This window comes from Gopherus evgoodei, chromosome 1 (assembly GCF_007399415.2).
Source record: "Gopherus evgoodei ecotype Sinaloan lineage chromosome 1, rGopEvg1_v1.p, whole genome shotgun sequence".
NCBI lineage: Eukaryota > Metazoa > Chordata > Testudines > Testudinidae > Gopherus > Gopherus evgoodei.
The window spans coordinates 91,240,878-91,312,966 of NC_044322.1; positions in this window are offsets into that span (position 1 = coordinate 91,240,878).

Here is a 72,089-nt window from a genome sequence, read left to right on the forward strand (position 1 = left end):
CAAGGAAATGTCTTTCAAGGTTTATTTATCTCTGCTGCTTCAGTCATCTAATAGCTTGTTATTTACAGATGAAAAAACTGTTTCAATTCTAATGCAAGCCTGGTAAAAATGAGTAAAAAATGGACAAGCAATAACATGATATGACTGAACTTTTCCTATCTATATTGAGGTGTCAAGAAAACAGATGAGCAACTTAAGCTCCATAATGGAGAGCTTCAAACAGACCAGCATTTTAGCAAATGCTGATGCTTACAGGAGAGAGAGGGGCTTGGAATTTAGAAACACAGCTTTTACTGGAATCCTCTGGCTGTACAAATTTAAAAAAACATTCCTCTAGCAATCGTCACCATTTCTGCTATTTTTTCTTGGTAACTGATTTTGTTGTAAATTTATAGTGTGTCCTCTCTGTGGTCTATAAGCTCATAAGATGTACAGTGAAACCTGCTCAAGCTGTCAACTGCAAATCATAATCACCTGTCTTAAAGACTATAATATCTCAGTCCTTGCTAGGCTACTGTCTCCACTACATTTCCTCCATAAAAATTACACTGCCAGTTATGGCCAGAAAAAACAGCAAGTCTGATCATTATCAGGTTTCACATAGATTTCTTCATTATTTTATGAAGTTTGATTTATTAGTTTCAGGAGTTCAGCGGGCTCCCAGACAATCCATTTCCACACAAAAAAACCCACTAACTTTCAGTTAATATTACTTAAATGCCTTTCCTATCAACACAATCATTAAAAAATCCAGGAAAAGACCAGTTGAGACAACATCCATATGCTCAGCAACTTCAATTCACATGCTTCAACCAGCCATTTTCATAGTACTAAAACACACTTGTAGACTCTCTTTTCATTCTGATAGATGACCAGCCACAATGCATACATCCAATACTTCACAAATACTCCAACACAGTTCCTGAACTCTGACCTCATACAGTTTCACATACAAATAACTCACTCAAAGATTACAAATATAGGCAAAATTTTATAATATATGGTAGTTCAATATGATGCCTGGTCTTATAGGCTTATCTTGTGCCTTTTCCCAGGACTTGTCTATTTCCTACATACAATGTGACTAAAAGTTAAGGGCCTGAACCTCCTCTCGTGTGAACCAATGTTAATTCCATTGGCTTCAATGGAATTGCTACTACTTTGCACCAATGCAAATGAGAAGATAATCAGGCCTTATCCGTTATACTGCTCCAGCGTCACAGGTCACATTTTCTTTCTATCCCTAATGTTTTACATTTTTAAACTTTTTCAGGCTGCTGTCATCTGCAGTGTTTTTTCCTGTTGGCTGTCTGTCACAGCATGTTGCTGTGTTCAACAAAGACATTTTCATCACCATATCCATGCTTTAAATCCTGAAGTGATAGGAGATTGAAGGAAATGTTGAGGAGTAATTGCTTTGGCCTATTTATGACAGTATCATATCATTAGCATTCTTTTGGAACATTGCTGTTGGCAGTATTAAATAAGAAAACATAAATGCATGCATTATAGTTGGAAAGCCTAGAAAAGAAAATATTTGAATTGCAAGGAAGTAACATTTATTCGTACAAGTGAAGTTTCACTTTGAATACAGCCCATACAGACTGCCTAAATGTAACCAAAGCCTATTCTGTTTCGGACATTTCATTAGGTACGGTATTACACTTTTGCTAAATATTCTTGGGCCTCAAAATTGAGATGTAATGAAGCTTAAAATTCTGAAGACTTCAGTCTTTTCCTAGAGGTTGGTTAAGTTGCTGCAAAACCATGTGCAGTACTTGCAAAGAGTCTGATGTGATAGATATTAAAACCTTAAAGCAACCAGTATCATTGGGATTCTGCTTTTTTATGTATTTGATATTATTTATTAAAACAGTTTACATATAAGATAAAAAGGTATCTTTACATTTAAAATTTACTTACATTTTAACCAGAATTAACTAGGCCAGGGCTCCATTGCACTAGGTTTTGTACTAATATATTCAAAATGACAATCCCTGACATGAAGAGCTTATATTCTAAAGAGAAAGAAACAAAGACAAAGGAGCCTATATTTCTATAATGTAATGGAGTTTTAGTTATTCTTTATTCCATAATGCTATATCTCCATAATTAACTATGATGTAAAGGAATAAGAAAAAAAGCATTAGTATCGTAAAGAACTTATCAATGGGCAGGGCTTGCTATGACAGAAACTGATATCAAAACAATATAAAACAAAGTGCTATCTGGAAAATCACAAGATGGTGTACTGGTGTAGGTCTGCTACTGACCACCAAATCAGACAAGGGAACTGGATAAGTAGATCCTTAAACATCAATCTATAATGCGTAGAGAGAAAAATTGTGTGTTCATGGGAGATTTCATTCTACTGGACTTATGTTAGAGGTCTTATGGTGACACTTGTCAAATATCTTTGGAGTTTCTAAAATTTATGTATGATAACTTTCTAAAACAAAATATTGAAATCAACTTAGTGTAATGTTATATTAATCCTCAATCTGCTGGATAAATTGATCAATGAACTAAAAATCAATGATTGCCTAGGTGCAAGTGATCATCATCTAATTTCATTTGCTATGTGCAAACAGAATACCAGCCCATTCAACAATATATATGTTTTTTACTTTAAATAGGACTAATTCCCAAAGCTGAAAATAATCATAAGCAAAATTTAATAGGAGGAAATATTTAAATATAAACATATGATTAAGAATGTTTTATTGTATGCCTCAAAAACAAGAGTTCTGCAGTCATGGAAGAAGGCTTTGTTGTCTAAAAAAAATCCAGGCTAAAGGGGATCTTAAGGCAACAATAACAACAAACAAACAAGCAAACAAATGGAAAAAATAGTGAAGCTGTTAAGAAAGAGTACAACTCAGCAGTGAGAAAATGAAGACAAATGATAGGGGACGCTAAATATATCAACAAAATATACTGCCATTAGGATTAAGGCAATAATAATGAATTCTTTAAATATACTAGGATCAAATAAAATCCTAATACTGGTATAGACAAGGATGATAACATTATTATCAATAATGGTGTAGAAAAGGCAAAAGTATTCAATAAATATTTCTGTCCTGTATTCAGAAAACAGAAAATTGATTTAGTCATATCTTATATTGACAATGAAATACTTTCTATTCTATCAATAATTAAGGGAGGATGTTAAATAGTAACTATTGAAATTAAATATTTTTAAATCTTCAAAAATTGATATCTTGCAGTATAGAGTATTACAATAATTGATCTAGTGCTCTCAGAACCATTAATGCTGATTTTAAACAAATTTTGGAGTATTAGGGAAGTTTCAGAGGACTGGAAAATAGCTAATGCTGTGTTGTTATTTAAAAAGGATAAACAATATTACCCAGGAAACTATAGGCAGGTTAGTCTGACCTATATCCTGGGCAAAATCATGGAAAGGCTAATATGGGACAAAAATCACTAAATAATTTAAAGATGGTAGAATGATTAATGGCAATAAACATGGTTTTATGGAAAGTAGTTTTTGTTAAATAATTTTCATATCCTTTCATTGATTAGATCTGGTTGATAAATGTAGCTGTTGGCTTCAAATACTTAGACTTCTGTGAGGCATTAGTCTCACAACAACCTTTTTTTTAGTGTCACTATATATAATCAATGTAACCCTTATTAAATTGATTAGCAACTGGGTAACTGATTGTCATAAACAGATGGTTATGGGTTAATGCCTCTTTTACCTGTAAAGGGTTAAAAAGTTCACCTAGCCTAGCTAACACCTGAGCAGAGGAACCAATGGGGGGAACAAGATGTTTCAAATGGAAGGAGGGAAGTTTTTCCTTTGTTTAAAGTTTCAGTTTCAGCCGGAGTGAAAAAGATCAAAGAACCAGCCTCTTATCAGAGTAGTAAGTTTTAGAAAGGAATCAATAGGTTTATGTTTATTTCTTTGTAACTTGTCTTATGCAATTAGAGGTAGAATCAAATTGGGTACTTGGGTATTTTTTTGTGTCCAGGGGAACATCCTCTGTGCTTTGAATCTGTTGTCTGTGAGAGTAGCTGGTATGCTAATCTCTGCCAGAGGGTTTTCTTTTACATTTCTTTTCTTTAATTAAAAGCCTTTTTCTTAATATCTGATTGATTTTTCCTTGTTTTTAGATCCAAGGGGATTGGATCTGGACTCACCAGGGATTGGTGGGGGAAAGGATGGGGGATGGTTAATATCTTCTTGTTTTAAGATCCAAGGGGTTTGGATCTGTGTTCACCAGGAAATTGGTGAAGTCCCTCAAAACTACCCAGGGAAAAAAGTAGTGCTTGGGGGATGCTGGCAGCGATACCAGATCTAATTAAGCTTAGAAGTGTCCATGCAGGTCCTCACATCTGTACCCTAAAGTTCAGAGTGGGGAAGGAACCTTAACACTGATAAATGGAAAAAGTAATTGTAAATGGGGAATTGTCATGTTTCTAGAGGGATTGCACAGGGATCTGTTGTTGGCCTCATTCTATGCAATATCTTTATCAATGATCTGGAAGAAATATTAAAAATGGTAAAATGATAAATAATGATGGGGACAGGTCAGTTAGACAGACCAGTGTGGTTCATTTGAACAACATGCATTTTAACACAGCCAAACATAAAGTGACATATTCAGGAACAAGGAATGTAGACCATATTTGTAAGATGGGGACTGAATCCTGGAAAGTTGTGACTCTGAATAGGAGTTTGGAATCATAATAGACAATCAACTTACTGATTGTAGTGCAATGCAGTAGTTAAGCAGGAAAATGTGATCCTTGGATGAATAAGGAAAAGAATATCAAGCAGGAGTAGGGAGCTAGTATATTTCAGTACAGTATGCAGGGTAAACATAACTGTAATACTTTGTCCAGTTCTAAAGTCCATACTTCAAAATAGATGTTGAAAAATTGGAAAGAGTTCAGAAAAACGCTACAAGAATGATCCCAGGCCTAAAAAACATGCCTTATAGCGAGAGTCTAAAGAAGCTCAATCTATTTAGTTTATGCAAGAGAAAGTTGAATGATGACTTGATCACAGTCTACACAAGGAACAGATTTCTGATGGTAGACAGCTCTTTAACCTAGCTTAAGAAAAACAGAACAAGATCCAGTGGTTGAAAGTTGAAGTTAGACGCATTCTAAGATGCAAACTTTAAAAAGGGCAATTAACCAGAAGAACCTAGAGAGGTTCTCCATTACTCGAAGTCTTTAAATCAAGCCTGGATATCTTTTTAGAAGACATGCTATAGTTCAAATAGACTTTTTTGGCTTGATGCAGAAATTATTGGGTGAGTTTCTTTGGCCTCTGATATGCAGGAGGTCATACTAGATGATAGTGACCCCTTCTGACCTGAATCTATGAATTTATGAACATAAAATATTACTCAGTAAAAGGACTGCTAATTTTTACAAACAACTCATCATTACAAAATGTATGTAACTAAGGCTATGGATGTATTGGACATTCCTGAAGGTCCATTAAACTGTCTTAAAATTATAGGATATAGTTTTATATTTTATAGGATAGGATGTTCACAAGCACTCAGTTTTGGTAAATTTCTGCTTCTGTTGAAATCAATGGAAGTTTTACCATTGATTTCAATGGGAGAAAAGTAAGTGCTTTTGAATCCCACAATATTCATACTGTTTTATTTTGTCTTTGTTGATCAGATATTTTTTCCACCTGTACTTTGTTGTAATTTAGAATGTCATCACTTGTGTGTGTTAACCTAATTTAAAATAACTAAATATGCTTTCTGAAAACATACATACACTTTTCAGCTGCCAGACAGTTTTATACTTTATGCACTGATACAGCAGAAAGCACACAATCCAAATGCTATAAGACAGCACCGTATTTTGACAAATGCTAAAAGCTAAGGTGCTTACAATTCCTAAAAGTTGTTTCTATTCTACTGGCGAATTGGACGTAATTGTGAGACCACATGGGCCCCTGCACCGGGAAACTTCAGAAGAGAAAGGCTCTTCTTTTCCACTTCCCACCCTCCCTCAGAGAAAAAAGTGAGGAGAAGGAGAGCAGTCGGACATTCCAATAATTGCAAGAGGCAGGTGAATGAATGTGGTTCCCTACCACATAGCCTCCAGACCAGGGCCGGCGCTACCATTTAGGCAGCCTAGGCAATCGCCTAGGGCTCCAGAATAAATGGTGGGCGCCGTTTTGCCGGAGGGGGTGGCAGATGGCTCCGGTAGAGCTGCCGCAGTGGTGCCTGCCGAGGGCCGGCTGCTCGTGGACCTCCCGCAGGCATGACTGCTCCAGACCCTTTAGACATGTACCTAACATCACCTATAACAATTTGCTTTTAGGCTGGTTGGTCTCTTTACAGCTAGATTTTTCCAGTCCCTTAGATATGTGCCTATTGACAGATAGGTCTCAAAGACTCTTGTGCAGTTCATAAAAAGGCCAGGCAGAATTGCAGTCCCTTAGCTCAATGAAGTGCAGGGTCTGGTCCCTCTTTATTTTCCAGTGGGCAAACTGGGCCCCCCAAATTCTGCCCATTGAAAGTTGTTGTTTTTTTTTCAAATGTAAGCCCAAAGGTTAGTAGGCATTATAAAAGCACTTCACTCAGAAACCAGCTATCCTTGACTCCAATACAGGTAAAAATACAGTACTCTGTGAACATCCAGGTAACAAGTGACCGATGATCATTCCTTTCTGGACTGAAGTCTGCATCATGAATCAGCAATGATTAGTTGATAGAACATAAAGTTACTGAGTTACTGCTCAGGGGAAACAGAATAAAACAGAAGAGGCTATCTTCCACCATCACTCTAGTATGACAATCCTGCAGAGCTATCAATGCTAAGTGTGCATTCACATTTCTTGCAATGTTTTATTAGCAGAAACAAACATGTAATCCACTTATGATGCTAGCTTTAAACTTAGAACAGAAAAAAAATCCTAAAAAATATACAACTAAAAATAGCTCTGCACTTTCAGATCTTAACTATACAGTTCCCTTTTTTATTGTTTGCATCAGCTACAGTATGTGAGTAATATTTTCAGTTAATTTCAATGCAAGATATTGAAGTGGAAAGATGCATAGTAAACTTTGCATACCATAAAAAAATAATAGACTGTTAAGTTACCAGCTATAAAACATGACATTAAGGTTCTTTTACACCCCTGTGTGCTCAGCAAGTCAGTTTGTTGCAAATGCTTTCAAAGTTATCTTCTAGCACGACAAATTTGGCTCATTGAGTTTAAGACCCAGGAAATGGAGTGTTTGAAGCATGACTGAATGGAAACTACCAGAAGCACCCATTGTTAGAGATACAAAAACCACATTCCTGAGGAAAGGAACTACACAGTCTGCCAAAATGAACTACTACCCTTTAAAGGGGCAATTTCATAAACAGCTTTTCATTAACAGGAGGCAGTAACAACCTGAACAGCTTGATTACTATCTGTGCTTCTTTGGTTGGATGATAACTTTAATGGTCCCAAGACTCCTCTGATTTAAACACATTAATAAAAAAAGGTTACTGAACAAAGCTGAGATGTAAACTTAAAATACAGAGTATTCTCACAGTCTCCAATTCCAATGAAAAATAAGCATTAGATTCAATTAGGTTAGCCCTGATTTATTTTTGGTCATACCTGCAGTAAAATAACAATTTTATTGAGAATATGTTAATTACATATCTATTGTAAAGTTCACTGTATACTCATGCTATTGTAATACTTACTTCAAGAATCATCACATTAATCGGGATCTAAAATTTGTTTTCCAACTGCTGGATTTTCTGGGCCAATAATTTGCTGGGGATTATTGCCAATTATACATTTAACAAACCACATTTAAAATTATGACTATCAGATTATTCACTTCTACTAATCAATGACTAATTTTCCATACCATTGTTTGGTAATTATACTCTCCTGGGAAGAACAGCATAACTACTTGGACACACAGTATATTTTCCTTTTATATAAACAATCTCTGAAAGTCCTTAGATAGTGTATCTAATAAATACACTCTGTAAGAATATGAATTTATCTTAACTTAGCTTCCAAACGATCTGAAGAATCTCTTTAGTTTCAAATCATAATTCATTCCTCCAATATTTTATTTCTAGATCTCAAGATGTCTTCTATATAGAGCTAAGTAATTTCCTCTCAAAGCATGCACAGAACTGATAAAGACACACTGATAAAAGAAAGACATTTTCCCATGTCTAGGATTTATCTGAATCTTGCAAAACAATAGGAAGAAAATACAGGGTGATTGGTTCTGAAACTGCAATCCATGAACCATCAACGGTCTACAGAGTCTTTCCTGGTAGTCCACAAGATGAAACATTGTGAAACATAAAAGATAGATAGGGACATTAAAAGGAGGTTGTCTTACCAACTAGCCACAGTAAAAATGACTGTGCTATAACATCTTAATGAAAGGGCAATTTTTTTTTTACTCTGAAGACTTATTTGTGACAGGGGGCCTAGGGCCTATCAGTAATTTCTATTTCATCATAATTGAATACCAATAAGGCAGATTCTTTAAAAAGGCAAATCCATGCTCTCTTTGACTTGATAAGACAGATGCTGAGTATATCAGGCATATGAATGCGATCTAACATTCATAGCCAAAACCATGGACATGCAAACCAAGAATCAACCTTGATAGATGAGCAGTATCTAAGAAAGTGGCAAGCAAAGTGGCTTTTGAAATGCTGAACTTGGAGACAGGAAGCCTGAAGAACCTCCCAGAGACAAAAAGGTAATGAGGGTCAATAGTCCTTGTCTGAGGACAACACATTAGCATTTCATCCTGGCAATATTATTAATTTCCTTTTAGTTGTTGCCGATTAACACTAACTCTTGGGACTAGATAATCAGGTTGGATGGGGACTAGATGGGAGCTTTCTCTGGGGACTGTAGTTGGATGCTGTGCCAGGGATGATTAGGAAATTATCAGAGATCATTGATTTCTAGAAGTGTTAGATATAGAGGTGTGAAGCGTATCTCACTGGACATTACAAAGTATTCAGATGTGATATGTTATGCAAAGTCTTTATTTTGTTTTACTACCATTTTCCCACTTTTTAAATAAATATAGTTCTTAAGAAGGCTCCTGTTGTATGGATAATTTCATACAGTTGATCCAAGACAGACTAAAATCCATCAACCTCTGAAGACTGATGCCAAAAGGAAGGCGTTTCTGGAGCCTTACTTACTCAACTCTTGATCTTGGTCATACAGGATATGGACAGAGGTGCCCTCTTTCACGAGGCTCTCACATCTCTGCAGAAAACAGAACTTTCTTGGAGTTTGGCCTATGACTGTCCCTAAGGGCCATCACAAATCTCACTTTCTGCTCTAAGTGCAAGGTGTGTTTCTTTGACCTTCCCTCCTTTAACATAAACATAGCACACACTCACTTTCTCCCTGCATGTATGTATATATAAATCCCTACACCATATTCCACTATATAAACTTCTCCTGTTGGTGAAAGAATGAGAGAAAAAAACATGAGAAATATTAGTCCTGTTGCTTAATGCATTACTGGCAGGTGCTCAGATATGATAGTGGTAAGGAAAATACAAGAACTTATATACAGTAGAATGTGTACTACATTTCCTGGGGCAGTTTTCTATTTTTCATACATTTTAGTGACAACAATTGAAATGTAATTATGCATGAAATGATGTTTGATTTACTTATAAACTGAAATGAAGAACCCCTTATATGATATATTTTCCTATTCTAGCAATGAATTCCACAGCTGTATTGCTGATATAGTTCATCAACAAGATCTCATCAGAAATATAGCAAATATGAAAAAAAAACCACTGACTAGAGGAGGGAGGTAAGAGGAGAACTGTTTTCTCCTAGAAACATGTGTGCAATTCCTATTAATCAGAAGCAAAAAAAAAAAAAAAAAAGATTTTCCCTAGCAGCTTAGCTATGCATATATTTCCATTGCAGGCAAAGTGCAGAATGCAACCTATAGTTAAGGCTGCAAGAAGGTTTCCATTTTAAAAGGTTATTTTCAGATACTTAGAACTTCGACAATCTAATTTATGATGAAAAAGATGGAATTTGTTGAGTTTACAATTCAACCAAGAGCAAATTATTTCCTTGAAAACTTGAGTTAAAGTGGTTCTGCTGTTTTTTAAAAATAAAGGAAATAGAAAAAATACATTTTGACAATTTATCATAAGTGCTTGCATCTATTTTTGAACAGCAGTTGAACTTGAATGATACAATACCTGCTACAATTTTTAACATTTAGCAGAAACATTTGGTGATTTGTGAAAATATTTTTTTTTCATTTGGCTGATTTAAAAGGTTTTTAAAAATTCTTTGTGCATGAGGATTACAGATAGATGACAACAATCAATGGTCCGCCTAAACTTCATGCACATCACACATATGTGTGCCTAGAAATTCAGAGATTTCCATTTAAAAGCTGACATCTAACAATCACACTAGGGCGATGTGTATGTGCAAAAGGAAAAGAATTAAGAAATTGATTTTAAGATGAAGTGTATCAAACATGTTCTGTTATGGGAAGTGTGCATAAGGAGATGTGTTGTGATTTTCTGGGACAACAAATGCAGGGGTTCAGTGTGGAGGAGGACTATTACCAGTGGGTGGTAGAGGGAAGGGAATGGCAAGTCAGACATCAGTAAGAACATCTATGCAGTGAGAGGGGCATTGGCTATGAGAGTATGGTGTGTGAAGGACTAGTGCTCCAGTCCTGCAAAGTTGCTGAGCTTTGTACAGTGGGACTGCAGATCCAGCTCTGCATGATTCCTGCATTAGGGAGAAGTAGGGAGCAAGATCTGTGGAGGACACATTACTGTAGTTACCAGATGGTGTTGAGTGAGTATTAATAGGTTCGGAGAGGGTGGAAGGAGATGCAAGCTGTGCAATTATGAATGGTACTTCAGATTGTAGAAAAAGTAGTACTTTCTGATAATATATTGTATAATTTCAGAAATTACACAGTATATGACTGTTTTCTATTTGTGCCATAATCTTTCTTACAATATGCCACAAATGTATATATACATTTATGACATTCTGCTGAATTATCCAAGAAATAATCTGACCACAAAATAAAACACAAAATTATAATTCATGCATAAAAGAGGGAGAAGATTATTCTACTGTTTCCTGATTTATAAGCGCTTTGATTGGCAAACACAATATTCATATCATGTAATTTTTCATAAGGAATTCTATCCTATTCTGTCCTATTTATGAAGTGCCAATCTGTAGTATTTAGGAGTCAAAACACAGTATTTGAGAATCATATATATATATATATATATATATATTAGAAATAGCAATTAGCCATTTCCATTTGGAGTTTGTCTGTCTCTTGTCTTTTCCCCTCATTTTCTTACTTTTTTCATTCTTCCCCTCTCTTCTTTGTTATTATGGGAAAGCTTCTGCCAAAAGATGAGTTTTGCTATAATTAAAACTATCCAATTTAAAACAAAGCAGTAGTTTAAACTGATGATGTAACACAATGCAATCTATGGTCAAAGGTTTTCCCATCAAGAAAAAGTTAATTTGTTTGTTTGTTTTCTAGTTCAGAGCACAGATCTTTAATTTTGAACTCCATATGCAATTTGCATTGTCTGTTATGGATGAGCTTTCAATTGAATCCTAGTGCAGGGTTCCTGTCAAACTCCACATCAATTAGATCTGTCTTGTCTTTCATTCTAGTCCATATTTAAAGGATTATGAGAGAAATAAGCACTTGAATAGGGCCCACACAGGTGACTTTTAATCTCTGACCATCATAATATACTTCTTTATAGTCCAATTCACTCAACATCCAATCATCTTTATGTTTGGTGGAAAGGGGATTTTAATAATTCAAAACACTTCAGCATCAGACCTTCACTATTATAATTCAGTCATGCACAGAACAAAAGGGCAGAAAACAGTGCTAATAAGTGATATACCTGCTTCTCACTAGCAGCAGACTTCTATCATAGAAAGCAAACTTTCAAAATGTATGAGAAAAAATCAGATTTCTTTTAAAACATTAACTTTTATTATATCCTTATCCCATGTGGATGGTTATTCTCTACTCAGTTTAACAGTAAAGTAGTCTTACTTTTCTAACATACTAGTGCTTTATGAAAGTTAATATGCCAAGTTATTGTTAATTTTATTATTGGAGATGAAGCTGAACCAAATGAACAGATCCAAATTAAAAAAAAAAGTCTAACCACTTTTGAGTTATGATGATATGTTTAATATATAATTCCAGATATCTAGAACAAATAACCATTATTTTTATGAGGGTAATAAACCATTGGAACAATTTACGTAGAGATGCAGTGGAATCTCCATCATTTGAAATCTTCAAATCAAGATTGGATAACTTCCTAAAAGGTAGAGACTTGGACTCTATATCTATATCTTGTATCACACCTCCCTTCTCCCCACATTTACTTGGACAACTTCAAATACTCATAACAGCCTATAAAGACTTATGACAATGAATTCAGTGAAAAGTGGTGTGAGGGGTGTGAAGGAATTGTCAAATATGAGGTTGAATATATCTGATCAACTTAGACAGTACGATTTTTACAAACCAAAAGGAAGATGTTTATTCTTTTGAGATGCCTTTCTGTCTGTAGTATGATAAATAGAATGGGAGGAAAAAAGATTGGATTACAGGATTAACCCATGTTTGTAAGGGACCAGAGGCTCAGAAATGCAAGCATGGTGCTGGGACACATATAGCAGAGCTTCATTCTGAAACACTGGCCTCTCAGCAGGTTTAATAAAGTTCTCTTTCTGCCTGCTCGTCACAGCACTCGTTGCTAGTGAAACTCTCATAAACAGTCTCTGGCAGACCTGAGGGAATCCTGTCCTATGAATAAGTGAAATTAACAGAACTTCCTCCCCCCAACTATAGAATAAATAATCTCTGAAAGTTACAAAAGAAATATGGAACTTGATTCTGTTACCCTTACTCACTCTGGGTGTGATGAATGAAAGGGGGCACGGGAAAGCTCCCTTTTTTGGACACCCAGCCAACCAGTAGCTATAAAATCCCTCTTAGGGTATGTCTACACTACCTGCCTGATCGGTGGGCAGTGATCGATCCAGTGGGGGGTCAATTTATTGCATCTAGTTTGAGCACTCTCCTTTCAACTCCTGTACCCCGATGCAGCGAGAGGCGCAGGTGGAGTCGACGGGGAGCGACAGCAGTCAGCTGACCTCAGTGAAGACACCATGGTAAGTCGATCTAAGTATGTCGATTTCAGCTACGTTATTTACGTAGCTGAAGTTGCATAACTTAGATCGATCCCCCCCACAATGTAGACCAGGCCTTTGTAGCTGTTCTCTAATTGCTCTATCTGCAAAGGTTAACAAGTCTCACTGCTATGCTAGGTAAAAGGAAGTGAGTGGGCACCTGGTCAAAAGAGCCAATGGGAAGGCTAGAACTTTTTAAAATTGAAAGAAGACTCTCCTTTTATCTGTCTGTGGTTGTTCTCCTGGGGAGAGGCAGACAGGGCAGCAGCTATGCTGTAAGAAGCTTGGGTCAGGTATGAAAAAATCATCAGTATCATACCTAGCAACTACTCATTTCAAACCCCAGATATGTAAGTAGATCAGGAAAAGTCTAGGAAGACGTGATATGGTTTATCCATTTTATTTCATTATGACTTGTGGATTCCTCTGTGCTAACCCCAGGTGTTTTTGTTTTGTTTGTAACCTTGAAGCTGGACCTCACGAAAGCTATTCTTGGTGCTTAATTCTTGTAGTTGCTCTTTTAAAATCTAGCAACAGCCTGAGTTCCCAGATGTATTTTGTTTCTTTTTTAAAATAAAAATTACCTTTTTAAGAACAGAATTGGATTGTTGTGTCTTACGAGGTTTGTGCACATATTGTTTAATTAGCTAGTAGCAACAGCTGATTTCTTTTTTTCTTTTTCTTTCTCAGCTCTTCTCCAGAGTGGGTGTGAAAGGGCTTGAAGGTATCCCACTGGAAGGAATTCTCAAATGCACCTTTCTGGGCTCTCAAAGGTGTTCTGCACTTGGGTGTTGGCAGCATCTACCAATCCAAAGTCAGAGTGAAGCCGTAACCTTGGGAGTTTAATAGAAGCCTAGAGTGGCCAGTATTAATTTTTAGAATCCTTGCAGGCCCCCACCTTCTGCACTTGAAGTGCCAGAGTGGGGAATTAGCCTTGACACTTGGACATATAGAATGCTGTATAAATGCAATAAATAACTAAATGAATATGTTTATGATTTAAGGACATTTCTCATCTTAGGATGAGCCTTAGTTGACAAGCACTGTCAATGATTTTGCTATGTACTGGAATAATATTTTTGCATTGCGTCATATTCATATATGCCAGATCCTCAGTTGATTTAAATCAGTGTATCCCCATGGTCTTAATGGAGGTACGCTGTTTTAGAACATTTGAAGATATGGTGCATTGTATATACTATATATCAGTGGAATAAAGATAAATTATTAGTCCATTGACTTCTTCCAGATCAGGAACTGCACATCAGAGCAAGTCAGTCACTAGCTCTGCACTTATGAATGACCTCTGCCTCAGGCAGGAATATGAAAAGATTAATCTGTTTTAAGAAAAAACTAACCTGAACTCAGTCCACCATAAGAGAAAAACTCCATTGTTATAATACAGTATTAAGGTCTTTCATGATAAGTTTGATACATTTTGTGGGGAAGGCAGCTCTAAAAGCATAGAGAAGAGAAAAAGACAATGATTAAAGTTGAGATATAATATACAGGATTTTTTTTAATTCTCAGTCTTTCATTTCATCACTGTCTTCAGCAAGTGAATTTATTCTGTATTGCCGAAGTGTGGTACTTTTGCATGAAGGACACGGAGATATAGTAAATGTAACTCATTGCTCTGTTGGGCTATGTCATTAACCTAGTCCCAGATTTGGACCTTAGCGTCCAAAATATGGGGGTTAGCATGAAAACCTCCAAGCTTAGTAACCAGCTTGGACCTGGTAAAGCTGCCACCACCCAAAAAATTAGAGTGTTTTGGGGCACTCTGGTGCCCCAAAAGCCTTCCCTGGGGACCCCAAGACCCAAATCCCTTCAGTCTCACAACAAAGGGAAATAAACCTTTTCCCTTCCCCCCTCCAGGTGTTCCTGGAGAGAGACACAGAAGCAAACTCCGTGAATCTAAACAGAGGGATTTCACCCTCTTTATTTTCAGTCCTGGAAACACAAGCACTTCCCTCTTCACCCAGAGGGAATGCAAAGTCAGGCTAGTTAATCTAACACACACAGATTTCCCCCTGACTTCTTCCTCCCTCCAATTCCCTGGTGAGCTGCAGACTCAATTCCCTGGAGTTCCCCCCTAAAGAAAAACTCCAACAGGTCTTAAAAAGAAAGCTTTATATAAAAAGAAAGAAAAATACATAAAAATGGTCTCTCTGTATTAAGGTGACAAATACAGGGTCATTTGCTTAAAAGAATATTGAATAAACAGCCTTATTCAAAAAGAATACAATTCAAAGCACTCCAGTAACTATAGACATGTAAATACAAAAGAAAAAAACAATAACCCTTATTGTTTTTATGATTTCTGTACTTACAACTTGGAAACAGAAGATTAGAAAGCAGGAAATAGAAATCACTTCTCATAGCTGAGAGAGCATACAGGCAGAAGACCCAAGAACAAAGGACTCACACACAAACTTCCCTCCACCCAGAGTTGAAAAAATCCTGTTTCCTGATTGGTCATCTGGTCAGGTGCTTCAGATACTTATTTCCAGGTGAAAGAGACGTTAACCCTTAGCTATCTCTTTATGACAGGCTAAACCACAGTGCACCTTTCTAACCTCAGGATGTGTTCTCCATCTAATGGATGAAAACTATGTACAGTCTACTAGGAGAGTTGGTTCCTCTTGTCATTTGTTTATTTCAGTTAAAAAGGGGATCTGGAAAGAATCTTGCCACTTAAAACAAACTTAAAATACTAATAGGAAGGGGATTGCTGCTTTTAGAATCCTGACTTGACAGGAACACAACTTTCAGTACGTTTTCCATTAATACAGCCATGACTTCTATGTTATATTAGAACATTCTATTTTCTAAGTAAGGTGACCAGATGTTAAGGGGAAAATATCGGGATGGGGGGGGCGTTTTTTTTTTTTTTTTTTGGTTTTTGGTTTTTTTTACACTCACCCATCCGGGAGTTTGACGGCAATTCAGCAGAGAGCCCTTCAGTCATGGATGGTCTTTGGCAGCAGGTAATAAACTTTTCCACCAAAGAGAGAAGTATCCCCCCACTGAAATACCTCTGAACACCGTCTGCGACTGAATGACTGTCCTTCAAATTGCCGCCGAAGACCAGGAAACAAAATATCAGGACAAATGGCATCCCGACCGTACTCTGGTCAGGGCGCAGGACAAACATCTCAAAATTGGGACATTCCTGATTTTCTCTGGCCATCTGGTCACCCTATTTCTAAGGATGAGGCTCAGCCTTCAGGTTCAGCCTTGTATATGTGGGTGGCACACAGTTGTCTGGATCTAAGAGTAGCAGATGGAAAGGATTTTGATTCAGCCTCTCTTTCCCTGCAGTTATGGGGGAGTAAATTAATTACCTTATCCTTTTACAGGGTGCAGCTTTCCGCACTTGTGCCTGGCCAGCATATATGGGTAAGGGGATAACTGTCTCAGCTACCACTCTTTCCACTCCCACTCCTTGCTCTAGTTTGCATGGAACACATCCAGAATGGTCTCCTCTCTAGCCTTCAATCTGCAATCTGGGCAGCCCTAATGCAGCTGCATGAGGTGAGGAGGCCTTACTCCCCTGTTGGCCCTACATGGCTGCATTAGGGGTTTAGGATAATCCAGTCCAAATATAAAAGAAACTTCTGCCTGACACAACATAATGTTTAGGGTCTAACTCACTGGCCCTCTCTTTACAAATAAATGCCACTTGAATCATACCCTTGCTCCATCTTATTTTTTCCTTTATTTTTCTATTACACACCAATCCATACTGAACAAGAAACTTTTTTAGCTCATAATTATTTAAATTCAAAACAGTAATGTAATGAGCAGGGTATGGTCAGAAATAGGGGGTTAATTCAGTGTATCAAATATTACAGTGTGTCAGATAGTTTGTTTTTTTTTCTGGCTTGGATTACATTTTATTCAACCTTCTAGGTCACAATTTGCAAACCTGATGCCTACAGCTAGGCTCCTAAAACCCTTATTTAGACATTCAAAGAGATGCAGTCAGTTAACATATCCAGAGCAGATAGGCAAGCATATCCTTTTTTCGGGCATTCTAATTTGATGTTCTGTTTAGAATGTTAGTCTAGAAAAGAGAAGGCTTGTTAAGGAATTCATGCCCATAATTCAAGGCCCATATTCTCTTCACATTGATTCGTAGTACCATCTTCAAGAAAGAAGTCCTACTGATTTCAAGTTGCTATTCTACAATACAATGGACCAGTGGCTCTTAACCTTTTCCATGCAGTGACTCCATGTTACAATACAAAAAGAAAACTGGAAGCCCCATCCTATCTAGTCATAGAGAAAGAGCATAGTTATGTGACTCTCTGAAATCTGTTTACATCCCCTAGGTTGTAAACCCATGATACAATATATTGAGTTCTTATTTCTGGGAACATCGTGATTTATTGTCCCTCAAGGTCAATACTTCACTCTCAGCTCCATTAATCATGATGTTCACTTCAGCTTAAGTGGCCATACTGCAGGAGTATGGAGACTTTGTTTAGAGAAACCAGCTAAAGGCTTCCTGAGAGCAACTCAAAAAGAAAGGTATTCAGGAAGTAAGTGTGTCTGTGACCTCCACTTCCAACACAATGGCCAGAAAATTTGGCCATCCCCAGTGGTAGGAGTATATGCAGCAGCCTTTAAAGGGGTTGTGGCAAACTACTACCCTACCCCAACTCCAGCAGAACAAGGAATGCTTCCTGATAGTCCACACCACATCCAGCACAGGACCATCCTGTTCTAGTCTATAATATATATTTAGCTACTACCAGAGCTGGTGCAAGGATGTTTCGCACCCTAGGCAAAACTTCCACCTTGCGCCCTCCCCCCCGTGCCCCACCCTGAGTCGCGGCCTCCCCGTAGCAGCTCCCCCCTCCGTCCTGAGCCCGCCTCGTGGCAGCTCCCCACCCTCTACCCTCTGCCCTGAGGCACCCCCTCGGCCTCAGCTCACCCCTGCTCCACGCACGAGCACCCCGAGCACGCCATCGCTGTTTCATTTCTCCTGCCTCCCAGGCTTGCGGCACCTAAGCTGATTAGCGCCGCAATCCTGGGAGGTGGGAGAAGTGAAGCAGCCACGTTATGCTTGGGGAGGAGGCGTGGCAGAAGTGAGCTGCGGCGAGGAGTTCCTCTGCGTGTTGCGCCCCCCCCCCACACTTGCTGCAGGCAGCCCTCCTCACGCCCATCTGTCCCAGCTCCCTCCTACTAAATGCCCATGGAGATCGAGGCAGCCGAAGATCTGGCCGCCGCAGTCACTTCTGAAGAAAATGGTGCCCCTCCCAAATCCTAGTGCCCTAGGCGACCGCCTAGGTCACCTAAATGATTGCACCGGTTCTGGCTACTACTTCCATTAGATGGGGAACAAATCTTCTTGTAGGGGACAACATTTATTTTGCTGTCACCAGCATGGATAGAACAATATGAAATGCACATTCAATATAATTATTATCTTGAAATCTATTATATTTATTACACAGCTGAAACCATTTTTTGTCTACTCTGTACATGTCTACACTGTATCTACCAAGGTTGAATTGGAGTTAAAAAACCAAGGGGAAATAGGGTCTTTTAAAAAATGCTATTCAGAGGGTAGGATTGTCAGGTTCTAGTTTGTAATTCTCCTTTTGAGAATTTCAGAGGCCTTTATTGCATCTGAAAGGTTTAATTACTACTATCACCAGAGTCATCACTAACTCACTGCAGGGAAAATGAAAAGTAGAGAGCTGCTAAATAAAAGATAGCTGTTGGAATTATTTTTAAAAGGAGAATTATGACAAAAAGTACTACTGTTCTCTAGCATGAAATCTTCATGTCTCATCTGAATCTCTCCTCTCATTCAGAATGAAATGCTCTATCTATTTTCTGTACTTAATGTCTTTTGAAATAATCCCATAATTCAAAGTCTTTGTTACCTGCAGCTCAAATCTAGCTGCACTTTCTGAACTAAGAGCCAGTAAATGGGGTAATTCTTTTTTTTTTTAAATTAGAACTGAATAAATAGTGGGAAAAGTTTCCACAAATATTTAATCGTATTCACACATGAATTTCAGTTTGGCCCGGTTCACAACCTTTTCCTATTTCATTTCTATGAACATCTGGATACACAAGAATTACTAACACATATGCTCATAAAAATTAATACAATTTTTGCCAAAATTTTCACCAACAGTAATTTAGATTAGTATATTCAGTTGGAGAACTCACAGTTCATGCAATGCTGGTTATTTACATGAGTTGTCTATTCAAGGAACTGCCACAACACAACATGACTTATGTAACTAACACAAACAGTGCAAATTGTAAGCAAATCTATAATCTCAAATTCTTATAGTGTGGGTTAGTTACAGGAGTCAAGTTCAAATAGTTTATGCAAATAGCAAATAGAGCACATTTCAAAATGTATATTTGTAACTGGAGATGTAAGAATAATGCATTTTTTGATTTGCCTGCAATTCCAAAAAATCTAAAAAAAATTTTCGTGTTTAACATATTTTCCTTTAGATAATTTTTAAACATTTTTTAATTGTTTTTAATAAAATGGAAGGACATTTCAAAGTGATAAACTGAAAAATCAAAACTTTTTGTTTTGAAAATGTTGAAACAAAATGTTTTGATTTTTTTCTCTCTCAAAACAATTTGATGAAATTGACACAAGCCCACAAAACATTTTGGAGATGTCAAGTCTTTTTCACCTGAAAAAATTTCACATAAAAACTTTTACTCCAATCTATGTGTAATATTCCATGTTGCACTATGTCTTTTAGTTAAGGTAGCAACTATCCAGTTGGACATCTATGCCTAGGATAATGCTGCTTAGTTTGTGCACCCATATTCATGCAGGATCACTTCTGGGATGTAGGTGGTTGGGCCTAACAATCAGAGCCATAGGTGTGACCAGGTCTGGAGGTTAGAACAGAGCTGAGTCAGAATACAAAATCATGGCCATGGGACAATCAGGAGGCATAGTCAAGAGCAGAGCTGATGGTCAGAGCCAGGGATTGGAAGCAGAATGCTAGAGTCAATTCGTGAGCCAGAGATCTGTCCAGGAAGCAGAGCTGGGGGTCAGAACTAGGGGTGTCAAGAATGAAAACGGGAAGGAACTGGAACAGGCACAGGCACAAGCACAGTCTGGGCAGGAGCAGTCATGGGTTGAATGGAAGCAGGGGCAGGACCAAACACAGGTGCAGTGTGAATGAAGCACAATGAGCTGCCAGTGAGCTCTGGCTGCTGCTGGGTCAAATAGGAGCTGAGTGCTGCTCCTTCACTAATCAGGAAGTTTGATAATAAGGACGAAACATGTAGATTACCAAACATAGGATACACGTTACTGTGTGTCATAAACAGATAGCTAAGGGTTAATGTCTCTTTCATCTGTAAAGGGTTAACAAACAACACCTGACCAGAGGACCAATCAGGAGACAAGATACTTTCAACTCTGGGTGGAGGGAAGCTTGTGGTGTATTCTTCGTCTGTGTTCTCTCTGAGATCTGAGAGTGACCAGACGTACTACAGGCTCTAATTTTCTATTCAAGTAGTAAGTGCAAGTAGAAAGGTGGTTTAGTCTTTTTAATTGGTTTTCTTTATTTGCAAATGTGTATCTGGCTGCTAGAGTTCTAATGTGCATTTGGCTGGAAGTATGTTAAATTGTATTTCTGCTGGAGGAGGTTTTTCTTTCTAGTGTCTATAAGCTGAAAGACCCTGTAACTTTTACCATCTAAATTACAGAGACAACTTTTACTTTTTTTCTTTCTTTTTATTAAAAGGTTTGCTTTTAAGACCTGTCTGATTTTTTCCCCTTGTTGAGGCTCAAAGGAACTGAGTCTGTACTCACTAGGGAATTGGTGGGGAGAAGGGAGAAGGAGGAGTGGGGGAGGAAAGGTGAATTTCCTCTGTGTTTTAGATTCACGGAGCTTGAATCTGTCTATCTCTCCAGGAGCCCAGGGAGGGAACACCTGGAGGGGAAGAGAAGCAGGGGGAGGGAACAAACCTGATTTCTCTGTGTTGTGATTCAAGGAGTTTGAATCAGAGTGATCTTCCAGGGTAACCCCGGGAAGGAAAGCCTAGGAGAGGCACTGGTGAGGGAAAGAGTTTACTTTCCTTGTGTTAAGATCCAGGGGGTCTGGATCTTGGGGGATCCCCCAGGCAAGGTTTTGGGGGGACCAGAGTGTATCAGGCACTCCAAGTCCTGACTGGTGGCAGCTATCAGATCTAAGCTGGTAATTAAGCTTAGGGGAATTCATGCTGGTACCCCAATTTTTGGACTCTAAGGTTCAGATTGGGGAAAGATACCATGACACTGTGGATATAGCAAGTTGGCAGCAAGTGCATAAGAGTTCATGACTGTTCATAAGAATGAATTAAATAGATCACCTGATGTACAATCAATTCTCCTGTACTATTCAATGTTTGATGTGCCTTCCAATCAAGCAATGCAAATAATTAGCATTAAAGGATAAATGGCTGAGGTTATTATATATAGCATCAAGCATACATCAAATCACAGTTGTCAAAGCAATAATCTCAAATGTGATCCAAACTAACAAGTTCTCTTTTTTCCAGGCTAACAAGTCCTCCCTGCTGGTACATATTGTCTCTACGTGCATGACTCTTGCAGTACCTCCTGAGTGGTACCAATTGGTAACTGGATATTTGCATGCCCAGGAAAATTCTTCAAGGGATTTTGGAGTAGCTTGGGGCCACAGAGATGTACTGAACAGGACCAACGGTATGTGGAACATGCCCAGACACCCACTAACACATATCCTTAGCTACCAGGTCAGTAATAAAGACCTCAGCAGTTTCTGCAGCAGCCAAGAGTGTTTCACTCCATAACAGTATAGAAAGTGGATTCAGGCATAGCAGTTATCTGCTACTATAGAGGGCCTACAGAATGATTCCACATTGATGGCCATAGACTGCACCCTAACTCTTATCAGTTGTCTTGTGAATTTGTGCCACTGGAGCACAGGTGAACAAGCAAGAGAGTGTGGATGGTTCGACACAAGCCATCACCACTGAAAAAAAATATTGTGTGTTCTAATGATGGAGAGAAATTTAACAGTGATTGGTGAGTGGCAAAGAGACAGATGTGGTGACTGTGACAGGCTGGATCACAGAACCCCCCTGGGAGCTGCCAACTGATGTGTCAGGACTACCTCTGCTCCTGTTTTCCCTGCCAGCTCAGGACTCTAGCACCCTGTCTTGCTGAGCCAGACACTCCCATCTGCTCCAACAAAGATCCAGGCTCTGAATTACTTGCCTCAAAGCTGCAAGTTTACCTGAAAACAGCTCACAGAAGTGTGCTTGTCTTTAGTACTCAGAGGCCCAACTCCCAATGGGGTCTAAACTCAAATAAATCTGTTTTGTCCTGTATGAAAGCAGGGGGGAGGGCTAGCTCAATGGTTTGAGTATTGGCCTGCTAAACCCAGGCTTGTAAGTTCAATCCTTGTGGGGCCACTTAAGGGTCTGGGGCACAAATCAGTATTTGGCTCTCCTAGTGAAGGCAGGGGGCTCAACTCAAAGACATCCCCTCCAGTTCTAAGAGACAGGTATATCTCTAACTTTTTTTTTTAATGCAGGGTAAACTCATCAATTGTTTGCTCTGTATAACACTGATAGAGAGATGCACAGTTGTTTGCTCCCACAGGTATTAATACATACTCTGAGTTAATTAATAAGTAAAAAAGTGATTTTATTAAATACAGAAAGTAGGATTTAAGTGATTTCAAGTAGTAACAGATAGACCAAAGTAAGTCACCAAACAGAATAAAACAAAATGCGCAAATCTATATTTAATTAAACTGAATACAGATAATCTCACCCTCATAGATGGTTCAGTAAGTTTTTTCCTCAGATTGGACACCTCCCAGGCCTGGGCACAATTCTTTCCCCTAGTACAGCTCTTGTTCCAGCTCAGGTGGTATCTAGGGGATTCACCATGATGGCTCTCCCCTCTTTGTTCTCTTCCACCTCTTTATATATCTTTTGCATAAGGTGGGAATCCTTTGTCTCTCTCTGGGTTTCCACCCCCCTCACTGGAAAAGCACCAGGTTAAAGATGGATTCCAGTTCAGGTGACATGATCACACGTCACTGTAAGACCCCAAGCCTTCATTCCTCCCAGCCTGACTCACAGGAAGGCTTGCTTGCAAACAGAGCCCTAGTCAATTGTCCTCGATGATGGGAGCCATTAAGATTCCAAACCACCATTAATGGCCCACACTTCGCGGAATTATATTTCATATTTCTAGTCCCAGATACAAGAGTGGTACATTTATACAAATAGGATGATCACACTCAGTAGATTGTAAGCTTTGTAATGATACCTTGCAAGAGACCTTTTGCATGAAGCATATTCCAGTTACATTATATTCACTCATTACCATATTTTTATAAAACCATAAAGACTGCACAATGTCACAGTGACACTGGTGGTAAGAGTCACAGGTGTGCATGTAAGCAGCTCACAACACCAATTAAAGTTTCATGGAATCTTAGGACTCTGCGAATGTTAGGACACCAGCTGACCTGAGAAAGGCACAGCACTTGTTGCAAGAGAACTGGCCTTTTAGAAGTTTGACATTTTTCCAGTCAGTGAAACCAGTCTCTGACAAAGGGCAATGTGCAGAGATTAGTGCAGGGTACACATTCTTCTGGCAAGGTCACCCAGCCTAATTGGATTTTGACTTTGCCACAGCATCTTCATTGCTTCCAAACTCAAAAGTCTAGCTAAAGGCAGATATTATTCTCATATAGTTCTACATTTGCCATTTAAACATATGTGGTATGTTACCATTGTCATCACTTATGCTCCTACCATGCTGCGGGAGGGGAAAAAAGGGAGAGTTGGGTTGACCATTTAAAATGGGTTGACCATTTAAAAGGAGGGGCTTCAGTTTTGGGGTTAACGTGCAGCACAAACCCAACTAACCCCCCAACACATCCAGTTCTCTGGGATTATCGCTTCACCCCTCCCCCCCACCACCTGGCTAACAGCGGGGATGATTTCTTTTCAGCCACAGGCACACATCCCAGCAGGAACGGCCACCTCTGAATGTGCCCTTAATAAAATTCACCTATTTCAACCAGGTGACCATGAATGATATCACTCTCCTGAAGATACCACAGAGAGATAAAGAACGGATGTTGCTTGACTGCATTCTAGTAGCTTTACTGGCCACAAATACGTCCCAAGTCTTCAGGGTAAATTAATCATTAAACACGCTTGCTTTTAAACCATATATTATGTTTACAAAGGTACACTCACCAGAGGTGCCTTCTCTGCCTTCAAGGTCTGGGAGCCTGGGTTGGGAGCGTTGGGATGGTAATGTCTCCAGGGTGATAAACAGTTCCTGGCTGTTGGGGAGAACGGTTTCTCCACTTGCCCACTGTGTGCTATCTTCAGTCTCCTCCTCATCATCATCTTCATCTTCCTCGTCTCCAAAATCCTCATGCTTGTTGCGTGAGACTCCCTTGCAGGAGTCCACGTACAGGGGTGGGGTAGTTGTAGGGGCACCCCCTAGAATTGTATGCAACTCATGATGGAAGCAGCATGTCTGGGGGTCTGACCCGAAGCAGCTGTTTGCCTCTTTGTTTTTCTGGTAGGCTTGCCTCAGCTCCTTAAATTTCATGCGGCACTGCTGTGGATCCCTGCTATAGCCTCTGTCCTTCATACCCTTGGAGATTTTTTCAAATATTTTGGCATTTCATCTTTTGGAATGGAGTTCTGATAGCATGGATTAATCTCCCCATACAGCGATCAGATCCAGTACCTCCCGTTCGGTCCATGCTGGAGCTCTTTTGTGATTCAGGGACTCCATGTCACCTCTGCTGATGAGCTCTGCCTGGCCACCTGGGCTGATCAGCTTGCCATGCTGGCCAAACAGGAAATAAAATTCAAAAGTTCGTGGGGCAGTTCCTGTCTATGTGGCCAGTGCATCTAAGTCGAGAGCGCTGTCCAGAGTGGTCACAATGGAGCACTCTGGGATAGCTCCCGGAGACCAATACCATCAAATTGCATCCACACTACTCCCAAATTTGACCCTGTGGTGTGGATCTCAGCACTAATCCCCTAGTCGGGGAGGAGGACAGAAATCGATTTTAAGAGCCCTTTAAGTCAACAAAAATGGTTTTGTTGTTTGGACAGGTACAGGATTAAATCGATCTAAAGCTGCTAAATTCAACCTAAACTCTTAGTGTAGACCAGGGCTTAGTGAGTATGTCAAACAGTAATTACTAATCACAAACACCGTTTTTTCCACTTATCAGACAAAACATCATGGATGCACCCAAATCCAACAGTGACATCTTATCAGCTGCACTTATCAACAGCTCAACATAAAGGGATTACAAATTAAAGCTGCGAGACAACAGCTGTGTAATAACACTATAGCTGGCTTTACTGTTAGTGCTAATGTAAACAACAAGTGAGCAACTCTTCATGACATGGTATATCAAGTTGCTCTTGACACCTTGGGTATAGCAAAATGATGTTATTAAGACTGGTTTGGTAAGAATGATCTAGAAATTCTACAGCTACTCACTAAGAACATGGCATGCATTGTCAAATACTTGTATCCAGTGTCCCTGTAGGCACAGTTATAACATACAGGAATCTGTAATGACATCTAATCTATGGTTGGAGACATGAAGGATCAATGGTGGAAAGCAAAAGCAGGTGAAACCCAGGGCTATGCTGACTGTCATGAGACCAAATATTTCTGTGCTGGTTTGAAAAACATATGTTGTCCTACAGATACCACTACAGTGCTTTTGACGGGTGCTGATAGCCTAAAACTGATAACAGACAATCCTTCAGAGGTGGCGACATTGCAATGGTCTTTTGAACACACTATCCAACATCACAGACAAGGCAGTAATAAAAGCAGTGGATCAGCCAGTATGTAATGACAACATGGATGCAGCCTCGTTCCTTGACACAGTCAGAAATGCAAATATTGCCAGGAAGAACTTCAGGGCACCCAGGTTTGATGGCTTTCCTGCAGAAATATTTAAGTACGGAGGTGATATTCTGCAGAGGCAATTGCATGGATTATTTCTCAATGTATGGAGTACTGAAGACAAGATTTCAAAAACACCACTATTGCCACCATATACAAGAGGAAAGAAAAGTCCAATTGTGGTTACAATCGCAATATCTCATTTCTCTCCATCACCAGAAAGGTTCTCATTACAGTACTCTTTGATTGTCTGCTACACAAGATTGGTAATTATGTGCTACTAGAGTTGCAATGTGGGTTTAGGCCAATGTGAAGAATAGCAGACATGATATTTGTAACCTGATAGATGCAGGAGAAATGCAAAGAACAGCAACAGAACCTTTACACAGTCATTATTGCCCTGGACTTTGGCAATTATTATGTGTATTTGGTTGTCCAGAAAAATCCACTAACATTCTGAGGATATTTCATGATGGATTGCTTGGACTAGTCTGCATAGGTGATGTTTTGTCTGACCAATTTCCTATTACTAATGGTATTAAGCAGGGCTGTGTAATTGGTTCATTCTTGTTTAATCTCTTCTATGCAGCAGTTCTCAATTCTACAAGAGACCTGCATGCTGATATCAGCATATGTTTCTGATCCTCTGGAAAATTATTTGATCTGAATAGGCTGTGATCTTACAAGAAGGATTTTTGAAGCAATTGTTTATGAGCTGTTTTATGCTGATGACTGTGCTCTAGAGGCACATACTCTAGAAGTCATACAATTGATTACAGACAGATTTTCAGAGTCTGCAGAAACATATGGGCTGGCAATCAATATGAAGAAGACAGATTTCCCTATGTCAGAGAAACCCTTCACAAAACCAAAAGTCACCATCAGCAACACACAGCTGAATGCTGATACAGACTTCTGCTCTCTTGGCAGTATATTATCAACTGATGTTACCATAAATAAGGAGCTGACAAATTGTATCAACCAAACCAGTTTATCATTTGGCAGACTATCAGGCAGAGTCTGGCAGCAACATGATATTAAACTTCAAACCAAGTCTTGTCTATAAAAGTCTCTAAAGCAGTTGTTCTGTCCAACCTGTATGTGTGTGAGAGCAGGACTTAGTACAAGCATTACATTAAGCTTCTAGAAAAGGTCCATTTGCAACATCTGCATGCCATACTCTCTATCAAATAGCAAGATAAAATTACCAACAATGAGGTTCTGGAACATAATCGCTCCATAAGGATCAAAGCCATGCTTATCACATCACAGTTATGCTGGGCTTCTCATGTGTTGAGGATGGACAACACCAGAATGCCAAAGCAGTTGCTATATGGTGAACTGAAAGTGGGCAACTGCATATGAGGCAGTCAGAAGAAATGCTTCAAGGACACACTGAAGCAGAACTAGAAACAATGTAACATTGACAGCTGGGAGTTGTCAGCAACAGGTAGATCATGCTGGCAAGCAGTAATCAATGTTGGGGTTATCCAGTTCAAGATTCATTGTTATATGGATCTTGAGACACAAAGGCTGAGTCATAAACAGTGGCAGACTCAGCAGGCACAGACTGTAATCCCTTCTTTGGCTTCAAGCTACCTATGCACTTTATGAGGAAAGGACTTCCATTCATGCAAGAGTCTTTTTAGCTACAACTGTACTCACAAGATGAAAAACCATCATCAGTGTCATCTTCAGTCACAAGGGACAACAACCACCATAAGCACAAAGGATTCTTCCTAGTAGCATGGGCCATAGAATGACTTTATATGATTACCAAGTCCCTGTGTATCCAGCAAAAACATGTGCTACAGTATGCTGTAGGGAGGAAGTGATATATAGGCCAAATATTAGAAATAGCTGACCTGAAATAACTCAGTTGTCTCGCTGAAGCAAACTATTGCATTTGCTTAACTAGCAAATTAGAATTGTATTTCTCCAGGTCGTGTTCCTAGGGACAGATGCAGGAAGTTAATTTTAAGAATATTGGACATTCTCCCTTATTTAATGTTGATTAATTGGCACTAATTCCTTAATTCTTGTAATGAGATTGAAAAGGGTAAGAGATTTCAACAAACAGGTAAGAGTAATTATGGATAATGGTTAAACTAAAAAGGCCGAATATTTCAATCTGTAATTTTTCAGTTTTGTAAGTCTAAGTGGAATTAGACAAAAGTTCCATTCAGAAATCGTTTATTACTAAAATACTTTGATGTATTATTATTCATATTAGCAGGTACTAATTACCCTAAGGTTTTTTTCTTGGCCCAGTAAAAATGGGCAAGTGCGAACACCTTGGTGGCATAGCTATAAACTTATTTGAATAAACAAATTTATTATTGCTGTTTATTATGAAATTTGCTATGTATGGTGATGCAGAAACACATTTACTTTCACTAAAACATTAGCCCATTAGGAAAATGTTTTCTTTATATATATATATATATATATATATATATATATATATATATATATATATATATATATATATATATATATATATATATATATATATATATATATATATATATATTTAAATCAAGCCTTGAAATGTAGAGGTATGGACATAATACATAAAGGAACAGACTGTGTCTGTTCAGCACAGCCCTTGTTTGGGGGGACTGCAGGGCATGTGCACACACACAAACACTCTCTCTCTCTCTCTCTCTCTCTGCTAGAGCCTTCTACCTGAGAGATACAGAATGCAAATTGGAATATCTTGTGGGCAGCCCAGGCTTTAAGGGGTACAGAAACATCCCCTTTCCCCCCTTGATGGAACACACTTCAGTATTCATACCCAACACAGTATTGTAATAACCTTTGTACAAGGTATGCCTTGTGTAGTATCATTTGAAAATTTGCTGGTCATTGTTGTCCTGATAAAATATGTGTGACAACATTGTTGGTGAAGTTGTAAGATTTCCTTGTAGGATGTTATTAACGTGCCAAACCCTAAGTTGGCAACCAAGTCTGACCTAAATACAGGAATATGTGCTTGACTTAATTTGGATTTAAGCAGTAAACAGAGTCATCAAGCGGGAAAGGAAACAAAGAAATCTCAAAGAGGTAAAAAAAGCCAGCAGGAAGTATCCTTCCTCACAGACTCTTTGTATCTAAGTCCTCCGTTGGAAATGTTTTTTTCAAGAGGAGGCTTGAACTATGAAAAGCAGGGTCAAACACCTAAAGACACCTGACTGTCTCTCCCTGACCATTGCATTTGCTTCACCCAAGAAGGCAAAATGAAACAGCTGTTAGTCTTCAGGGGCAGGGCCCTCACCTGAAAGTTTGGTCAGTAATCTTCTGGAGCATGTGGTGACAAAATGTCCTTTGCAACTAAGATAGTTTCTTAAGTAGGTTCAAGAAAGCATTTTATCTTTATTTTGCAGTCATTTCTGATTTGTATGCCTCATTACTTGTACTCACTTAAAATCTCTCTCTTTGTAATTAATAAACTGGTTTTACTGTTTATCTAATCCAACGTGTTTAAATGGTAGTGTCTGGGTAACTCTGAGATAATAAATTGGCATAATATTCCATTAAAGGAATAACAGATTTAACATGTTTGTCCTGTCCAAGAGAGGGCTGGGCAGTACAGGACATAAATTTGCTGAAGAAAATCTGGGAGTAGGGTGTGTTGGGACACCCAGCAGTATAACCAAGACTGTTGAGAGCCAGGTGTAATTGGCAGCCTGCAGTTACACTTAGAGTGTGGCTTGCATGCTGGAGGGCTGTTTTGAGTTCCCCCCATGCAAGCTACTTCAGTAAGACATTGTAAAGCACCCAAGGGTGCAGGGCAAGGGTGACACAGCCCCCCACACACACATGCACTCAAACACACACTGGTCTGAATTGTACCCCAGTATGTCACACCCATGCTGGTTCATCTTGTCATCTCTGCTGGCCTGCACATAAAGGGGAAAAATCTATGTGTCTTCTTATACCCCACTCACTTCAGGACACCATATGCTCACAGAAAAAAAATCTCAGTAGAAACATTGCTCTCCTAGGAGTACAAAGGCTAGAGTTCTACCAAGCCTTTACAGGAGTTGTATAAGAGGGAAAGAGCTCCTTGCCTGATCCTTCCACATTCCTGTGGCCCCAGTGGCCTAAAAGATAAGCCAGAGATTGTGGGTTCAAGTTCCACCTGGAGTGAAGAACTATTCCCACTATTGCACATCTGTATAAAGGGCAGCAGAATTTAGTCTATGTTGAACAATGACACTATCCATCAAACCACACCTTTTGTGGCATAAGGGAGTCATCACTGTAGGGCTGGCCACAACTACACACAATTTAGAGGCAGAAATTGATTAAGAGTATTTTACTGAATAAAAGCTACTGAGACTGAAAGCAATCCACTTATGTGCGCGCTCTCTTGCTCACTCTCTCACTCTCTTGGCAAATATTTAGAAATTTCATACAGAGTGGAACAACTTCAAAAGGAACACCTGAAAAAGACCCATTATAGAATATTCCACAGCCCAGTTGTTAAAGCATTCACATAAGATGTTGGAGACCTGGTTTACATACATTCTCAACATCAGGCGGGGGGGGAGGTGTTTGAATGTGGTCTTGTCATAGGTCTCACCCCCACTCTGAACGTTAGGGTACAGATGTGGGGACTGCATGGACACTTCTAAGCTTAATTACCAGCTTAGATCTGATATCGCTGCCACCATCCAGAATTCTCAGTGTTTGGATCACTCCCTTTCCCCCAAAAACCTTCCCCTCCCTAGGAAGCCTTGAAAGACTCCTTCACCAATTCCCTGGTGAGTCCAGATCCAGTCCCTTGGATCTTAACACAAGAAGAATTTAACCTTCCCCCCTTTTTTCCCCCACCAATTCCTGGTGAGTCCAGATCCAATCCCCTTGGATCTTAAAACAAGGAAAAATCAATCAGGTTCTTAAAAAGAAGGCTTTTAGCTAAAGAAAAGAAAGGCAAAAGAAAGGAAAAAAATAAACTCTGAGAGACAACATATCAGCTAATCTCATAGACAATAACTTGAAAACAAAGGATTTCCCCTGGGCAAAAATCTTAATACACACAAGAATACCCGAATTTGATAATTCTCTTAATTTGCACCAAGACAAGTACAAAAGAAAATAAACATAAACCTATTTATTCCTATCTAAAACTTACTTCTCTGATAAGAGGCTGGTTCCTTGATCTTTTTCACTCCGGCTGAAACTGAAAACTGACTAAACAAAGGAAACTTCCCTCCTTCCTTTTGAAACATCTTGTTCCCCCATTGGTTCCTCTGGTCATTTGTCAGCTAGGCTAGGTGAACTTCTTAACCCTTTACAGGTAAAAGAGGCATTAACCCTTAGCTATCTTGTTATGTCAGGTCTCCTCTAACTTCTGAGCAATGGTTGTAAGGGTTATGCCTTCTTTTGTTTTTTTTTCTTTCAAAAAATGGCTTAGGTGCTATTATGGGGTGTATTTGGCCTTTGCAGCTCCCTCTAAGGTGGGCCTATGGCACTACTGCATCCTTCACCAAGAAACAGTAAGCTGAGAGAGAAAAGAGCAGCAAAGGTGAGTCCTCCAACTTCCCTGGAGAGGACTCTCAAGAGCAGCTATTTTGGAAACCATGAATATGGTTCTTCAACTGCTATGGGGCCAGTAACAGACAATCAGGGCCCGACAGACTCATATAAATGGAACTGAAGAGGATTAGGAAGTCAAGAATTGGAGAAGGATTTTCTTCTTTGCCCAAAGGAATCTGACACGTAGCTAGAGTTTAAGGCTGGCTGAACTTATAGTGCTGAGATTGCAGAGGAAGAAGGACCTAAGGATGTTGGACCTGAGATAGGGCTAGTGATAAAAGGAACTGGTAGGAAGAATCCTGGGGAAATAGCAGCAGAGGACTGGAGTTGAGCAGTATTTGGCTGTTTAAAGGGTTTCTGGGTTAGAATCTGGAGTAGTGGGCAAGCCTAAGTTCCCCTACTGGCCACAAATAAAATGGTGTAAACCCAAAATGGAGCAGGTCTTATTTGGGAGCATGAACAAAGGGATGAATTTAAAGGGTCCAGAGCTGGACTGAAGACCCTAAGAATGGTAAAGAGACAATTTTATTAGCTGGACTCCATAATACCCTGGAAAGGGTTCATTCGAATGTTTCAACTTGGCTGGATGGCCAAACTACTGAAGACCCAGGAAGGATAGGTGGCAGCCTGCAGAGGGAGCTGGGGACAAGAAAAGGATTGCAATACCATACCCAGCCACTAGGAGGTGCTTTACAGGCGCCTAGAAGAGTATCCACAGCTGTGAGTGCTGAGTGGAGGAAAGTACCTCCTTCTGTCACAGAGTTAGGTGCCTGATTCCCTGTGAAGGGCAGGACTTAGGTCTCCCCTCTCCTCAGCATTTCCTGCTGGCTAGCTTGGGAGCTCCTCACGAAGACTGGTAGTTTTTGTGACTCCCAGTCTTAGGCACCTAACTTCTCCTATGCATTGATTAAGGAGCCTGGGCACCTAACTGTGGACGATGGATTCCACTAGATGGCAGAGTGACTAAACATGAGGTATTGCAACACTGAAACTTAATCCCCTGTGTTGTCATACCCCCTCATTAGGTTCTTTTGAAAATCCCACTAGGTGCATATGTCTATCTTTAAGTACCTACATATCTTTAAAAATCTGGCCTATAGTGCTTAGGCCCTGTAGGAATGATCCAGAGAAAACTCGAGTCAGTGCAATAAGTCACTACATAGACTCATAGACTCATAGACTTTAGGATCAGAAGGGACCAATATGATCATCTAGTCTGACCTCTTGCACAAAGCAGGCCACAGAACCCTACCCATCCACTTCTATAACAAACCCCTAACTTATGTCTGAGTTATTGAGGTCCTCAAATTGTGGTTTAAAGACCTCAAGCTGCAGAGAATCCACCAGCAAGTGACCCATGCCCCACGCTGCAGAGGAAGGCGAAAAACCTGCAGGGCCTCTGCCAATCTGCCCCAGAGGAAAATTCCTTCCCGACCCCAAATATTGCGATCATCTAAACCCTGAGTATGTGGGCAAGACTCACCAGCCAGCATTCAGGAAAGAATTCTCTGCAGTAACTCAGATCCCATCCCATCCAACATCCCATCATAGAACACTGGGCATACTAACCTGCTCATGATCAAAGATCAATTGCCAAAATTAAGCTATCCCATCCTACCATCCCCTCCATAAACTTATCAAGCTTAGTCTTAAAGCCAGATATGTCTTTTGCCCCCACTACTCCCCTTGGAAGGCTGTTCCAGAACTTCACTCCTCTAACGGTTAGAAACCTTCATCTAATTTCAAGTCTAAATTTCCTAGTGTCCAGTTTATACCCATTTGTTCTTGTGTCTACATTGGTACTAAGCTTAAATAATTCCTCTCCCTCCCTAATATTAATCCCTCTGCTATATTTATAAAGAGCAAGTATATCCCCCCTCAGCCTTCTTTTGGTTAGGCTAAACAAGCCAAGCTCTTTGAGTCTCCTTTCATAAGACAGGTTTTCCATTCCTCGGATCATCCTAGTAGCCCGTCTCTGAACCTGTTCCAGTTTGAATTCATCCTTCTTAAACATGGGAAACCAGAACTGCACACAGTATTCCAGATAAGGTCTCACCAGTGCCTTATATAACGGTACTAACAGCTACTTATCTTTGCTGGAAATACCTCGCCTGATGCATCCTAAAACTGCATTACCTTTTTTAATGGCCATATGACATTGGTGGCCCATAGTCATCCTGTGATCAACCAATACTCCAAGGTCCTTCTCCTCTTCTGTTGCTTCCAACTGATGTGTCCCCAAAGTATAACTAAAAATTCTTATATTAATCCCTAAATGCATGACCTTGCACTTTTCACTATTAAATTTCATCCTATTACTATTAGCCCAGTTTACAAGGTCGTCCAGATCTTCCTGTATGATATCCCGGTCCTTCTCTGTGTTAGCAATACCTCCCAGCTTTGTGTCATCCACAAACTTTATTAGCACATTCCCACTTTTTGTGCCAAGGTCAGTAATAAAAAGGTTAAATAAGATTGGTCCCAAAACTGATCCTTGATGAACTCCACTAGTAACCTCCTTCCAGCCAGACAGTTCACCCTTCAGTACAACCCGTTGGAGTCTCCCCTTTAACCAGTTCCTTATCCACCTTTCAATTTTAATATTGATCCCCATCTTTTCCAAGTTAACTAATAATTCCCCATGTGGAACCGTGTCAAATGCCTTATTAAAATCAAGGTAAATTAGATCTACTGCAGTTCCTTTGTCTAAATAATCTGTCACCTTCTCAAAGAAGGAGATCAGGTTGGTTTGGCATGATTTACCTTTAGTAAAACCATGTTGTAATTTGTCCCAATTACCATTGACCTCAATGTCCTTAACTACTTTCTCCTTCAAATTTTTTTCCAAGACCTTACATACTACAGATGTCAAACTAACAGGCCTATAGTTACTCGGATCGCTTTTTTTCCCTTTCTTAAAGATAGGAACTATGTTAGCAATTCTCCAGTCATATGATACAGCCCCTGAGTTTACCGATTCATTAAAAATTCTTGCCAAATACTTATGTGTCAGAAAGATTTCATCATTCCAGGCTACCCTAGTCCAGAGGTTCTTTGTTCAGTGTATGTTAATGTAGTTATGCACCCAAGACCAGCCTCACTGACTCCAAAAGACATAATATTTCCATTTTAGATTGAAATAGCTTGTCTCTTAAGAAATGTATTTCCAGTGGAGTCTACATGGCAAAATTGCATGAAAATAATAGATCCTCTAAACTGCCCATGGGAAATGAATGGAAAATGTGAGAGTTCCAACAACTGCCGACTACTTTTCACTGACAGCCCTGTACAGGTGGATGTATTTTCTAATAATTCCTGACATTTTGCATATACCGTGTTTCAAAAACATAAGGCAGTTTGTCTTCCAGAAATGGATAATCATGCTGGATAAAACCCATCTATTTTATTAAGTGAAGGACAGCTGGTGAGCTTCAGAAAGTTCCATATTAAGTCATCATTTTTATTGTATCTAAAAATGTAGTTTAACTGGCATACACTTGTTTTTTTTCTCCTTACTTAATCTCAACGAGAAATGCTTGAATGAATATTTTATAATATGTAATATTTACCAAAGCAAAACTCAGATGTAAATGAAATGCAGGACTATGCATGTAAAGTATTACCTAGAGCAATCTTTTATTCTTGACTTTTTTAAAACAGAGCTATGGGGGGGGATGTTGTTTTTTTGTTGTTTGTTTGTTTGTATGTTTTGACATTAATGTGCTCATTGTACTAGATGGAGGAACTAGAAAAGTACTGTGATACGTGGTACAAAGTGTACAGAGTGCAGGAAATTGAACTATGTATTAGATTACCTACTCATCATTTATTGACAGATATAACAACATTATTTTTCTGTCACTTTAGCCAGCCTGCCAGATTAATTTTTTAATTTATTAAATGCAAGTTGTTTCAAGAGGGGCATCCAAAAGTTTGGCATCAAAATTCACTAATGATTCTTGAATATCTTGGCAAGTTTTATGTTTCAAGAGAGCCCATTCTTTTCCCTACCTCTTGTCCTGTTCTCTTCTGTCACTTTATGCAGCCATTTGTTTCATATGTCTGGTGCCATACTTTCTAGCTGCCTCCCAGCACTGCTATACTCTTCAGGTTTCATAAAGACTGGTATTAAGTAAAGGTGTCACCTATGTTTAATGAAGATAATAGCAACTCCTCTACTGGCATGATGCCATCCAGCAAATCTGCATTTCTTAAAGTAATGCAATACTAGGACTGTGCACAACTTCCTTAAGAAGAGTTTACTAATACTACAAGTGCAACTATCATTTCACTGACAGAAGTTAGTAGTTTGGCCTATATATATACACAGAGAAATAGTATCTACATGTATTTTAAATGTGCTTCTGTGATTCATGTCACTAGTTACAATCTAGCATAACTCTTTCCCAGTTAATCTACTGCTAAAAAAGCTGCAGAGATTTGTTTTACAAGAGTTGCTTTAACACTTTGCTGTAAAGTTTATTTATATCCATAATGTTATAATTTATTCATTGATTGCTGCAGACTAACATAACATCTCTAAATACATAGCAAAATTCAGCATAACTATATTGAAATCTGATTAGCTCAGTCATTAACACTATAGTATTGCATCAAAGGTTTTCTTCTTTGCTAAAACTCAGCTTCATTTACATTCTCTGTGGAAGGTGAAAATCTGGTGCAACCCTAATCAGGAAGCTGGAAATCTACTTTGTTTTAGATTAAAAATAATGGAAGTAATAGGTATCCATAAACCCCTCATTAATGGTCTAATCCAAATGGAAAGACACCCCCTGACTTCAATGGGAAATGGACCAGGCCCTATATGTTAGAAAGAGGTCCAAAACTGAGATTGTAATTCACGGGGAAAAAAACTGGTCTGATAATAAAACCAGGCACCTGTGAAGGGGCATAAAGGCAGAACTATCATAACTAGCAACAGGAAGTATGAGAGTTAAAGGCATTAGAGGCTGTTTGCTTATTATGGCTTGGACTTGTATCGGACACAAACTGGTGATAGTGGTAGTGACGTGACTATTTCACTCCTTTTACTAAACTTTATTGTTTCCCATGGTTAGAGCCCAGGAAGCACTTAATGATCTGTCACCAGTAGCAAGCCCCAGGAGACTGAGCTGATTTCCAAAAGCACCATACCTGTTCTAGAAAGAATGGAAGGAAAATGAAGTAATTGAAATGAAATTGCTGCTACAGTTGCTTTAATTTAGCTTTTCTTTGTTTGAGAGCTGCCTGGAGAAGCTGGAGGGACTGTTTAAGGATCTTTCTGCAAGTTAACATGTTTCCTGAACTGTGTAAAGGAGATAAGTACTGAAAAGATAAACAGCAGCAGTCTTTCAGAGTTTATTTTACAAATAGCCTTGACGATCAGCTCCAAAGAGGTGAAAGAATTTAGCATACACAGAGTTATCTAGAGACAAAAAAACTTCCCAGAATACCTTGCCTTTTCACACATTATCGAGGAAAGTCTTTTTGGCTCTCCCTAGAGTGGGACTTTTAGAAAAGACATCTCAGCTGCTAATTAATCGCTATTTACCAGCACAGCAGCATCCCTAGGAACAGCAATCAGTATGGCATGAGAGCTGCTAGCATATAGATGGAGATGGATATACAATCACAGATAGCAAAGTTACTCCCACAGGACATTGTTTGGATTGTCACATAAATACTGTGATCTTCAATATTAGATGGTAGCTTTCTCTTATATCTTTATTTTCCCCTGCCTCTGGCTGGTGAGTCTTGCTCACAGGCTCAGAGTTTTGCTGATCACCCTATTTGGGGTTAGGAAGGAATTTTCCTCCAGGGAAGATTGGCAGAGGCCCTGGAGGTTTTTCATCTTCCTCTGCAGCGTGGGGCATGGGTCACTTGCTAGAGGATTCTCTGTACCTTGGAGTCTTTAAACCATGATTTGAGGACTTCAGTAGCTCAGACATAGTTTAAGGGTTTATTACAGGAGTGTGTTGGTGAGATTCTGTAGCCTGTGTTGTGCAGGAGCTTAGATTAGATGATCATAATGGTCCCTTCTAACCCTGATGTCTATGAGTCTATAAAGCTGGTTTCTCTTTCTCCTTGGGTTTGGGGACTTTTGGTGTAATATAGTCAGTGTTTGAACATGTGGGCTGCAAAAACTAAAGAACAAGCTGAGCTATAGTGTGAAGATAGTGTTATTAAGGACAAACAGTTTTGTATATCCATTCAGCCACAGTTAGAAGTCCGTGAAGCTATTCAAGTGAGCCCAGCCAACACTGGAGCGATAGAGCCTGCAGGGGAATGTTTCCAGAGGCAGTTTCTTGTGTGGGAAAGAAAAGGTAATTACTGTAGTACTTCGCTGATCATTCCTGTCTGGTTAGGAAGGCTAGACACACAGAACATCAACGATGGCTGTGTACTTCCCACTCAGAAAAATAATAAGTGTTCTCATCTGTTGTAGGGATGACACCATCACAGGAGTGACATGTGGTCTCAGCCATTGCAAAAATTCCCATATTGGAATCAGAGCTCCAAAAATATCAAAGGTGCAATAGGGCCAGAAACTGACAAAAACCTGCTCACTCGCTACACTAATGAACACAGAATGCAGTCCATAAATTACATAAAGCATTGGGGGGGGAGTCCTTCATTTTGTATGTTTGTTTTAGTTTTACAAGGGGGTGTCATAAACAGATAGTTAAGGGTTAATGTCTCTTTTACCTGTAAAGGGTTAACAAACAGGGAACTAAACACCTGACCAGAGGACCAATCAGGAGACAAGATACTTTCAAATCTCGGGGGAAGGAAGCTTTTGTTTGTGTTTTTGGGGTTTGGTTTGTTCTCTCTGGGTTCTGAGAGTAACCACACGTACCTACAGGCTCTCTAATCTTCTGTTCAAATTTAGTAAGTACAAAAGGTAGAAGGGCGGTTTAGTCTTTTTGATTGTTTTTCTTTATTTGCAAATGTGTATCTGGCTGGTAGAAATTTAATGTGTATCTGGCTGGTAGAGTTCTAATGTTTATTTGGCTGAAAGTATTTTAAATTGTATTTCTGCTGGAGGAGGCTTTTCCTCCAGTTTCTATAAGCTGACAGACCCTGTAACTTTTACCATCTAAATTGCAGAGCTAACTTTTACCTTTTTTCTTTCTTTTTATTAAAAGTTTTGCTTTTAAGACCTGTCTGATTTTTCCCCTTGTTGAGGCTCAAGGGAACTGAGTCTGTACTCACCAGGGAATTGGTGGGGAGAAGGGAAAGGTGAATTTTCTCTTTGTTTTATATTCATGGAGTTTGAATCTGTATTGCCTCTGGGTGAAGGGAAAAGAGGAGGGGGGGGAGGTAACATTCCTCTCTGTGTGGTGATTCAAGGAGTTTGAATCACGGTGATCTCCTGGTGTACCCAGGGCAGGAAAAAGCTGGGAGGGAGGAAGGAGGGGGAAGGGAAATGGTTTATTCCCCTTTGTTGTGAGACTCAAGGAATTTGGGTCTTGGGGTCCCCAGGAAAGGTTTTTTGGGGGACCAGAGTGTATCAGGCACTGGAATTCCTGATTGGTGGCAGCTTATCAGATCTAAGCAGGTAATTAAGCTTAGAGGAATTCATGCTAGTACCCCAACTTTTGGGCTCTAAGGTTCAGATTGGGGAAAGATACTATGACAGGGAGGGCCTTGAATAATCACAAAAATGCATTATGTAATTTATGGACAGCCCCTAAGTGTTCTCTGGGTTTTGGTCACAGTTCTTTCTGGGGTCCAGGTCTCCCCTGTAGGGTGGACTCCTCTAGCCTGTGCTCATCTTCCAGCTCTGGTCAGTGAGCCAGCTGTTCCAGGCAGATCTCCTCATTTTATCACCTTCAGTCTCTCTTTGCCAGCAACTCTCTGGTCATCCTCAAGCCCCCTGTTGGGGTTTGACAGGTTACCATGTCCCCAGAGACCAAATTGAAAAACTTGTTTGCCTGGCTCAGTTGCAAACTCATTGTCCAAGTTGCTTTTCCGTGGATCAGAGGACCATCAAGGTTTCACCACCCTCCATTGCGAGTTCTGTGTGACAACCCCTTGCAATTGCATTCTAAGATGCTGTTAAAAAAGACAGCTGTCAGGCAAAGGTCAGCCTTACATTCAACATTGAGGATTGCAACTTGAGAAAGATATATATAGACTAGGGTTTATAATCTCAAAGAGAATTCATAAATTGTATATAGACTTCCCAAATCATCACATGCAATGATGCTATCATTACAAAGGCCACAGTAACCTGAGGAGTTGTTCCTAAAAAATGATGACATAATATAACCACAGTTACAGTGAAGTTATACACAGAATTTGTTTTGTTTGATGTGCAGGTGAGTTAAGGAAGAGGGTTACACAAGCTGTCAAATCATCCCAATGTCTGAAAATTACTTTAACTTTTAAAATTTATTTTACATCTTTTATTCAAAATAACTGTAGATGTCAGTTTTGATCTCAGATATACAAATGAAAACCTCGTATGAATTCAGAGTCAGGTGTAACATCCAGAAATATTCTTTAAAGACCCAATCTTGAACACCGTACTGAGCTATGTGGTACATGGACATCAGTGGGTCTACTCAGATCACTAAATGCTGCAAGATGGGGCCCTAAATCTTAATCTTTCTCTAATACATACTTCAGCAATTGCATCCCACATGTTAAGTATGTCTTGCATTCAAAGTGGAGGATTTTGTACTTCAGAATGGTCTGTGACAAAGCTGTGAAATGTTAAAGCATTCAAAATACACTGAACAGTCTGGAAAAGGTCAGAACAACACTCATTTCATCTGAAGCATTTTAATACACTATAGTATTGTATATATTTTACATATGACAGCAAAAAATAATATAGAAATCAGCTAGGCACCTTTTCCCTCTTATTTTTTACATCATTCAGCACTATGATAATGCTGTCTCTCCCATTAAGCTAAACAATCCTGAAAAATAAATGGTTTCTCAGGTTCTAAAGTTTAAAGAACAGTGAATCTAATAAATCTTGTTTGTCAGTACATACTGCATGAATCGAATCTATTTGCCAATGCATCAGATAAGATAATCCTAGTCTTTCATACAAATATGAGGTTGGGAAATTGTAAAGATAAAAAGAAGCAATATGGCACATAAATTTCCAGTGTCTTATTTATTTAATGAAACTTGCCAATGCAACATGACAAAGATGTCTGTATCAAGCATCTAACTTGTTTTCTAATTCCCACACCATGTCCAATGTAAATGTAAATTCATGCAACAACTATCTGAAGAGCATAATGAACAGAAGGGGAAAGGAGTCTTTTGTTTATTTTTTACTTATCAATTGCCTACCATATTTGTAATTGTGAGTGGTGTATGTCCAAGAAAAGCCATTGTTCTTTAGATGAGAAAAATCCAGCAATTCTTTCTGAAAGATGGGAACTGCTAAATGATCGGTCTGTTTTTTTCTCTTTCTAGCTTTGTTAATCTACAAATAAAGACAAAGGTATGAACAACTCTCCCAGATACCTAACATTTTTATAAGATTGAATAAGATATCTGAATAGAAACAAGCAATTAATGCGTGATTAAGTGTTTATGTATACTAGTAAAGATTTTTAATTAACTATATATCACTGTATACTTCGTTTACTTTAGGGCAGGTGTTTTTTAACTTTAAAGCTTTAATGTAATGTTTTAAAAATCCAGGGTTTTTTCCTCATCTTTGAATTCATTGCACCATCCAAGATATTGTCTTCTGTGACATAGGTAGGTCACTTAAAATTGATTTTACAGAGCATGCTTCTTCTACTCTTGTGCATATTGAGTGTACTTACACGCAGAGGCACTGAAGTTAATGAGAGTACTTGCATGAATAAGTACTACTTATCAGATGTAAGAGCTGCAGAATTAGTTTACAGTTCATTGTTCTTCTGTATGTGTACATGGTTAATAACTCCAATTCACTGGTAATATATAACTACTGAGCCTTTCAGTGGATTGGAATTACACATTTTCCATTATATGATTCATTTCAGATACCTTCTCCACTTTATACTTCAAGTGTCACTCGCCACCTCTGTTAGTTACATAAAATGAATTGTCCTGGTTTTTTTTGGACTGCAAGCTGTAAAACGGTGAAGATTTGGGTAGCCAACATTGTCTTGAAAATGGTAGCACTTCTAATAGCACGTGTGACACTATGCCCCATATACTTCATAGAAATATTGTTGTAATATGATTATAGCATATATAAGGTGTACTTTATGCAACATGGTCAATTGAGATATAATTGGAAAGGTTATGATTTACTGATTATGATTATCCTATTTGTATGCATGTATCATTTCTGTATAAGAAGTTAGAGATATTGAAGTATCAATTACAAGTGGGTTTACACCTGGGGAATTCCCACCAGACAGAATGCAATCAGTCTGGATGGGCCATTAGGAAGAACAATAGGTCTTTGAAGATGCTAATCTCCCATCTTCCTGAGAAGCTTCCTGGGATGCTACAAATGGCCTTTGACTTATGGCTGCTTTGACTCTGCAGGGTCATGTGATCATGTCACCTGATATTGGACTCAGTCAAAGAATACCAGTATTTTTCCACACAGGGTGGTGGGAATCACATTAAAAACAAAGGATTCCCACCATATATAAATCCTATTTAAAGCAGGGAAATGAGTTAATCAGGGTTCATTCTTCATTGAATCCCAACCCAGGATGACTGCTGGAAACATCTAAGAACCAAAGACAAGAGGGCAGGGGAGAAAAGGACTGAGCCCAGGCTGGAAAACAGGTCTGGCCTGTGAAATAAATACCTGGGGTTGTAAGCTGCAAGCAAGAGCAGCTTGTCTTCAAGAAACCTTGCAATCTGCCATAAAACAGCACTTAGGGTGAGAAATTACTACTTCTAATCAGTTTCTTTAGTGTATTAAGCTTAGTTTACACGTTTGATTTATTTGCTCAGTAATCTGCTTTGATCTGTTTGCTATCCCTTATAATCATAATCATTTACAATCTAGTTTTGTAGTTAATAAACTTGTTTTTGTTTTTTCTAAACCCAGTTTGTGGAATTCATAATGGGGGGAGGGGGCAAAAAGCAGTGCATATCTTCCTCCACATTGAGGGAGGAGGCAAATTTCAATAAGCTCCCTGCCCCCATAATAATGAGGTCAACACTGTACAGTTCTCTGTGCAGTGCAAGATGATACGATTTTGGGTTTCCACACCAGATGGAGATTACGCTTGAGTGCTGGGTTATACCCTAGCTGAGTCTTCCCATACAGAGCTGATTTCAGTGTCTGTGTCTTTCTGCAGCGGAGTATGTCCCTACCTTTGCTGGAGAAGGATTGAGGGCCTGACTCAGTAGGACAGTGTAAGGGAGCCCGGGCTGGTTGAATAGGCAGGCTCAGAGGTACTTCAGTACATCAGTGACACACAGGGGAGGGGGAGGAGGTAACCTGTCACAGCAGGAAATGATGAAGAAGCCCTTACGTTTTTTGAAGTGAGGTTTTCTCATCACATATACCAGCACATCCCTCGGCCTGCGCCACTTCCAGCAGCTCCCATTGGCCAGTGGGAGCCACGATCTGCCGGACCTGCGGACACGGCAGGTAAACAAGCCGGCCCGGCCCGACAGGGGCTTTTCCTAAACAAGCAGCATCCCAAATTTGGGAAACACTGACATATACAATTCTGCAACCCAATATACTTTGAAGTGTAGCCGTGCATACTATAGCTAAAAATGCCATCCTTCTCTTTCCAGATTTCACACCTGATAAAAAACATGAAAACAAAATAGTGCTTCAGCTGATCATCACTTCAGTTTACTTATATACCAGAAATGAGGCAGACTAGAAAGTCCACACACTAGTGAATTATTGTCAAATGTATTGCTTTTCTGGCACACCCAACTGCCTTGCTAAGAGGTTGTGTGCAGCATCTGGGGTGTAAATCCAGTGCACAGCAGCATGTCATGCACTAACTGGCATTATGAACCCTGCTGGTGTGCACCCTGGTTTCAAATAGCACTATTGTGATTTCTGGGGATCTGAACTATGAGAGGAGAGAATGGCTATTTTCTTTCAGAGGGCTAAGTTACAAGAAGTATGTGGGAATATTGAGTTTGAGCTGCTGACTCAGCCAGATCCAAAAGAGCAGAACCTGCTCTCACTAAAGTGTCTTATGACCTATCCTTAGGCAAATATCAGTACCAGGACTCCATCCTAATCCACTTTGAAATGTCACCTTTGACACAGTTGACCAGGCTCTTTTTGTAATGTTGTCCTCCTTTAGCTCTGTGAGTCTGTCTTTTCCTAGTTCTCCTCCTACTTCCCTAATCTCTCCTGCAGCCTGTCCTCTTCCAGTCTCCATGTTTCTGTGGGAGTTCCTCACACATTTATGTTTGATCCCCTGATCTTCTCCCTCTACATCTTATCCACAAATGCAAATTAAATTACTATATGTTGACAACTTGGAGGTCTATCTTTCTACTCCTGACCTGTCTCCTTCTGTCCAGACTAAAATCTCAGCCTGGCTTTCTGACCTCTCCTTGTGAATATTTTGCTGTCAATGCAAGCTCAACATGGCTAAAAAAGTTCTCAATATTCTCCCCCAAGCCTTCCCCACAACCTCCTTTCTCACTCCTGCTAGACAAAATCACCATCCTGTCTGTCGTAAAGGCCCAAAACCTGGGTATCATCTTAGCCTGAATGTGAGGTACAAGTTGATGTCTATGTCTTTAAGATTCTTTCTGCATGACACCTCTACAGTGTAGCCTTTCCAATTCATCCACACAGTGAAAACCCATGTCCAGTCACCTCACATCTCAGTTACTGCAACATCCTTTTCTCTGGCCACTGCAGTCTTGTCCTGCTTGCATCCATTCAGAAGGCTGCTGCAAAGATTATTTGCTTACTCTGTTGTTTTGACAATGTCACTCTCTCTTTCAGTCCCTCTACTGGCTCCCTCTTCTGTATCATAGCAAACAAGCCGCTGGTCTTCATTTTCAAGAACGCTCATGGCCTACCCTTCACTATACCTATCCCCTCTCATTCCGTATTAAAAGGTCAGTTCCCACCTCCGATTAGGACATGGTGACAACCTCAATTGCCCGCTTGTTAAATTTTCAAGCAAGCATCTTTGTGCCTTCTTCTATACTGACACTCATGCTTCTGAGGCACTCCCCATAAACATCTATGAATTGATTTTTCCTCCTTCAAGTGTCACCTTAAAATTCTCCATTCCCATGATGCCTACCAAAAAGCTTGACAATGGCTAAGCTGTTGGTGTGCTGAGATGACAGCCCATCATTTTGACCAATGCTGCTTCCTTCTCCTCCCTCAGCTATCTCCTTATACTTAAGCTGTAAGCTTTATGGGAAAAGGACCATAATTTTGTTCTGTTTTACGGTGCTTGACACAATGAGGTCCTGATCTGTGACTGGGATACCTAGGCCTTACAATAATAGGAATAATAAATAGGGGCCCAATGCAGTCACCTGATGCTTGTGCCTGAGGTCAGCATCGTGTTGTTAAGTGCTAAAGGCTGGAATGTTGTTACCATGCTAACAGTATCCAGGGGCTGCTTTGAACTGTTACAGCTGTTCAGTGTTTCTATTCCTTCAACTCTAATGTTATTAACACAAGCGTACAATGTGGCATGCTAATTCAGCAAACTTCACTGCTATTCATCAAGAATGACCACAGGTACAGTTCAATGACAAAGGCACACAGCCAGGTTTATTGCACTCAAGACACAGTATCAGCAGCCTGGATCCATGGATACAGGTGCACAAACACAGGAGTGCCCAGTGGCAAGGAGTGGCTCAGTCAGCAGCAAGAGTCTCTGCTATCCCCTAGGCCACACAAAGGAGTAAGGTGAGGGACCCCAACATTTATAGGTGGAGACAAACAATTTATGTACCACTCTATGTGTTTCATGACCTCTGGTTATTACCTCCCCTTGTACCTGGCTCCAGGTGTCACAAGCAAAACATCCCTATTCATTAGTTCTGTCAAACACTCTTATCTTGTATTGCGTGAGGAGGTACCATGCTTTTATTTTGGTATAGTGTGTTCACACACATACTCCATATCTGCTGCTTCATAAGAATGCCTGTGTTCTAGCAACACTAGCAATACTGTTGCGGAGGTCATGTATCAGACAGTAAACTTCTAAGCATCTGCTTTAATACATGGCCTGACTTTGGTTCATGGCCTAACTTTACTGACTATGGTTCAGGCCTCAGACTTTACTCCAGACCCAGTGCTCCAGGCTCTCTCTTTCTTCTACACTTTGATATGCCTTGTCCCATTCGGATCAATGCTTCTTAGCTACAGCTCTGCTGTTTACGTAATTCTCTGTGTTGATGACCATCTCTTCCTGTGGAAAATAAAATGAAGTGTTCCTGTTTCCAAGCATGTACTCTTTGTTAGCTATAACACAGTATGTGTAAGAATCACTGTTATCATTTATAAAACAAGATTTCTTGTCTACTGATTCATACTTATAAACAAGTTTTGGCATCAGGCAGATTTGTATGCAGTGAAACTTTCATTATGTTTAGGTCTTTTTCATCCATAGGTTCCTTAGAGTGCTGTTATCTTTTGTTGTGTTCTCTTTAGAGTCCACTGAAGACATATGGGATCCAAGAAGGCTTGTTGGCTTTGATACAAGATAAAAGATTTCTTCACTACATTTATTTTTGTGGGGAGTGGAACTGAAGTAAACACCGAAAGCAAGAAACAAAGAGTATCTTATGGTATTCTGAATGATACAAGAAAAAAAAACGCTGCCATATTTTTAAATAGGATAAGTATTATTCAAAGACAAACAAAGGCATTTATTGTTAAGAATCCAACTGCAAAGGAGGGGATCAAAGCATTGTTTCATACATCCATATTGAATTCACATAATAGGCCAAATACTCAAAAAGGGCCTCCACTTAGCCTCTATTTGTAAATGTGCAAACTTTTCATCCCATAGTCCTGGAAGCACAAATCAGAGCAGCCCTAAGGCTACTCTATCTATGCCAGCAGTAGAAAGCCCTTTACAGATTGTTCTGACAATCCAGTCAAATCTTCAGAACAGGGTGTACACCAAGGGTTGGCAGGAGCAGGTAGAATATAGGTGACTATGCTGGCTTTATGCCCCTAGGAGCTTTGACTATAGACGAGGAATTCACAGCTGTCTAAGACAGCTATTCAGCCCCTTGTTCTGCAAAAAGCAAAGCACATGGTGTCATAACCTAGTCCCAGATTTGGACCTTAGCGTCCAAAATATGGGGGTTAGCATGAAAACCTCCAAGCTTAGTTACCAGCTTGGACCTGGTACGGCTGCCACCACCCAAAAAATTAGAGTGTTTTGGGGCACTCTGGTCCCCACAAAAACCTTCCCTGGGGACCCCAAGACCCAAATCCCTTGAGTCTCACAACAAAGGGAAATAATCCTTTTTCTCTTCCCCCCTCCAGGTGCTCCTGGAGAGATACACAGACACAAGCTCTGTGAATCTAAACAGAGGGACCCCCTCTTCCTCGTTTTTCAGTCCTGGAGAACAGAATTACCGAGAGTTAATCTCTCTTTCCCCCCTCACCCAGAGGGTATGCAAAGTCAGGCGAATAAATCTAACACACACAGATCTTCCTCTGACTTCTTCCTCCTACCAATTCCCTGGTGAGTACAGACTCAATTTCCCTGAAGTTTCCCAATAAAGAAAAACTCCAACAGGTCTCAAAAAGAAAGCTTTATATAAAAAGAAAGAAAAATACATAAAAATGGTTTCTCTGTATTAAGGTGACAAATACAGGGTCAATTGCTTAAAAGAATATTGAATAAACAGCCTTATTCAAAAAGAATACAAATCAAAGCACTCCAGCAACTATAGACATGTAAATACCAAAGAAAAGAAATCATATAACTCACTATTTGATCTCTTTGTCCTTACAACTTGGAAACAGAAGATTAGAAAACAGAAATCACTTCTCAAAGCTGAGAGAAAAGTAGGCAGACAGACAAAGACTCAGACACAAACTTCCCTCCACTCAGAGTTGAAAAAAAATCCTGTTTCCTGATTGGTCCTCTGGTCAGGTGCTTCAGGTGAAAGAGACATTAACCCTTAGCTATCTGTTTATGACACATGGAGTGGAGCAGAGTTTGCACATGGTTGTATACACAAATTTGCAAGGGAACAAACAGCAACCACAAGTTGCAGACATGGACCATATATTTTATAATTTCCTTCTGCAAGGATAGCTTGCACAAATTCATATATATGATTTCACATACAAATTTTCATCTACGAAAATAAATAACATGGAAATCTTGGCCCTGTTCCACCTATAAAAAAATGTGTCTTCAAAAGCCCCTCCCCTTCTGATTATTTTTATTTATCTTGCAATAACAGCTAATAACGGCATCAAACAGGTCAGAACCCTGTACAAACATATACTAATTTACAGTCCTTGCCTGAAAGAGTTTATATAAAAGAGACGAATGGACATTTCTGAATTATGTAATTAAAGTGAAAAACTCTGCATGGGAGGACGCAGAGATGGAAAATATTTCAATGCATATTTGTGTAAAGCAAAATTAGAAAAGGATTGGAACAAGATGTGATGAGTTTTATAACTACAGCACCAAATTATTATTCTGAAGTGGATTGTAACATTCTGACGCAGATTGTAGCATGCTGATACGGATTGTAGCATACATCTTTTTAGTATCCTTATTGAGCTAGAACTTCAGATGATATAAATCGGTGTAGATACAAGAAATAACTGGATCCATACTGATTCACACCATCTAGTTAATCTGGACCATTTTCTTCATTCATTCAGGAGTACTTGTGGCACCTTAGAGACTAATTTTCAAAGATATCTCAGAGAGATGAGTGCCAAGCTCCTGTTGAAATTGTGTGGGATTTAAGTACCTAATTTCCTCAGGCTCCTTTAAAAATTCCAGCCATAATCACTCCAGGTATAAAAACGTCTCAATGTCCTTATCACAAGGTACTGTGTGAGTTGTTTCTGAAGTGTACTGCATCTGAGACATGTAATTAAAATTATTTAAACATTTCAAGGAAATCTATATATTGACTAGTCAGTGCTTGGAAATCTTGTAAATTAATTCTTCACTATGATTTATATTTATTTGAAGCTTTTTCATTTTTAATTCCAGCAAGATGTCTTCAACATAATATAATCAGTATTCTCGTTGCTGCTGTCTTTTCAAATTTAACATCATCTGGGCAGGTCTTTACCAAACGTTTTAGAAGTTCTTGATTAAGTCCTTACTTGGTAAGTTCAAAGAAACAAAGCACATGAAAAAGAAATGTAAATAATGCTCAATCAACCATTTTTTTCACTCCTCAATGATGGCTATGAAATGAAATTTCTGTTACATATTTCAGCTGAGATCTGGGTTGTATATTTAGGAATCTCAACAGACTGAAGCAAGCACATGCTTTACATTGTATGCATGATAAGCATTTTACCTCAAAAACTTCAAAAACAGACTGCAAAGAGAGATTGCTGAACTCAAATTAATATGCAAATTAGATACAATTAACTCAGGCTTAAACAGAGACTGGGAATGGTTGGGTCATTACACTAATTGAATCTATTTCCCTATGTTAAGTTCTCCTCACATCTTCTATGGGTCATTTTAATTATCACTTCAGAAGGTTTTTTTTCTCCTGCTGATGATATCTCAATTGATTAGATTCTTCCTGTTGGTATGCATACTTCCACCTTTTCATGTTCTCTGTATATATAAATATCTCCTGTCTATGTGTTCCATTCTATGCATCTGAAGAAGTGAGCTGTAGCTCACAAAAGCTCATGCTGAAATAAATTTGTTAGTCTCTAAGGTGCCACAAGTACTTCTGCTCTTTTTGTGATAATTAAAGTTTCTACCACATTTTTCGCAAGAGAAGTCATATTAATTCTATGTCTCAGCAAAATTTCAATCTGAATAATTACATTCTGCCTGTCTAACTTCTCCTGGGGTTTTCACTTCCTTTACTTTCTACTGACTGTTCACTTCCTGTCTTAAATTACTGGGTAGTGTTGAACTCTAAACAGTATTTCCATTCTATCCCAGCAGTAACAATGTTTCAGTGGTGGACTACATGATTCCTGAATATTTGTAAGACACTCTGTGATATTTTGATGTGCCACCTCCTTGATAACAAGAGGAAACATGACAGCTATACTTAACAACAGGAAGGAAGCAAGATACTGCATAAAAGCATGCTGGAGAAGGATCCCAGAAAAGGATTCCCTACATTAAGGAGTTTCAGTGGACCCTCAGAAACTGAAAAGAAAGGTTTCAGAGTAGCAGTCGTGTTTGTCTGTATCCAAAAAAGAACAGGAGTACTTGTGGCACCTTAGAGACTAAGAAGTGTATTTGAGTGTAAGCTTTCATGGGCTACAGTACTTTTTAATGAAGAGTCTGAATTACCACTTTTTTTTTTTGAGAACAAGACATTTGTTTGAAAAATAAACTCAGATTTTCCAAATTGGAGTCAGGAATTTGAAAAAGCTTTTCATTTTTTTTTGGTTTTGGTTCCCTCCATTCCCATCCTCGTCCCCTATAACAGTGGTAGGCAACCTATAGCATGTGTGCCGAAGGCAGCACACAAGCTGATTTTCAGCGGCACTTACACTGCCCGGGTCCTGGCCATTGATCCGAGGGGCTCTGCATTTTAATTTAATTTTAAATGAAGCTTCTTAAACATTTTAAAAACTGTATTTAATTTACATACAACAATAGTTTAGTTATATATTGGACTTCTAGAAAGAGACCTTCTAAAAACATTAGAGTATTGCTGGCATGCAAAACCTTAAATTAGAATAAATAAGTGAAGGCGGCATGCCACTTCTGAAAGGTTGGCAACCCCTGCCCTATAATAATGAGGACAATGAAATTCTGGCAGCTTGCTGCATTTAGTCCACCACCTTCACTTTCCATTATAGTGATGAAAGGCTCTATAGAAATAAATTCCAGATTATTTATAATTGATAACAAAATTGTTTGGTGAGATAGTTTAGATTGCATTCCTCCATCCCTGACACATTATCCTAGCAAAATAGGTATATAGTAAAATAAAAAGGTATTGAACAACAGAATGTGAGCAATGCAAGATGACACAATAAATGAGAGAATGGGAATTAATTATAAAAGCATATAAAGTACTGAAAATTTCCTCAGGATCTGGAGGAACCATGTTTAGAAGTAAATCCAGTTTGAATGGAGAGCAGTCAGCACCTTACCAGATGACTTATAACAACCAGCTTTGTCTATATTTCACATCTTGATCTAAGCCCCAATCTTTCAATAAATTGTGTACAGACAGACCTGTGCATGCACACAGAGCTCCTCTGACTTCAGTTCAGGCTCTGAGTGATTGCAAGGGTCTGCCTGCTTCCACATAGTATGTGGCAGGATCAGGACTCTAGAGATTGAGGACTTCACAGTCAATTACTTGTTCCATGATCCATCTAGTTCCACGTTCACTATTTAAGTGAATTTACATTAAAGAAAAGGATATCTTACCCCAATAATAATTTCACTTTCTTGTAACCATGATTTCCCACAACATCCATATGTGATATGAAATGCATCTTCAAGAATTGCAAAATACTAAATGTCAACCTCAGGCTCCAATATGAGACTAAAACTAATATATTTTGCTATTGTAGGGGATCGATTCTTAAACAATTCTCTGCAAAATGATGTTTTGATTATCAGAGGGGTAGCCGTGTTAGTCTGGATCTGTAAAAGCAGCAAAGAATCCTGTGGCACCTTATAGACTAACAGACGTTTTGGAGCATGAGCTTTCATGGGTGAATACCCACTTCTTCAGATGATGTTTTGATGGCTTTCTCAGCAACCACTGAGGTGGCGAGAAAAGAAATTCATCCTTCAATAACTCTTTACAACGGATTAAATATTTTATTAGCTTCATAATGTTTCTTAAGGTATGTTTATTCAGTAAACTGTAGCCCAGAAGCTGATGCATTTATCAGATCCTTTAACTGCAATCCGGTCATTTCAAAGAGGATAGAAAATCTATTAAAAACCACAGAGGGAAAGACTGATGTACCACATTGAAGCCACGGGCATGATATTGAAAGTGTCTATGTAAAAAGGATGATCAGTAAGGTGGCAAAATTTGCAGACGATACACAATTGCTCAAGATAGTTAAATCTCAGGCAGACTATGAAAAGCTACAAAAGGATCTTTCAAAACTGAGTGACTGGGCAACAAAATGAAAGATGAAATTCAATGTTGATAAATGCAAAGTAATGCACATTGGAAAACACAATCCCAATGATACATATAAAATGATGGAGTCTAAATTGGTTGTTACCATTTAAGAAAGAGATCTTGGAGTCATTGTGGATAGTTCTCTGAAGACATCCACTCAGTGTGCAGCGGCAGTCAAAAAAACGAACAGAACTGCTGGGAATCATTAAGAAAGGGATAGATAATAAGACAGAAAATATCATATTGCCTCCATATAAATCCATGGTAGGCCCACATCTTGAATACTGCTTGCAGATGTGATCACCCCATCTCAAAAAAGATATATTGGAATTGGAAAAGGTTCAGAAAAGGGCAACAAAAATGATTTGGGGTATGGAACGACTGCCATATGAGGGAAGATTAATAAGACTGGGACTTTTCAGCCTGGAAACAAGATGAGTAAGGGAGGATATGATAGAGTTCTATAAAATCATGACTAGCATGGAGAAAGTAAAGAAGGAAGTGTTATTTACTCCTTCTCATAACACAAGAACTAAGGGGTCACCAAATGAAATTAATAGGCAGCAGGTTTAAAACAAACAAAAGGAAATATTTTTTCACACACAAATAGTCAACCTGTGGAACTCTTTGAGAGAGGATGTTGTGAAGGACAAGACTATAACAGGGATCAAAAAAAGAACTAGATAAGTTCATGGAGGATAGGTCCACCAGTGGTTATTAGCCAAGATGGACAGGGATAGTGTCCCTAGCCTCAGTTTGCCAGAAGCTGGGAATGGGTGACAGGGGATGGATCACTGGATGATTATCTGTTGTGTTCATTCCCTCTGGGACACCTGGCATTGGCCACTGTCAGAAGACAGGTTCCTGGGCTAGATGGACCTTTGGTCTGACCCAGTATGGCCGTTTTTATGTTCTTATGTCTCTCTCGTGTTCTTGATTTTCAAGGAAAATTTTGAAAGGCCTCAGTTTCATCCCAATGTAGAACAAGACCTCAATTTAAAAAAAAATAAAAATAAAAATATAATGTTTTCCATCCAGTCCTAGGTTATACACACATTCATTTCCCAAACCATATATATTCCTTGGAATCCAGTGGGGAACTGTCATAAAATTTAATACAATTTTATTTTGTATTGACTTTAAATGTCTCTGAGAACATTCCAGGGATGCTTTACAGAGGGAAAAATTTTCAGCAGATCTCCCCACTACCAAGCACTAGAAGGAGAAAAAAGATGTGGTGGGGTCCTCTAGACTGAGTCACAAAACTTGTTAATGACCCTTATTAGCTACCATATAGTCATTCATTTTTTGTTTAAATACATTTTACTGCTTGACTCCATTTCTGTTAGAAAAAGAAAAAGTTCTCATTAAGTTATTATTCAATAAATTATGTCTATTTTATTTAAATCTATGTCCCTCTGGTTTTTCCAACAACCTCAAGAGGATTACCTAATTTTATTTGTCACTGAGAATTACAGAATTATTTCTGCTAAAATAAATTTAAATTCAGAAATGCTCGTATTGGTGCTTCTAAGTGCTAAATATATAGCCCTATATTTTACACACTTGCGTGGATATTAGCTGGCTGGCAAGGATCAGAGTCAAAATGCCTGTTATTCAAGGCTGATTTGCAAATATTTCCAGGTAAGTGAGTAACCCAAGCTGCATTACTCTGTACTTGAGAAGGATGAGTTGGGATTTTGGGACTTCATCTCTTTATATGATATGACTACTTGGTGTGTGACCATTATGTTGTAGCAGAATCAATCCTCAAACCTTTCACGACAGAATAGTCATTACAAAAATGCACTTCCATAATAGAATGCTCATCACTGTTTAGATTAAAGGCACAGTTCTAGGAAGGACAAGCCTTTCTTACTGTAGTCCTTACAATCACATCTAAAGCTAATACAAATCTGGTTCCTCTGGCTGTCAATACCTATTTCTTTTTTAAGTAATCACTTGATTTGCTACATATTTCTAAAGTAACTGAGGAGCTCTCTCTAAAGGATGTGGAGGTTATGAGATTGTTTCATCTTTATGCCATGCTGGTAGTATGCTGTTTTCGTAATAAAGGTTATATTCCATGGGAAGAACAGATGTTTCATATATTTCAAAGAATAAGTATATAAATGAAAGTGACCTTCAAAGATACATTTCAAACACAACCTTAGTGCTGTAGCTACTATATAAATAAACAAATGAAAAGAAGTGAAACTTGCCTGACTGCTGTTTGTGTTGATGTGTCTGGCAGGGAACATAACTAATAAAAAATATCAAAAACAAAAGTTGAAGCCAAAGAGTTTCCATTAAAATAAAATTATACTGGATTTTTTTCTCTTACAACAGTTTCTTTTTTCTGAAAACTCCCTATTTCCCTGTATACCAATACATGTCCTACCTGTACTCTCCAAATCTTTTCTGGAGTGCTGATGAATTTGTGTCCTGCATGGCATTTTTCCCTGCAAATAACTCATAGATGTATGCAAGACCTGTGCAAGAAGTCATCTGTCATAATTCTTATCTCCATTGACAGAACAGCTGGAGTGTGGCCAGCCAATGATGCAGTTAATCAGATGACAGAGACGAAGATAGGTGATCACAACTTTTGCAAGTAGGACTGATGATGTCCATGTGATTACTAAAAGCAACAAAGAGTCCTGTGGCACCTATAGACTAACAGATGTATTGGAGCATAAGCTTTCTTAGGTGAATACCCACTTCGTCAGATGCATGGGTATTCACCCACGAAAGCTTATGCTCCAATACATCTGTTAGTCTATAGGTGCCACAGGACTCTGTTGCTTTTTACAGATCCAGACGAACACGGCTACCCCTCTGATACTTGACACCATGTGATTACTCAATCCTTTGTGATGAAACAGAGACTGGGGTGAATGGTGGTGATAACTGATGGGAAACTGAGACTACTGAAGTCAGTCAATGCACTTTACAGGTATGTGGAATATTGTTGTATGTGGTATGGAGACAGGATAGAACCCAGATCAAGCGGTAGTTATTCAGATGAGAAAGGGACATCGCCTCCTCCCAAATAACTGTCCAATAGAGCTCTATATGTGCATTTAAATTCAATTGCTTTGTATGAACATGACCAGAGAAAACTGTATATAAACATTGCTATATAATAAATCTTGTTTCCAGTGGTTTGCATCTTTCTTTTTCAGGCAGGAAAGAGTCAGATATTTTAAATTTTGGGATCCATGGAAGTAACTAAATGTAATCTTCTTGTGTAATGCACTGGCCTGCTTTCTGTTTATAACGGTTAAGTCAGAATAAAGATAACATAATGGGACTCAGGAAACCAATCAATCAGCTTGAATATTGTACTGGGAATCTAAAATAATAGAAGAAATGCTCACAGTGAGCTGCATATGAGCAGTCTGCTGACTGAAATGTATGTATTAATCTTGAGATGAATGGCCTGCAATGACTACTAGTGAAAAGTAGGTCAGTTTCAGGTTTCTTTCACTTGCACAGAGCAGGTACACTTAACTATACAAATTGTAATTCAGCCTTGCATGAATACTAACTCAATTAACAGGGAAAATTAAACACATACAATTACTTCCAACGCATTGGAACAGATGGATTATTTTCACCCCTTCTCTCTCTCTCTCTCTCACTCTCTCTCGTCTGCTTTTGGGTTTTCTTTTAATAGAATTTAAGAACATTTTCTAAAAGTGGAGATGACTGCCATCTATTGGCTTTTTCCTCTCTTTTCTCTAATTTGCCGGTACTGTTGTAAAGCCAAATACTCATCTCTATCTTAGAGTTTTGTATTTCTTCCCATCACCATTGTATCTGAGCATCTTTCAAGTAAAATCGATAATAATAGTGAAGTCTGTAGTGCACTTCATGGAGTCTTTTATATTCCACCCTTTTCGGGGTAAAGCTGTGGTTGTTTGTATTTTGGTGGGAGTTTATTGGTTAGAAATTGTGTCAGTGTTCTGAATATCATGTGACTATACCAATTTACACTATCTGAGGATCTTCCCCCAAATCTGGATGTCCATGTCATGGCCACAGGAAAAAGAGTTCTTATTGAAGGGGGGAAAATGTGAAGCTCTGAATCTCTAGTGCTGAATGCGGTGACTATGCTTATACTTAATACTGGGGAAGTTTGTCTAAGGACAGTTTATCCACATAAAAATATAATACCCATTACCCTGCTTTGAAAATACTTATTGAAAAGCAGGAGATGACTTCAATGGGAAGTTTGACTCATTGGAAAGTATGTGACAGAGATGCTAAGCTATATTTTGGAAAAATAGAATCAGTGCAATTAATGTCCATGAGGCAGTTCCTTCCCATCTTCCATCCTCTCTATTAGATCATGATTGTCACCATTCTTTGTACCTGGAAAACTTACCCAAATCTTCACCAAATTCTGAAGTGAGGGGTAAGTATATTGACACTTCAGAAGTTAAAAAATATGGTATGCATTTTTCATTGGAATTATGGTGAAATTGTTTGAAAGGCATGAGATGCAAGAATGAGGGATATACTCCCTCCTAAGCCCTCTTGAATCCTTGTGTTTATGTGTGTGTTCATTGAATAAACTTTAGGGGATACATATTCAAGTACAGGGAATTGTCTGCTTGTGTCCATTAGCACTAATAGGAGCTATGTATCTAAATCCTTGTGATCGAACTTCATAGAAAATGCACTTCAAAAGGTGCTTAGGCTGCATGAACACTTGCCTTCTTAAAAAAATCTGATCCTTCAATTGTACAGACACTCACATAAATAGAAAATACAGTAACTGCACTGGGTTTTAATACATTTTCTAGAGAAAGAAGTTGGGAGAGAGAGAGAATGAGTGTAAAAGGACAACCAGTTACCAAAGTTTTCAGTAGTAATTGTATTTTAGAAGGAATATTTCTATGTGGATTAAATAATTTCTGTTATAAATAAGGTAGCTCTCCTCTTGTTGTGAGAATGATTCTTACTAATCCAGTTTATTAAATTTAAAAAGGGGGTGGTTACTACTTAACTCCAAAGTTTGCCATTAGTCACCATGGGCCAGAATGCTGAAAGGCAGAGAAATTCAATTATATTATATTTAACCTAGGCAGTAGGTAAGCTTCTTACTGGCTCTTCTTCAAACATCCACTTTTCTTCCCAAGGAATACATGGCTGGATCAGAATGATTATAATTCTTTTTTCAATTATTTTTAATTGTGTTTTTATGGAAATTGTCACACTATTTTAATAGTCTCTCTTCCATAATCCTCCTTTAGTGCCAGTCACATGCACATATGTACATGCTTGTGATTGTGTGGTTTCTTTATCTTTATTTTATATAAGTATAAATTAATTTCTAAAAAAAGAAAAAATAGAAACCAGGTAATGCAGATGTATATTATATTATATTATATTATATTATATTATATTATATTATATTATATTATATTATATTATATTATATTATTCAACAGTCACTTTTGAAATATCGATGGAAGCCATAGAAGTGAAAGATAAAGTACTCACAGAAAGCAAGTGCCCTGAATACATTAATACTATTGATTAAAAAACTCTGCTACTCCTACATAGTTGACCTTAGTTCAACCCAGAAAAATAAGTAGTTCCATACGGTAGGGGTACCAGTATTTGTCTTTGACAAATTGATCAAAAGCTAAAGGAAAATCCTTGGCAAAAGTGATATGAAGCAGCAGGTAGGACTGTTAATAGCTATCAGTTTAGAGGAAAACAAAATGTTAAAATTACATTCAGATGTTTAAAAAAAATGGAAAATCAGGAAATGTTACTTTAAGGAAAAACTTCTAAAAAAATAAATGGAAAATATGAAATTGAACAATCAAACAGAACTCCCTTTACTCTGCCCTTAATCTTCTGTTTTCTAACTTTACTTTCTCTGAAATGCAACTTATTAAATTTGCAGTGACATAAACTTATAAAACTACCAGCTTCTTAAATTGAATAAGATAGTACACTTTTATAGTTTGAGAACGTGCAACATGGAGCAGTGAAAAGGGACTTAAGAACCTGGATCATGGTCAAAATGAAGGAGTACACGAAAACATTATTTTCGTGATTCATTTGTACCAGTGTATGATCTTTTGCATGACTATTTCCTGAGAAAAACTTATCTGATCAAATACTAGCTCCTTACTGAAAAGAGGTCTAAAGACAAGAAGAGACAAATGTTTTGTTTCTTGCTGCTCTCTGCAAACTTTTCAGGATATAATATAATTTTCTATATGCTGACACAACTTTGCCCACTGATTTTTCTGAAATGACACCCCTGCATATGACTAAGATGAGTAACTATGTGATCTTATGATTCTAACTGTTGGTCTAACTCACTCTCTATCTCCCTCTCTGTTTTTTACTCTCACTTTACATATGTCTAAATTCTTGATTGCAAGATCTTTGAGGCAGTGACCCATCTTATTGCTCTTACTGAGTACAGTAGCACATTTTAAAATAATAATCAATTAATAATTCACCAACTAATTCATCTTTCAGATCACCTTCTTCTGGATGAACTCCTAACCCTATTTAAGTTAATGTGAGTTTTACCATTCACTTCAAGGAGCCAGGATTTCATGCTCTGTATCTGAGGAACTTCTGAAGTAATATTAGAGGTGAAATCCTGGCATTGTTGAAGTTAATGGCAAAACTGCTATTGACTTCAATACTGTTAGGACTTTACCCTGATCAATGCTGGCCTTATGGATTGACGACATGGGTGACTGCTGAGGGTACCATGGTCTTGGGAACACCTTCTGTGTGCCACAAGCTGGCCGGCCTGCGCTGCTGAATCAGGGGTGAGTGTGGGTGAGCCGAGGGCTGGAGCCCTGGACAGCTGGGCCAAGGGCAAGAGTTGCTGCCTGGACCTGCCAGCCTGGCAGGGAGGCTCAGAGAGCAGCGCTTGCCTCTGTGGAACCAGTGGGCCCACCCCTGAGTCGCGTCTTCCCATAGGCAGTTTGGTCAGGGCACCATTTTCCCTAAGGCCATTTTTCCCTGACCATGATCTATAAGTACAAAATAACGTGTGCAGCCCAACTGCTGCTCTGTAATTCAGATAAAATATAATAATAAAGAAACAATGCAGGGATATGAAAACTCATTCCTTTACTTAACAGTCCAAAGGTCTGGAACCAAAGCTACTTGACAAACTGCCTTTTTCATTATAATCTGTTGCAGTTATAGGCTTCTTAAATTAGATATGCAACTGCTGTAAATGTAGCAAGTAAATTAAGTCCATGTTAACTTAGGAAAGATTTTCAGCTACGTCAAGTGACAGAAGCATATCTGAAGTAAGCAAATTAATAAATAAAAAGCACATTAATGGGGTTCTTCATTTTCTTTTCTTCTTCAGGAAAAATGAATGTAATACAAAAACAGATGAATATAACATTTTTAATATTGTAAGAATGTCAGGAAAGTCTGTTTTCTTCCGTTTCAAATTATTTTTCTTCCTGTTCTGTAAGAAAAAAAAATGATTCTGTTAATAATTAGAGTTAGCATAAGGACTGATGTCTAAACTGGCAACTTATATCAAAGTCAAAATTTGTAGAGACATCTTATAAACCAAGGATAGACATGGATTTCAGCAAAAATGAAAATGTCTATAGATGCTATAATGCCATCCTCAGAATGTCCAAGAAAAATGCTAAAAATAATGTGATTCAGAACAGGAAAAGTAGGGTTTGGGTTATGTCTTTAAGATGAATTCTTGGTGCTGATAGAATGTTGATTAGCTGAATGCTTCTTTTCTGCTCTGGTAAAATGGAGAAAGCCCTAAAACCAATTTATAGGGTAATGACCTGCTTTTGCTTGCAATTTGTGGTTGCAACTGAGGAAACTTACAGCATCAATACCATTTACATTTAAAAAAACAAAATCCATTTTGTTGCTGTTTCTGAAGACACAGTCAGTGTCTGCATTTGAGTTTCCTAACAGAGGAGCTCCACTGAGGTAAATTTTCACCAGATGTCCCAGGTAGTTTAGTGCTCCATGCTACCACCCTTACTGATGTCGAGTAGTTCCTTGCTACACAAGTCATATTGGTTTCAGTAGATTACTTCTTGCACAGTCCACTTAACTCCACCAGAGAGGTCCTTTGGGGCCATCTGCCTGTCCCAAGTCAGGATAAAGGAGGAGGGTTGGGCATGGGGCTAGCAACTCCACCCCGTAAAAATCAACCTGCTACAGAAACGCCAACAATAGAGACAAAAGAGACTTTTACCCTGGAAAAAGAAGGGTCTTCAATTCGAAGATGCATGATGCTGGGTCGTAAAAGCCGTGAGGAAGCCACTAAGCCGATTACCCTTCTTGCAACCAGGAGGATTACCACAGGCACATGGAACGTGAGGCCCATGTACGAGTCAGGAAAGACGGCGCAGGTTGCAGCAGAGATAAGGAGCAACAACCTGACCCTATTAGGCATTAGCGAGACAAGATGGACGCAAGCGGGACAGAGACGATTGTTGACAGGACAGCTGTTGCTGTATTCAGGACATGAAGAGAGCGATGCACCCCACACACAGGGAGTAGGCTTCATGTTGTCCAAGCAGGCACAGAGAGCTCTGATTGGTTGGGAGGCACATGGTCCCAGGATCATCACAGCATCCTTCAGAACTAAAATGAAGAGGATTAAGATGAATGCTGTCCAGTGCTATGCTCCAACTAATGACAGCGAAGAGGAGGACAAAGATTATTTTTACAACAGACTCCAGAGAATATTAGAGATTCTCCCAGACAAAGACATTATCATCCTTATGGGAGACTTTAATGCCAAAATTGGACCAGACAACACAGGATACGAACAAGTCATGGGGACCCATGCTCTGGGAGAGATGAGTGAGAATGGAGAGAGATTTGTGGATTTGTGTGCACTTAACAACCTAGTCATAGGAGGTAGCATCTTTCCTCACAAGCAGATCCACAAGAGTATCTGGATATCACCAGCAGGCACGACAGAAAATCAGATCGAACATGTCTGCATTAGCAAGAAGTTTAGAAGATCCTTGCAGGATGTTAGAGTTAGAAGAGGAGCAGACGCAGTGTCCGACCATCACTTAATGGTGGCCAGATTGAAGCTGAAGCTGAAAAAGAACTGGATAGACACGTCAGACAGAAGAGTGAAGTACAACGTCAGCCTTCTGAAGGACCATAAGACCAAGGAAGATTTTGGACTGAGGCTGAAGAATAAATTTTCAGTATTACAGGATCGGTCTGAGGAAGAGGAAGACAGTGTACTAAACAGATGGCAGAAAGTGAGAAAGACACTTAGGTCAGTATGCCAGGAAGTGCTTGGAATTAAGAAACACCAGCAGAAAGAGTGGATCACAGCAGAGACCTTGATCAAGATAGAAGACAGAAAGAAGAATAAGGCAGCAGTCAACAACAGCAGGACTAGAGCAGCAAAGGCCAAAGCTCAAAAAGAGTATGCTAAAGCCCACAGAGCAGTGAAGAGGAATATCAGGAAGGACAAGAGAGAGTATGTGGATAAACTGGCAGCAGAAGCAGAGCAGGCAGCATACAGCGGTAATATGAAACAGCTGTATGATACTACCAAGCAACTGTCTGGAAAGTTCAGCAAGCTAGAATGTCCCGTTAAAGACAAGCAAGGAAAGTCTATAACAGGAATAGAACAACAGATGAACAGATGGGTGGAGCACTTTGAGGAACTCCTGAACAGACCAGCACCACCAAATCCACCAGATATCAACTCAGCTAACGAGGACCTCCCAATTAATTGCAATAAACCAACCAGAGACGAGATCAGAAAAGCCATCACCATGATGAAGAATAGAAAGGCGGCTGGACCTGATGACATCCCAGCAGAGGCCCTGAAAGCAGACCTGGATGCTTCAGTGGAAATGCTGTACCCCCTCTTTGAGAAGATATGGGAAGAAGAAGTGATTCCAGTAGACTGGAAAGAGGAATATCTCATCAAAATTCCCAAGAAAGGAGATCTTAGCAACTGTGCCAATTATAGAGGAATCACACGCCTGTCGGTGCCAGGGAAAGTCTTTAACCGAGTCCTCTTAGAGAGAATGAAGGATGCTGTCAATCCACAGCTACGAGATGAACAGGCAAGTTTCCGGCAGAATAGATCATGCACGGACCAGATAGCAACGCTTCGCATCATAGTCGAGCAGTCTATAGAGTGGAACTCCTCGTTGTACATCAGTTTTGTTGACTATGAGAAAGCGTTCGATAGCGTGGATCAAGAGACCCTTTGGAAGCTCCTTAGGCACTACGGCATCCCAGCAAAGGAGGTCAACCTGATCAAGAACTCATATGACGGTATACACTGTAGAGTGATCCATGGAGGGCAGCTTACTAACAGCTTCCAGGTGCAAACTGGAGTCAGGCAAGGATGCTTGTTGTCACCACTTCTCTTTCTCCTCGTCATCGATTGGATTATGAAGACATCCACCTACGAGCGTAGGAACGGAATCCAGTGGACATTGTGGACCCAGCTTGATGACCTGGACTTTGCTGACGACCTTGCACTCCTTTCACACAGTAAACAGCAGATGCAAGAGAAAATCAATGTAGTGGCAGCCACGTCATCACAGGTTGGCCTCAACATTCACAAGGACAAGACCAAGATCCTTAGGGTTAACTCCACCAGCAATGACCCAGTCACACTGAATGGAAGCCCCCTGGAAGAAGTGCAGTCCTTCACCTACCTAGGCAGCATCATCGACCAGCAGGGTGGCACAGACGCAGACATCAAAGTAAGGATTGGTAAGGCAAGAGCAGCCTTCTTACAGCTCAAGAACATCTGGAGCTCTAGAGAGCTGTCTTTGGCAATAAAAAGTCAACTGTTCAACTCCAATGTGTAATCAGTCCTACTCTATGGAGCTGAAACCTGGAGGACAACCAAAACAACCATCAGGAAGATCCAGACCTTCATAAATAGCTGCCTCGGAAGGATTCTCCAGATCCGCTGGCCAGACACCATCAGTAACATCCACCTCTTGGAGAGGACCTGTCAACTCCCAGCAGAGGAAGAAATCAGAAGGAGAAGGTGGGGTTGGATAGGACATACACTACGTAAGCAGCCAACTAACATCACCAGACAGGCACTGCGGTGGAACCCCCAAGGCAAGCGGAAAAGAGGCCGTCCAAGAAACACCTGGCGACGTGACCTTTAGGCTGATAGCAAAAAAATGGGCTATACCTGGAACCAGTTAGAACGAATGGCCCAGGATAGAGGACTCTGGAGATCTGTTGTTGTTGGCGGCCCATACCCCGATTGGGGTGACAGGAATGACTGAGTGAGTGAGTGACTTGCACAGTCCATTGCCATTGAGCAAAGCACTGAAGTATGTGCTTAGCTTTGGGCACGTGCTGAGTCAATGGGACATTCATAAGTGCTTTCCTGAAGAGAAATGGATTTAAGCATATTTTCAAATGCTATGCTGAACTGGGCCTAAGGTGTTACTGAGTGTGAGAGTGGCAGAAGTGGGCCTTAAGGCTTCAAATGAGAACTATCCCTTTTCTTGCCCCACTCAAGAGTGAATATATATATATATCGCTTAGAGTTTGGTGAGAATAAATGATGGACTTCACTCCAGATTCTCCCCTAGCTCTTCCATTTCTCAGTATGAAGAACTCTTACAGATTCAGAGATGGCAGGGCAAGTGTGGGTTGGACAATGACAAGGAAACAGCTGACTCCTCCCTCACCATGTGCCTGTTACATCCCTGATTGTTTCAGCATGAAACTTCTTATGCTTGTTTTCGAACCCTGGGGAATTGTGGCACAGTGGCCATCTAGGGGTGCCTGGGTAGCCCAGTAAATGCCATGACAACCTAGTATAGGGTAGTGCAGAAGAAGATCATGGGGGCTGATCCCAACATCTCTCTAACTCAGAAAAATGGGGTACATAGATGCTGGGAGAAGAACTGCAAGGAAGCTACCCATCAGCCCTGTTCATTGGATTTGGTTTGGAGGGGAGAATTGCATATCTGAAATCCCTTTGTTCTCCACCCACAGACAGCCAAGTTACTCTAGTACAGTGTTTCCCAAACTTGGGATGCCGCTTGTTTAGGGAAAGCCCTTGTCGGGCGGGCCAGTTTGTTTACCTGACCCATCCACAGGTCCAGCCGATTGCAGCTTCCACTGGCTGCGGTTTGCTGCTCCAGGCCAATGGGAGATGCTGGAAGTGTGATTGGCCGGACCTGCAGATGTGGCAGGTAAACAATGGCTATTTTTAAAAAAATGTAACATATACACTTGTTGGTAATTTATACTGCTATAGTTCCACAACTTGTCAAAGGGACAATGTGCCTATCAGTATTTTAAGTAGCATCATGGGCTATTTATGAACACTCTTGGTCCTTTGATGTCAGTATGTAGAAAGCCTGAGAAGGGCTTTCGCTAAACCAGCGGCATCCCAAGTTTGGGAAACACTGCCATAAGCAATAAGGGTGGGATTTCCAATAATGTCTACCTGATTTTCAACAGAACATCTGTTCTTAAGATAATTATTTTTATTACCTCACCCACCTTGTTTCTCTCATATTCTGGAACCAACAAGGCTTCAAAAATACTGTAAATAACATATATTTTTAAGTCAATTAGGTGCTTTTGCAATTCCACCTTACTGATTGTTCAAAGTACAAAGTACAAACCCAAAATGATGGCAGGAAGTAAGGAGAAACTATTGCTTCAGTTGAAGAAATAATTGAACACAAGTATATGTGATATTACACTAAATCTGTCCCTTGGTGTATGAGAAAATGGAGAGGGATAGTGCTAGTAGAGATATGTAAATAACTGAGTTTTCAGTTCACTGGCCATTCTGAAAAATTGAAAAAAAAATTGTTTTGGGTTCACCCAAAATGATTTTTTTTCCTGTATTGGATAAACCAAAAAGTTGTAGAAAAATCCTTTAAAGTCAAACAAAACACTTTGTTTCATAGAAAATATTTTATTTTGTTTTTGTTTCTAAAACTTTTTGAACGAAAATTGAACTTGTTTCAAATCAAAATGTTATATTTAGAACATGTTGAAATGAAACATTTCAAATTTTAAATATTTCAAAAGAAACCATTTTTTTTACCCAAATAATTAGGCAAATTCTACATGAATTTGCAAAATGTTTAATTTGGCCTGAATCTGTATTTTTCAAGAAAAAATGTTTCAGATGGAAAATTTTACCCAGAATGTGATGGTGTCTCTTTGACTATCGTTTACAGAGAAGCATGGCTCTTTACAGCTTCTTGCACTCGCCAGTGTCTACATAGTAATATTTGTCCCATAACATTTGTTGGTTGATTAGGGATTCCAAGTTTCATGGGAAAAAAATATTCTTGTCTTCCTTTAGCTAGACTAACACTTACCTTTTTTCAGATATCCATGAATGTACTGGTGAAAGCTGACTGTCAGTTTGAGAACGGTGCAATGGATTTTGACCCCAAAAGTCTAACCCTTCATCAAAATTGTTGCTTTTCCTAAGAGTTGGTTTTCTAATTAGTATGTCCTATTCTTATCTGTACAACTTTATTAAATGGGTACCTAAAGTTTTCTGCAGATTGAAAGCAGCATTTAGAAACCTTATCTGAACTCTGTCTTCGCTACCTAATCAAAGCAGATTTGAAAAAAAAAATGTACATGCCTAAAGGACTGAGTATTTTGTTGAAAAGAATGTATTGCAAAGGGATGACATCTGCATCATCAAGGGCAGAATATTACTGGATTTTTAAGCTGTCAGGCATAAAAGAAATTGCCTGCTGAAGCTATGTAACGTATGTCATGTGATGCCATACTGGATATAATATAACAGGATCTGATACATCAGTGATATGATTAAAGAATAATATTAACCTTTGTGCCTTTTTAACTGAGCAATGATTCAGTTCCCAGGTAGATAAACGATGAAGGTGAAGGCCAAGTAGTTTGTCCCCAGGGATTATTGCAAGGAAAATAGCACATGACTACCCTTGTCACCATTAGACTATAAATGACATTTAAAAGGCAATTTAATTTTTTTTTTACATTCAACCATGAATCTAAATGACACTTTTAAGACTCACATTTTAATTTGCTTTAATTAAAATCACAATTTTGTTAAGTCATTAAATGTTTTCATTTTATGACAAAATGAGGATGGGATTGCAGTGAAGATGTCTCTGGGAGTAATGTCACCTCCATCTTTATTCACTGGAAACGTGCAACTGTAAAGGAATCATCAGATGGTACCCCTGCATTTTGCCTTCTTACAGTAGTACCTGTATCGTCTCTTGGTAGTATCTTCACACAATGTAGTATAAAAGCCATGACTCTTATGAAATAATTAGTACATTAGCACTGGGATATTTATATAAAATGTATCATGGAGTATAGATCTATTAATGGAAAATAAATCCATAAATGGCTATTAGCCCCGATGGGCAGGGATGTAAAACCATGCTCTCAAGTGTCCCTAACCTCTGTTTGCCAGATGCTTTGAATGTGTAACAAGGGATGGATCGCATGATGATTACATGTTCTGTTCATTCCCTCCACAGCACCTGGCATTGGCCACTGTCAGAAAACAGGGTACTGGGCTAGATGGACCTTTGGTCTGACCCCAAATGGCCATTCTTATGTTCTTATGCTCTATGTACTGTATATATGGAGATACAAAACTTTCACAGCAAAGCCACAGAGGCCTCAGTGTTTGGGAGGGAAACCAGAGAGACATTTTAACCAGTCAAGTTTTTGACACCAGGGAATTCACTTGTGTTGCTTTCATGTGCAAGATCAGTGCATCTTAGAAATGATCCAGTCATAGAGACTTGAATCCAGTCCCACTGAAATCAATGTCATAACTTCCATTGGGGTCAGGACAGGGGCGGCTCTAGGGATTTTGCCGCCCCAAGCACGGCAGGTAGGCTGCCTCCGGCGGTTTGCCTGAGGAGGGTCTGCTGGTCCCGCAGCTTCAGCGGACCTCCCGCAGACGTGCCTGCGGGAGGTCTTCCGAAGCCGCAGGACCAGCGGAACCTCCGCAGACAAGCCGCCAGAGGCAGCCTGCCTGCCGCCCTCACCGCACTGGCAGAGCACCCCCCGCAGCTTGCTGCCCCAAGCACGAGCTTGGCGTGCTGGGGCCTGGAGCCACCCCTGGGTCAGGACTTCACCATCAGGCTTTTTACGTAGGTATGGAAAAGATGGCTAAGAAGAATTGCACCACAATTAATAACACCATTTCTACAAATATTTAAGTGCTTATGGATTCAATTAAACAAAATTTGGTGACTCTCAACAATATTACTTTTCCTTTGTTTCTCAAAAGACAAAAAAAAGCCTGGTGAAATGTATTGATATTTAAAGGATCTCCAAAGTCTCTGACACAATCTTTCAAAATTACACTTTGTGGAAAGAGGAAAGTGCAATTGTAGGGCAAACCAATTTTTCAATGGTGATGCATTTAAAAACAAAGTCCAGGGAAAAGAATCATAAAAGTAGAAATTGCTTTATTATACTTTTAGCTTGCTATAATAAGAATGCAGCTTCTATATTTGGTCTAGAGTCTTAACTGAGATATTAGAACTGATCTGAGATTGTTTTAGCAATGTAGAAGTCATGCCCTGTTATATTTTTTTCCATATATACTAATGGATAGAACTCTGCACTGGACTCTGGGGACCTCGCTTTTATTCCAGGTTCTGCCACAGGCCTGCTGAGTGGCATTTTCCAAATCCCTTAATCATGCTGTGCCTCAGTTTCCCAACTGGTAAACTAGGGAAAATCATTCTTTTGTATCTCCTTTGTAAAGTTCTGTGAGCTCTACTGATGCAAATTCCAGTAGAAAACTACATATTTTTATTATTATATACTTATACTTTCAGCCTAAATAAGTTTTACTTTAGATTAAGGAAATTCCCCCTTTCGCTGTATCAAGTTCAATCTTCTTGTCCTCATCTTCAAACCACTTCCCAGTTCTACCCCTCCCTACCCATCCACTCTTGTCTCTTATCACATTGTCACCCATCCCCACCTTCCCCACTCTGCCAATGATGCCAGCCTCAACTGCCTATTTGTCCTTTCCCTCCATATGTATTTGTGCTTTCTTCTATACTTCCTTACACATAGGGCACCTTACTTAACTGACCTATTAGTCTTATGACTCGTCCCTACTTCAAATCCCTTCTGAAGACTTTTCTTCAATGTTTACAAGAAATTAGTCAACGTAAAGGTTCATACATTATTCAAATCTTATAAATCAGAAGAGGACATTGTGACAATCTTATCTGATCTCCTGTATAAAATTGGCTATAGATTCATATGATATAAGCTGTGGGGCAGCCAGGGAAATATATTTATTTATGCAATTACAAAAAACAAACAAACACAAAATAGGAAATATATGTGGATTATTCCTCTCACAAACTCTTTGTTGCTTATCTATTTAGATTATAAAGTCTTTAAGACTGGAACCCTCTCTATCTGTATATTTGTACTGCACCAAAGCACAATGGGGCCTTGATCTTGACTAGGGCCTCCTAACTCAGTAATAAGTAATTATAACATACAAGTCATTATGACACTTACCATACCAATATGATCCACCAATATGATCTAGTTGTTTTGAACATATTAAGCAGCGTGGAGTTTTGTTTGTTTGTTTGACTCTCTTTTATCTCTGCTTCTGAATCCTGAGTCTAAACATGTTTATAACAAATTGATTTCCTCCCCTTCACACCACCTGGGAACCACAAGAGATTTAATTTCTTCTTTTTCAAAGCACTTCCCAGTGTTTTGTTTCTAAAGTGCTGTGAAGTATTGTTGCTAATTATACCTGTGATCTGTTTCTCAGTAGACATCACACCTTGTTTAAACTCCTGGCTGTGTTTATCCAATAGTTCATCTTCCATATAAATGATTTTTTTCAAGCTCATACTTAACCAGTTTTTAAGTCCATTACCTCTAATTCTTTCTTCTGAATCTTAAAGAGCCCTGCAAATTCTCTTCCCTGGTCCTCTGATTTTTAATCCACAACTTCACTAAGGGCTTGTCTACTCTGGCACTTTACAGCGCTGCAACTTTCTCGCTCAGAGGTGTGAAAAAACACCCCCCCCCCCGAGCACTGCAAGATTCAGCACTGTAAAGTGCCAGTGTAAACAGTGCACCAGTGCTGGTAGCTACACCTCTTCTGGAGGTGGGTTTTTTAGAGCGCTGAGAGAGCTTTCTCCCAGCGTAGTGCCATGACTACACAAGCCATGTTAAAGCGCTGCCCCAGCAGCGCTCCTGTGGCAGCGCTTTAACATTGCCAGTGAAGATGTGCCCTAAGATGAGACAGTAAGAAACAGGCAACTGCTTCCAGGACTAAATCTTTTCTACAACTTCCTAGATAATCTAACTGTATCTCTATACAGAAGTTCATCATGTTGTGGTCCTTCCTCAACATAAATAGGTCAAATCTTGTAGCTGCTCTGTGCACACAATTCCCTGGCTTATTAGTAGGGTTACCTTCTCTGAAACACACAAAAACTGTCTACTGGCCACCACTCCTACCAGCAAGAGAAAGGGTCTTAGTGTTGACTATAGCTCATTACTAATAGGATGATTTAGAGAACGATTTTACACACAAAAAAAGTATTTTATATTATTTTATCTTATGCTATCATGGCGCTATAGCCTAGGCAAGGGGTGCGTGAACTGTGGAGCTCTCTTAAGTGTCCCAGGTGAAAACATACTCAGCCCATTAAATCTTTCAAGTGGCAGGGCAGTACAAAAACTGGCCAGGCAGCAATGTTACCCAGTAGTTTTTGTGTATAGGCATCTATAAGCAAATTTAGGCCCCATGTTTCAGAAACAGCTCCAATACACTAAGATTAAAGGATATTCAAGGAAATATAATAAAAATGATTAACTCAATCAGTAAATATACAACCAGCTACAACAAAAATTGTTTCAATCCTTCATCAGTTCTCTTTACTTGAAGATCTGTGTATAAAAGGTTTAGTCTCCTTAACCATTTATGTACCACAATAATCTCTTTCTTTCAGTTTAAACAGGTATGGCAAACACTAAGACCAGGGATCGGCAACCTTTAGCCCGTGACCCTCCAGGGTAAGCACTCTGGTGGGCCAGGCCGGTTTGTTTACCTGCCGCATCCACAGGTTTGGCTGATCACAGCTCCCACTGGCTGTGGTTCGCCGCTCCAGACCAATGGGGGCAGTGGGAAGCGGCAGCCAGCACATCCCTCGGCCCACGCCACTTCCCGTCACCCCCATTGGTCTGTGTGTTGTGTGAAGAAATACTTCCTTATGTTTGTTTTATCCCTGTTGCCTATTAATTTCATTGAGTGCCCCCTTAGTTATTATGTTATGAGAAGAAATAAATAACACTTCCTTATTTACTTTCTACACATCAGTCATGATTTTATAAACTTCTGTCACACACCCCTTAATAATCTACTTTCCAAGCTGAACAGTCCCAGTCTTATTAATCTCTCCTCATATGGAAGATGTTCCAGAACCCTAATCATTTTTTTGCTTGTTTCTGTACCTTTTCCAATTCCAATATATCTTTTTTTGAGATTGGGCAACCACATCTGCATGCACTATTCAGGATGTAGGAGTACTATGGATTTATATAGAGACAATATATTTTCTGTCTTATTATGTATCCCTTTCTTAATAATTCCCAACATTCTGTTATCTTTTTGGACTATAGCTGCACATTGAATGGATGTTTTCAGAGAACTATCCACAATGATTCCCAGATCTCTTTCTTAAGTGGTAATAGCTAATTTAGAACTCATCATTTTATATGTATAGGTAGGATTATGTTTTCCAGTGTGCATTACTTTGCACTTGTCAACACTGAATTTCACCTGCCATTTTGTTGCCCAATGACCAAGTTTTGTGAAATCTCTTTGTAGCTCTTCACAGTCTGCTTTGGACTTAACCTAAGTAGTTTTGTAACATCTGTAATTTTTTTCCACCTCAGTGTTTGCCCCTTTTTCCAGATAGTTTATGAATATGCTGAATAGTACTGCTCCTAGTATGGACCCCTGGGGGACACCACTATTTACCTCTCTCCATTCTGAAAATGACCATTTATTCTTACATTTTGTTTCCTATGTTTTAACCAGTCACTGATCCATGAGAGAACCCTTCCTCTTATCCCATGACAGCTTACTTTGCCTAAGACACTTTGGTGAGAGTCTTGTCAAAGGCTTTCTGAAAATCTAAATATACCATATCCACAGGATCACTCTTGTCCACATGCTTGTTGACCCCTTGAAAGAATTCTAATACGGGGATCGACAAGCTTTGGCACGTGGCTCGCAGGGGGCCAGGCAAGTTTGTTTACCTGCTGCATCCACAGGTTCGGCCAATCACAGCTCCCACTGACTGCAGTTCACCATCCCAAGCCAATGGGGGCTGTGGAAAGTGGTGGCCAGCATATCCTTTGGCCCATGCCACTTCCCACAGCCCCCATTGGCTTGGAGCGGTGAACCGTGGCCAGTGGGAGCCACGATTGGCTGAACCTGCAGACGTGGGAGGTAAACAAACTGGCCAGGCCTGCCAGGGGGCTTACCCTAGTGGGCCATGTGCCAAAGGTTGTTGTTCTAGTAGATTAGTGAGGCATGATTTCCATTTACAAAAACCATGTTGACTGTCCCCCAACAATTCATATTCATCTATGTGTCTGACAATTCTGTTCTTTACCATAGTTCCAACCAGTTTGCCTGGCACTTAAATTAGGCTTACTGGCCTGTAAATGCCAGGATCAACTCTGGAGCCTTTTCTAAAAATTAGCATCACATTAGCTATCCATCAGTCATTTGGTACAGAAGCTGATTTAAATGATAGGTTACATACCACAGTTAGTAGTTCAGCAATTTCACATTTGTGTTCTTTCTGAACTCTTTGGTGAATATCATCTGGTCCTGGTGATTTATTACTGTTTAGTTTATCAGTTTATTCCAAAACTTCCTCTAATGACACCTCAATCTGGAACAGCCAGATTGGTCACCTAAAAAGAATGGCTTAAGTTTGGAAATGTCCCTCACATACTCAGACATGAAGATCAATGCAAATAATTCATTTTGTTCATCCACAATGGCCTTATCATTTTTGAGTGCTCCTTAAGCATCTCAATTGTCCAGTGGCC